Source organism: Anopheles coustani, chromosome 2 (assembly GCF_943734705.1).
Source record: "Anopheles coustani chromosome 2, idAnoCousDA_361_x.2, whole genome shotgun sequence".
Taxonomy (NCBI): Eukaryota; Metazoa; Arthropoda; class Insecta; order Diptera; family Culicidae; genus Anopheles; species Anopheles coustani.
In genome coordinates, this window is record NC_071289.1 from 65,823,442 (window position 1) to 65,895,325 (window position 71,884).

Sequence of the window (71,884 nt, forward strand, 5' to 3'; positions counted from 1 at the left end):
CGTCTAGGTGTGTGAGATGCACTCGTTTCTATTGCAAGTGGTTCCATATGTTGTCTGTTATGTTTTTTTTTCTTGGGGTCTGTATGCTACTATATTATAATGTTCTTGTCCACCGTTTACTATTTAATTTTTGTTCTTAAACAATCAGGATTAAAGTCTTTCAATACCCAGCAGCTTCCCATCATCGTTATTCACCATGCTTGCCGTTAATGTTCTTTTACATTCACCTCGGTAATATTTGTTCTGTTTGGTTTGTTTGCCATTTTAACTTTTCCGTATCATATCCTCTCACCTCCAGCAATTAGGTCAACTAGGCGGCTTCTCGATCCATTTGTGAGTCATTCGGTTTGTTTAATGATTTATTTTTCTTTCATTCTCCTAAGCTGTTGCTTCGCAATCTCAACAGAAACATTTAGTCTATCAGACACAACGACGGTTGAACCATTTCTTCGTTCTTTTCTGACTTGTCTATATCCACTGTCGTACATCTATTTGTATTTATATATATCTGCTTATCTACTGTATTCCTTATCATTTCCTGCTTCCACATTGCGTAGAGATTCGGGTATGTTTATCATGTGTTTTTTCCTTACATGTATGTTGCTTCGCTCGCCTTGTTGCGTGGTTATAATTAAAAGTTGTTGCTTTCAGTTTACTTTGAGTTCACTTCATTCACCATGTATAATTCATGAGGGCAGTTTGCTTGTTTGTTTGTTGGTTTGTTTGGTTTGAATTGTGTGGTTGCATTTTTGCATTGTGTTGTCTTGTTTTTATTACACTACATCTTATGTGTCCTGCTTCATCGTTTTGTGTTGAATTTCTTTTTAGTAAAAATTTCCTCTTAATTTTGATCACCTTTTTGTTTGTTTGTTTGTTGTTGTTTTCGTATTTCACGTCTATTTCTCTCATCTCTCATATTGCTAGCATTGCTCCGCTAGCTTGGGTTGTTCTGTTGTTTTTCTTCATCATTTTACAAATTGGCCGAAAAAGATATGCCGAAACATTTGCACTATGGCTTGTACATCGCAGGATGATGTCCGCATGGATAGTAGTGTGGTCTTTGTGTTGATCGAAATAACGTTGAAAAAAACTAGAACAGGGTATATGTATGTGTGTTTGTAGAAAAAAAGCATGTTTTTGTGTCTCTATTTGATGGGAAATGTGAACATAATGCTGCACTTTCGCATAACACTGCAGACGAATTTTTATTCCGTGAAAAATGCAAACCATTAACTGAGAATTGGATCCATTTTCTTATGCCGCACGTTGGCATTGGTATATCAAGTACAATATTTTTGTTGAATTGGTACATGTTAATTTTTATCTGACTAGAATTTGTTGCTTTGAATGTCGTACAGCCGATAGTAAGTTTCACAACGTATGATTCAATAATGTGTTTACTGGGAAGGTTCTAGGGCGTACTGTGTTAGACTATGGATTTCTGTTTTTCAACACTCTTTCCGCCGTATCTTTTGGAAATATACTAGTTTCTTTATCATATACCTATTTTTGATCTTTGCTAATTTGAGTAACTTATTTGGGATACCAACTGTTCGCTTCGTTCTCAACAGTCTCCTATTTTTCGTAGGTTGTTTGTAAGATTCAAAAAACTAAATCAATAGCTCACGCCATAAGAAGCGGAGCGATAAAAAAAGTCCAGTAACTTTTTGCGCCAAGCAAAATTGCCTATTTAAATTGAGGAGGTTTGTTGGCTCGTAAAAGAATGTTTCAGGATGTTTTCCTCTCCAGTGGTCATGTTTGAGAACTGCATGTGGTTTAGTTGATTTTCCGATAAGTAGTGATAATTTTATCCCCTCGGCAGCGATATTACTATTTTGCTTCTTTTCATTGCAGAATCTTGTTGGTTGTTTTCTGTGTGCTTTGTGCCTTTTGTTTTTCTTTTTTGTTATTTTGATCTACATACGAAAATTGCTGTGAATAGGCTTTTCGTCATCAATAAATTCGTACAGTTCGATGTTTGGCCTTCTAACGTTAATCTACCGGTTTTATATTTCTTGGCTACGATTGGAGTGAAAAATTAGTATTATATTATACAACGGTTTCCGTTTTTCTTTTTCGAGCTCCCGCTTCCGCTGGTTTGTGCTTTGCCTCTGGGTTGGGTGTGTATCGTACCGGGTACAGGTAATTCGTTTTGCTTGCACATTGCTTACTACATTTTGTTCATTACTAACTGACATATAAATTCGTCCTACTAGAATATACGTAACACTATCGTAGTATCAAAAATTAAGAAAAAATTATACACCATAAAACCAACGGCTCTCCGAGCGGGAAAAAATGGCTTCGGGACAAAACTTTTCCCATCGGCACTAACTAATCGCGTGTTACGTAGCAAAAGGAGTGCAAGATTGCTTTCTGATTGAAGAACGTCCCATCTAAAAAGTTGATAGCAAAACCTTATACAGAAAAAATCATCTCCGATGGGTAATAGAAATTGAATTACAAACAGTTATCGCATCAACGTTGTAATGGTTTAGCTTATGGCCTTTCTTATGCGTAAAACAGTACCTCCATGTGGTTTATTTCGATATCTATACTGTTTAAACTAGTTTACCCTTTTCTATTATACTTTGTAAAGAGCGAAAGAAAATGTGAACCTTTGAGCTACATCTAATTGTTAGCATGTAATGGTTGTTCGTCTTGCATCTATGAAACATTTTTGTGTATGATTAAATTTCGGGTGTGATGGTGGAATCGGATTTTTTTTCTACATCAGACCTGGGTATCCCCTTTCGTATCATTCTCAGTGGCTGTGCTAGCAAATCGTTCAGACCCTATAGTTATCGGCCATTTTGTAAATGTGACTCTGCGGTATATGATGCCGGCTCTCATACACATTCTTATCCTCTTCTGTATCGAGTGACGAAGACCGTTTAGTTTTTTTTTCCTACGGATTTGAAGTCTAACGGATTTTACTAACCCTCAAAGAACCCTTAAACTCGGAGCTCGCGTGGAATTGTTTGTTTCTCGTTTGTGCCGTTGTTGTTGTTGTTGTTCACGTTCTATAATACGTTCTATTTGTTACCCATTTGTTTTGCTTGGCTGTTTTCTTTTTTGTTTTAAAGTTAAGAGAGTTATAATGAAAATTCAGTCTTTATACACAGATTACAAAATCCTTGCATGAGTAGTTGCTCAGTTAAACGCATGACCCTCTTCCCACTGCTCTACGGAATACTATAGGATCTAATGTTTGATCTTGTATACCACCCCCACCCTCTTTACAGCGATAGGAGCCTACTTTGATTTGACAGATTGGCATCTGCCTTCTCAGTAACTATTAATAGATATCCATCCTACGATAACTTTAATACATAATGAAAAATAGTCAAATAGCTTCAATTTACTGCTAGACGATTCCAATTGCTGGCAAATCAACAGATAGATGGCATCAAAACGACGTGGTGAATATATTTGACTATACCGAAGGCATTTGGGATGGAACAAACGGAAAACAGTTTGCCAATAGAATTGTATAATACGTGCGTTTCACAACGTTAATGGTTGGATAAAGATTTTCTATCATTAGAATAATATGAGGACAGTTCCGAAGGCAGAAAATCAGTGTTGATGTTTTCTGTTTTCTTTTTGGCACAATTTAATGATTTCATAAACAAGTAGTGATCGTAGGGTAATGAAACGAACGGATCAGCTCCTAAAGATAGCTAGATTTACCATTTTGTTTGTTTTAGCCTCAGGTGCAGACGGCCACGGCGTGCTAAGTTTCGTGTAGTTTCGCTATCTAGTCGGATCAGACTTGGCTTCCCGCACCAGACTGGTAAATCGTCTTCCCCTCTGTTTGAGTTGGATGTGTATTCGCAATTTTCGTATATAAAATGTTATCTACTTTTGATTGAGTGCGCCACCGTGTACGCTTGGGAGTCGGTGGTAGTATAGCAGGATTTCATCGATCAGTTCGATCTAATAGTCAGTGTAGTTTTAGAGATCGTCCGATCCAACTGGTCTGCCATTGTTATACTTTTTCTGTTCCTGATTCCTAACGCAAACACACACAAAGCTCTTTTTAGCTTTTCTGTCGTCTATTTATTTTGTCCTGTGCACTCACGGGGTGCCTCTAAAACCACAATCCTTGTTGATCGTCGAAGGGGGTTTTGATTTGATTGGTTGCGCGTCGCCTCCTGCCTACGCCTGCTGCCGTTGCCGCCGCCGCTGTTGCCGATCATTATACTGCGATCGAGTAATCGGAAGGATGTCCTGGGGTGCCACCGACCGCTCCCGGGCCACCGTTCGGTCCCGCGCCCGTTCCGCCCAGGATGCTGCCCACGATCGAGTTGCCATTACTTCCGTTGTTGTTGTTGTTGCCGACGGCGCCGACCCCTCCGCCGCCACCGGTGTTGTTGCCACCTCCACCGATGCTGTTGTTGTTATTGTTATTGGAGGCTCCTGTAAGCCCGCCGCCTCCTCCTCCACCTCCTCCGCCTGCTCCGCCACCGCCTCCAGCATTGCTTTGGCTCGGGCGCGACCAGAGCGACGAGCGCATGCCGAGTTTGAGCTTCTTGATCGTGTCTATGTCGCACTCGGCCTCGGACAACTCGAGCCCACCCGGAGTGCCGCCCTCGATCGGCACCTGATGGAACAGGGGACCCCCGCCCGGGGCACTCCCGTCCGGCAGGTGCAACGGTGTCAGTAACGATCGCATCGTTCCCCTGGGCATATAGATGTGATGTGTTTGACTTTGACTTTCGGTTTTTGTTCGGGGGGAAGGCGGTTCGGTTCCAAAATTAAACGTTTTCAAATGTCGATTGGGTTTGCAAAATTTTGATTTTGGTTTTTCCGCATATTTTGTAGTTTTCGTTTGATTGAAAAGCGAATTTAGTGTGTGCATTTTTTTAGTTTTTCAATGTTCGTTTTCGATTCGTTTAAATTAAGCCATTAACAGTAGTAAGCGTTTACAATCGATATTGTTCGTATAATTTATTTTTAAAATTTATTTTGAGGTTTTTTGAGAGATGGCGCAACAACAAACAGGTGATGAGAGGCAGTAGTAGTAGTAGTAGTAGGTAGAAGTAGTGGTAGAAGTAGTTGTAGTAGAAGTAGTAGTTGTAGTAGTAGGTATCGGAACCGAGAAGAAGGTAGAGCCGTTTTAGTGACGTTGTAAAACAAAATGGGCGGAACGATCATCATATTCATAATTGAATTGTTTGTTTGGTGAAAGGTGAATGTAGCGTTTGTGGTGGAAGTGATGGTGGTGGTGGTGATGGTGTTGGTGAAAATGGTGGTTGTGATTTTTTTTTACCAATATGGTGATGGCGAACATTAGCTATAGTGACACAGGTGTGTGAGTGACGGACGGTGGCGCATTATCCTTTTTTTAAATCTTTTTTGTCGTTAAAACAAATCCCATCTGAGCTTGCAAGCCTACCATTCTGGTTCCGCTACGATACGTGGTGTCAATTGGGTCGAATGAAACGATGTATTCTCTCCTGCTACAAAATGCGGATGATGTTTGGCAACACTGGTTTCGATAAGTAGTCGGTTACTTGGATTTTGTTTTCCCATTTTTAAAACCAACAATTTGAAGGGACTTTTTCCGTCCTTTTTCCTAAGCTGACTTTTGGCATCTTTTTTTATGTTTGTTTGTTAGCTTTTGCTTCGCTTCGAGCGATCGAACCTAACGGAGAAACGGTTCTTCTAACAACGGTTTGCTGCTATCGACCGTGACACCGGTCACGTCCTTCCCTGCACACCCATTTCATCAACAGTTGGGAGACAGACGAGAGTTGGTGGAGCCGATTGTTCTACTACTGTGTATGGGGCGAAACTGGGACGGCATGCGGGGAAGCTGTATCGGGACGTTGCTGTCGTTCGGGCAGCTACTACGGGGTGACGCTAGTGGTGACTGAGCTTTGGAGGACTTGTGTCGTGGTGTGGTGTTAGTGGTATGAAGGTGAAGATGATGGTACCTTGAACGGCCACGCCGCGGTAAGGACTTTTGTTCGGACATCGGCGACAAATCGGACGACGTGCTCGATTGCGTGCCGTGATAAATGAGACCTGGAATAGAACGCATATAGTGGTTCGGGTTATAGCCGTGGTCGCCCGGGTGGCCGCCCGCCGCCCCCACGTCCAGATCCTTACTGTGCTTCATCTTCGCGTCCAGCTGGTTGGACGACTCGGTACGGCTCGAGGTCAGCTGGTCTTGGTCCGAGTCGGACTCCTCGCTTTCGGGCTCCGTTTTGCGCGAATGTCTTCGGCGGCCCTTGGAGGAGTTCTGGAAGGGCAGACAGGGTGTTGAGGGCACGGTTTAGTATACGTATTCGTATCCAGCCGGGGGAAGCTGATTGTGTCGCAAACACGCGCCACTAGCTGGCCGTGCCATGGCGAAACGTAAGATAGACCAAACACAAGAGCCGCAGGCCTACAAACCTACATGGCAACCAACTCAACGAACGGAGGAAGTAGAGGGGCGTTACTGTTTGGGGTAAGGACGAAGGATTGGGTTGTACCAGTTCGGTACCGTTGTTGGTGTGTTCAAATTTAGTTCACCGTTAGAAGGATTCATGTCACGACGAGGAAGGGAAAACTAAAATGTCGGAGGGAGGGATGCCAAAATCGAACTGAAACAAACGAAAAACTCAAACCACAAGAAGCCGCTCAAAAGCCAATCAGTGTCGGGTGTTTTGTGTGTGTGTGTGAGACAGGATAATAGAAGTGAGAAAACGCACAATATTGTAGTATGGTGATTGATTGTGAAGTCTCAGTACCGCGGCGGGTGGTGGCGAGGCGCAACCCTCGGTCATGGCGCGTTCGTGGTACATGAAGGAGTGCAGCAGGGTGTTGGCTGGGCCGCTGTGGTGTGGCTGCGCTAGAGTGCTAGCCTCCGAAAGCTGGAACGTGGCGTACGGCGAGATATCTTCGGATGTTTCTGGAAAAGATGGTTTTCAGTTAATTAACAGTTTTTGTTTGAAACATAAAAGAAAAAAAATACACGTTGTCCAATATATTCATATAGAAATTCAAACATTATTAACATTATTTCATAACACTAAGTTGGGTTTTCTAGATCTTGTTTTTTTAGTTGAAAGCTCTATTTTTACAGATCAATTACAGCACATTTTTTTGGATGCTCAAGTCGCAATTTCGTTTGACCTGCTTCAAACATTTCGTGCGATACGCTAAAAAGCCAGCGCTCTCCACAATAATTTTCTCTCAAATTCAAAGAATTTTGGCATCGAACCGGGTCAAGGTGGACAAGTTTTGCTTGTTTATATTTTTGCTAGTTGTTGTGCTTGTTTTTCAACAAGTGAACTGAGAGCCCAATCATTCCTGACTAAAATGTTAGCTTGACAAAAACAAAAACACCCATTGAATAACCCCATCTGGTCATTTTAAAATACCCATAAACTATGACCGAGCGGGGTTTTGGAACTACGGCATTTGTATCTCATTCTGACATTTTGAACATATTTAGGCTCCTGCAGCAGGACAAATGGACTTCTTCGGAAAAGACAAACCCATAACTTTTAATCTTTTATTAATCATAAACAATAAAAAAACGAAAAAAAAATTATATCTCGTGTAAAGACATTACATTATTAAAAAAAAAAAATAATAACAAGTGTATGGGCTGAGGCGTCTCCACTACGGCTCACTGAAAAAAATGTACGAGAATATCATGGATACTGTGTAATTGTTTTCAATTAGGATCCCAACTAGAGATCTTGCAAGGAGTAATTTTGAAATTCTCGTTCTCACACTTTAAGGCTAGGGTTTTCTGGATTCATACATCACATGGATCTCAAGATTTAAAATTTTTCACAAAACTACCCGTTCTCCATCCATCAACTTACCAGGTATTTTATCGCCTGCTTGCAAAGCAACTTTGTGGATCGTGGCGTAGTAGCGATCCCGTTGCGCGTCGGTGGTCTGTTGGCTTTCCATCGTGTCCTTTCGCTGTCTACCTCGCTGGCCTGAGAAATAGGAAGTATGGTGGTAAAGACACCTGAGCGGTCTTCTCTGTATGAAGAGGGAACCCAGGACTTACGGTATTTGTAGCACACCACCGTGAACGCGATGCAGATGATGGTGGCGGTGATCGTGATGATGATCGGTATCAGCAACTGAATATTGTTATAAAAAATCTGAGAACGGTGTCCTCTTTCTACTAGCTCCGGCGGTGGTGGGTCTGAAAAGCGTAGAAAGTTTATGTTTGGGTTCGATTGATTGTGACGATTGAGACGTACCTCCGTCCTTGGTGAGCGTCCAGAAGGTATACTCGGCGTTGGTTGAGCCGGCCACGTTGTGCGCTTCCATCTTGAGCCGGTACATGGTCGACGGCAGGAGGCCCGGCAGCGTGAAGCGCCTTTGCGGTTTCAGAGCGTTCGAGACGAGGTGCCACTCGTCGTCGAGCCCACCGGACACGGAGCGGTACTGCAGCACGAAGTACATGATCGGGCAGCCATTGTCGGGCCATCCGTTCAGGCGCAACACAACTGAGGTGGAGTTGGGTGCGATCAGCACCGAATCGGGCGGGATGCCCGGTGGTTGACCCTGTGTCTTCACGTTGAGCGTCGTGCTGGCGGACGAGGAACCGATCTTGTTGTGCGCCACCAGGTACACCTGATAGGTGCTGCCACAGAAGAGACCCTTCAGGTCGTGGCTTGCGGAGTGCCGGGACAGCTGCATCTCCTCCAGGTTCCCGTGCACCCGTCGGTAGTGCAGTGAGAAGGCGGTGATGGGTGCGTTGCCCGTCGAGCCAATCTTCCAGTGAAGCAGAATGCTGCTAGAGGTGGCACTGGTCACGTAGAGGACGGGCGGACCGGGTGGAACCTGGACGAGCAGGTTGTGCGTCAGCCGATCCGTTCCGATGCCATTGTCCACCTGGCAGGTGTAGTTGCCGGTGTCACTCGTTTGAAGCATCGTCACGATAATCTCACCAGAGTCGAGCAGCTGGATGTTGTGTTGCGTACCGGGTCGTAGCAGTGTGTCACCCTTGAACCACTCGCGCCTCGGTTGTCCCACCGCCATGCAGTTCAGTGAAGCGGACGACTTCCAGGGACGCACCGTTAAACCACCGAACGAAACGATCTTGGCCGGCACGCGGTTGGACGTCTGCTGAGAAACGACGCGGGAGCTCTTGCCCTCTCCAACACGCGTCGATGCCGACACCCAGAACTGGTACTCGGTGTGGCTTTGAAGTTGCTTCGCCTCGAAGTGATGCTGATGCGCCTGCAGGTTACGCTTGTCGTTGTTCAGCTCTTCGCGGCCGTTCACCGCGCGCATGTACAGGTTGTACTTGGTGATGATACCGTTGGGATCGCGCGGTGGCAACCAGGACACGTACAGTGATGAGGGCGAGCTGATCGCAATCTTAATGTCGGCCGGTGGCTCGGGGGCATCCTCGTCCGTGTGGCAGAAGGCGGGTGGAGAGATGACACCATCACCCATGCGCGTGTACGCCAACACCTGAATGCTGTAGTTAGAGAACTTGCGCAGATTGGACAGATGAACGGTGAGGGAGGTGGTTTTGCGCGTTTCCATCTCGCCACTCGCGATCGCGTCCTCGGTGGCACACTCGTAGAACACCTTGTAGCCCTGCAGCAACCCGTTCGTGTGGTGGGCCTGCGGCGGTTGCCACGATACCTGGATCGAGGTGGAACTCTGCGCCATACAGCGGATATCTTCCGGTGGGCGACTCGGGACGTCTTCCATCGTTTGCGCCGTGACCGGCTCTGAGAGCGGCCCCGGCCCGACTTGGTTGAACGCTTGCGCCACAATGGTGTAACGCGTGTACTTGGCGAGGTTAGCCAGTAGCAGCTCCCCGGTACCATCCTCACCGTCACCCGATACCGACGTGAAGTTGTAGCTGTTGCTCGTCGCGTGCATCGATCGGTAGCCGATGTTGTAGCCCTGGATCTCACCGTGACGCAGCTCGTAAGAGGGTGGCATCCAGCTGACTAGAATCTCGGTGGACGATACGGGTCGGGCGCCAAGATTCAGCGGAGTTCCTGCCGGTCGCTGCGGGTCCGTCTTGATGAACAGCTCCTGGCTCGGGGAGCTTCTCCCGGCCGGACCTTCGGCGACAATCCGGAACACGTAGTTGGTGGCCGGCTTCAGGCCCTCGATGATGGTCGAGTAGGCGGGCGGGTCGGATATTTCGATGTACTGCCACTGCCGGTCAATTTCCCGATACTCGACGATGTACTTCGACACCTCGGCCGCGTCGCCACCGCGCGGTTGCCACTTCAGGTTCACCACCCGGCTCGACACGGTTGCGGCCTCGAGCGAAGACGGTGGCTGCGGTGGCTCCTGTACCTGGAGCTGCACCAGCTGCTGGTCGCGGCCGTAGAGGTTGCTCGCCTGGCAGAAGTACGCCCCGCTGTCGCTGCTGTCCACGTTCGCGATCTGCACCTCGGCCGAGATGCCCTCGGGCGTCGCGTCCTGCTTGATCGAGACGCGATAGTTTGTGGACGGGTTAAGCTCGTGCTTGCCGTTGCGAAGCCATACGACGTTGATCGGCTTGTCGCCCTTCACCTCGCACTGCATGATGGCTGTGTCTCCCTTCTTCACGGTGACCATCTTCGACTGGCCGGCAAAGTACGGGGAAGCTGGAATTAAACAAAAAACGAGCAACTGTAGCACGAACATCTGAAAGGAGATGTTAACTTCAAGATATGCCTTTAATTTTGGACATTACAATTGATACAACCGCTGACATTCTTATTTGGCATGTTCAAAATGTTATGAGGCAAAAAAATCTCTACACTTTTATATGAAGAAAAATTTGGAAAACTAAACATAAACTGTAACTATCGGTGCTAATAGGAGCTTTCAATCTAAACATCAGGATATGAATTGACATCCAACATAAGGATTTGATTTTTCAAGAAAACCCTACTCGAAATAGATTAATTTGAAAAATATCATTTCCATTCACAAGCAACAGGGGTTTGCGGGTAGAATCAATCTTAATCCCAGCGTTCGAATGGGGCAACAATTTTGCATCGAAAAGTTATTCCATTTAATTGTTCTCTTTACCTTGCCCCCAACGTAAACTTGGCAATTAATTAAAGCAAACCCAACCACCCACGATCGGGCGCCTCCATCCAATACTCACAGTTCACCTTGAGCTGAATAACTTTCCCGATGCCGGTACCGATGCCGTTGTTCGCCTGGCACAGGTAGAACCCTTCCCGGTCCTCCTTGACGTGCTGCAGCAGCAGCGACCCGTTGGCCAGCAGCTTGGTGTACGGGCGCTCCCGAACCTCTTCGTAGTCGCCGGATTTACTTCCTGCGAGTCGTTGACGCCGTTCGGGTGGTGGGGGGAGCGCAAAAAAAGGGCGGACGGAAAAGTTAATGCGTGCAAAATAAACACAGATTAGGGATCGAAGGAAGAGTGAAATTGAGTTATAATGAGTTCCCGTTTAGCTTTTTTTTTCTCTCTCTCTCGCTCCATACTTTGCAGCTCCTCGGTCGGTCGAGTTTTCCGGGACCCCCCGGAGGGTTCGGTCGTCGTTCGGATGGCCCTTTTTTTGGCCCGCCACGATATCACGATCCAACCGACGTCGGTCGCCGGAGGAAGACCAATGAGCGCAAACCGGTGTTGATGGAGGTGATTTACGAGCGTCGGTTAGGGCTTCCATCCGTTCGCCCGTTTCGTTTTGTTTGCTTCACATTTCTTCCCAAACCAAAGCAGACAAGGAAATGGGACCGAATTTTCGACCCGACGGGAAAAAGCCTTCTGTGATCACTCACCTGTTGCTTTCTTCCACAGAATCGTTGGCACGGGAACTCCTTGCGCCTGGCAGTGGAGCATAATGTGGCGGTTCCGCTCGACGCTCACGTCCGTCGGCTCGACGACCCAGCGGGGTGGAACTGTGGCGGGGGGATTCGGGTGCCATTTTATCCGTTCCATTGCACCCGGGCGGGGGAAGAATGATTGAATGGGTGGCGTTCAAGGTACGTCCCAGGCACGAACGCACACACGACCATACCCAGCAAAGTGGTAGCCACAAGAGACGAACCGACGCATAAGCGAGAAAGGAAGAGAGTGGAGAAAGAGAGCGAGGTGTTCCGGGGGAGGGATATCGGAAGAAAAGTTTATCGTTAGTCGAAGCGTGAGAGCAGAGTTTCGAGCTGTGGCGAAAGTTTTTCGGTGGATTTTCGATCTTGTTTTTTCTCGGTCAAGTGATGCATTGATGGGTGGAGGGAGGCTGACAGATTGGTAGGCAGGCAGGCAGGTAGGCAGGCAGACAGGCAGGAAGAGCAAGGAAGCAGGGTTTGTGGGCTTTGCGAAACATTTGCTTTGACTTTTTCTCTGTTTACTATTTGCGTTTGATATGGGTTAGTGATATATTTTGCATGGCGAAGTTGGTTATGTTTGCCTCATTCTGAAAGCCTTTGTTTTTTTTTTGGTTTTTTTTTGACAAACAGGCATTTTTGCTTCTGGGAAACTGGAGAGCGCCGGGAAGATTTGTGCAGGTGCATTGCAGCGGTGCGACAACGATCGTTGTTGTGTGTATGTTTTCGTGAAGTTTTCTTTGCAACTCCAGCTTCGCACACCACTACTGTTGTGGGCAGCTTACGGTGAGGGCAGGGATGGGCAAAGGAAGCGAAAACTTTGCATGCTCTAGTGTTATGACATATTCAAAGCAGCGCTACAAGTGTGTTGCGTAGGTGTTGCTAGGTTTATTGGTTTGACATATGTATGGGGTTTTTTTTTATTCACCCCCCAACTCCAGGATGAAACATAGCAGGCGAAACTTTTGCTTCGCCTTGTTGTAGGGAAGTGCTTTGGAGGAAGTTGTTCGTTTCGAAATTAACACCGTTTGAGCATGTGGTTAGTGCATAAGGTGTTTTATCTGGGAGCACATTGACGAAAGAAGGAAGTTATGTTTCGTATAAGAAATTGATTGAATGATTTAATATAATTTAATTATCTTAAATTCTAAGGTGAACACGTCAGGCTGTTGGGTTGAGAGTGAGGAACATTGATGAAATTAAAAAACATTCAGGGCGTTTTAAACCATACACGACAAGTATATTGTGCTCAAATCAAGTATGATTTCTATTGCTTATGCATCTATAACCTGAAACGACTTGATTAAACAACGCTATATTCCGATTAACAACTTTTAAGTGTAATAATTTCAGACCATCAACTTAAACACTTTAGTTTAAGTGGAGTAATTTTGTTACTCTCTAAAGAGTGTTCACATTTAAATGTCTTGCCAACAACATTTGAATGTATTGAGAAGTACTAGGCGCCTCCATTATCACAATCTCTCATACGATTCCGTTCAACCAGAACATGAGTTGGAAAATTAAAATTCCAAATGAGATGAAGGGTTATAATTTTTCTTGGTAATGTGATAGTACACTGGAAAAGGTATACTACCATGGCATCAAAAATATCGAATAATCATTAAACTCAGTACTAAAGACTGGGCGCCTCCATTGAAGATAAATTCATAAATATTCTTACAAAATTTCAATAAAAAAGAGAGATTGTTTACGTTAGACTGTTTTAAAGAGTGACACTTGTAGCGAAAATATTTTGCTAAAGTTATTTCTGATTACAAATATTGTTTTACCGTATAAATATTCATGCACCGAAGGATAAACTAAAAAACAGTGACATAAATAAATGACGTCCAACCGCAAACGGTACGCATTTGTCGTTCGGAGCCGCTCTATAGGCGATGCATAGACTCATATCGGAAAACTCGGTTCGCTTATCACGTATGGTCAAACAAAAACATGAAAAGCACGACCGAAAGTCAAACAAAGCGGCCAAGTGATACGGGGGAGCGCCTGCACGAGTTTGAATCGGTAAAAAAGTCAGGAATGTAAAAAAACATGCTAGGAGGAAAATAGTCGTTAGCAAACACAAACGATGCGGATCGAACGATCGATCGCTTTTTGGTCGGTATATAATATGTTTGCCCGCCGTTGCATTGAAGTGCAGTTGGGCTGAAAAGCTGCGAATGAATGAGACACAAACGGTAGCAAGCAACGGAGGCAAGGGCGTTTGGGAGCGGCTGGTTCGGAGATATGGACCAGCAATAAAAAGCTCCAGCGTCATCGAACGTGTGCTCTATTGACGTGCGTGATTGCGTGCGTACGTATTCGTTCCATTGCGTAGCGCTTTTTGTAAAATAAAATGTAGGAAAAAGCAAAGTATATAAATGCGGCCAAATAACCGTGGAGCATAAAAACGGTACTCCCGTCGAGAATGGTTCGGTTGGCAATGATGACGGGACTGTAATACCAAATGAGGGTGAATGCTTTACACCTACATCCGCACTTCAATAAAGGGCTTGCTCCATATGGGCGGTCAAATGTGGCGGGTGCGCTTCCGGAAAGAGAGGGGGCTTGTTTTATTAATTGCTGACTAATAAGAGAAATATTAGCCTTCGTTATTGATTATTACCACCTGGGTGTGTTTTTATTAGCACAACTTTCCAACGCAGGGGTGCCAAGTGCGGAAAATTCAATCAGATCGAATCGATAACATTATGTCCGTGTGTTTTGATGCCTGCGTGTGCGTAAGGGGTTGGGATCGTGTTAACGAACGTGCCCAGGATCTATTTTATCTAGGATTGTAGAACAAACAGCTTATGGGGAGCTTCGAGGTAGGGGCGATTTAGAAAGCGGTTTGGGAAGTACGATAATTTGCATCTCAGCTTAGCTGTGATACGACATCTAACATCCATTGGAATGCGTTCGAAAAACGAGAGGGAATTTATATGGTACGGCTATATATGGCACGGTTCGAAGCGCACACAAAAACGGAAATGGAACGTAATTAATGGCACAGGCAATCGAAAAGCACCAAGGGAGGAGCTTTTATAGGGAAACGTGCGAACTAAGCGGGATGGGTTTTATGTTGCTCCTCTTTCTTCTGCTTTTTTCACCGAACCTGGCTGAAAGTGCTTCCGCAGCGATAGGCAGCGTGACTTTTTGTATTATTGGCCGATAATTAATATCAGGCCGATTGAATTTCATCATAAATAAACGCTAATTAAGAAGACAGCCACATGGTAATGAAAGGTGGCTTCACGGAGCATGCGATAAAAACCATTGATTGGAACGACGATGGACGAAGAGGATGGTAATTTGGAAACAAAAAACAAAAACATCCCCCGAGAATGTGCGCGCTGACATTCGCTATTAATTAGTAGCCAATAAATTAAATGATTTATACCGTTGATACCGGTGCTCATCGTTAACTGCACTTGCAAAAATTTTCCTTCGGCTTCCAGTTTGCATCCAGGAAAAACAAAACAAAAAAACGCAAAAGCAAAACCTTTAGGATGGGAGATGGAGGGGAAGCGGGTATTACAAGTCTTTGTTGGTCGTTATAAATATTTATTTTCCTAACTACTTTCACAGGAAATGAAAAGAAATTTTGGGTACGATGATCCACAAAACTAACACGTTTCTATTCTAATAATTTCTGAACTGAAAAGAAAACTCAAATTGTGGATTGGATCAAGGTACGGTACAAAACAGCATGAAATTGAAGTAGGTGCGAGGTGTCGGTGCTCCAAATAAGGGATGTGAATAGCGAAAGCTCGGAGGATATCGTTTTTATTTTGCAGTGGTTAGCAATAAGAGGTGCTTTCGGAATAGGTTAAATAGTGGGTGGAAATAAGAAAAAGCAGTGTCAAACAGTGAGCAAAGGGCATGAGATGGCGAAGAATTTAACGTAAAATATTATTCTTGCACTAGCATCAGTGAAAAGATAATCTTTTGAACTGCATAAACACAAAAACAAAACTGGTGAAACTAAAGAGGTTGAAGAAGTGAAAAAGAGACAGAGAGTATAGGAGCGTGAAATTCAAACATATAAAACACACGGCGATGTATTATGCTCCTGATCATCTGGCGGGGTTGCATCGGTTAAAACGAATGTGAATGGTATCTGTAAAATGTATTTTAATTCACGAATAATGGGTCGATTTTCGGTTGAGCGCTATAGTTTCGTTTTTTCAATTATTGTTACACTCTTAATTTCGGTGAGTGTTTGTGACCGAAAAGCAAAATTTCGTCGTATGCACAAAAGTGGCAAGACAAAAGGGCAAAATATGATGCTGAAAATATCCATCTCTTTCCGAATAGATTTCCACAGAAAAAAACGATAATATTCACGTGTAAATTAATGATTTAAAACCAGCCCGACATGGAAATGGGAAAAGGTTTATTTTTTTCCCAGTTCTCAGTTTGTAGCGATGATTAAAAGCCGCTTGTGCTGAGTTGCTGAGTGAGCGGGTTTTCCTTTTTCCGCGAATCGGTACCGAGGGAGGCTCAAGGTTTTGTTCCTGTGCCGTTCTTCGCGCAATGCTTCGCTGTTCGCTGGGAAAACGGATAGATTCATTAGAGGTTGTGTCATTATAATGACATTGCCAGGGGTTTTGCTTACGGCGTCGGAAATTATGAGCTAAAAATGTTCCCGTTCTCTTCGATGTCGGACTGAATCGGTTGTCGGTGGGAAAGGGGTACAATCCATTTCCTTCCCTCCTATTTTTTTTTCTACAACCTTGATGGGCGTTCACCCGTTCGTTAACCCGATGCAACCCCGAACGAGAACCAGAGCTGGAACTAAATGTAAGCGACACGCTGTGCGCAGTTGAGCGGTGAAGGTGCGGAGGGGACACGCTGAGTGCTGGGAGCAGTTTGGAATTTAATCCACGTTCTTATCTTTTTTTCTGCTCATCTTCGTCTCTACGGCGTTTGGTGGGTGGTGCTTTTTTTCGTACACATACAGGTGACTGACAGGTGGGGTGAAAAAGGGGGGAAAGCAGTGTGACAAAAAGGTGTTGTAGGCGGTGGCAGCAGAGGCAGTAGGAGTGAGGGTGGTGGTGGTGGTGGTAGTGGTGTGTGCGAGGTGGCGTACGGCGGGTGGCGGGTGGAAAAGTTGAATACCGGACCGATTTGCGTTGTTGTTTTTCTTTTTTTTATGTTTTGGTTCTTTCGGCTCGGCATTCACTTCGGCTTTGGGCTTTTCTTTGACGGAAAAGTACACAGAATAAATACGCTTGCAGTGGCTAGCTCTGGCTGGTGGTTTGTGGGTTGGCTTTTTGCTGTTGTTTTGGTTTGCGGATGCGTACATTTGCGACGTTGACTTGCGAAAACAGTCCCTTCAAGGTGGCACAAAAAAGAACGGAACAAGAACCGACAAACAATCTCATCTGCACAACTAAAACGAAAAAGTTAAAAAATTAAAATTCAAAAAAAGGCATATGCACATTTTGCATGCGTTTATGCTGGTGGATGATGTTGTTGTTGTTGTTGTTGTTGTTTATTCCGTTACAAAACGTAATTACGCAGTTGGGATGCTGTTGTGTCCGGAATTGTTTTCTACTCTGTTTTTTTTTCTTGCCGATTATCTTTTGTTTTGATTACCCAAATTAAACCAACAATGTTCGTAGGCTGAAGTTGGATTAAGTAAAACATTCTTTCTTGTTCTGTTTTTATTGTTTACAGCGACAGCGAAAAGACTTACAAACGTTGCCTTTAACAAAGTATTGTTTGAGCAAAAACTCCGTAGAATTTAAATCTCATTCTACGTTGAGAACAGAAAAAAAATTATGTTGTGGTGTAGAAAATTTGACTAGGAATCACAACTTTTCTTCACCTAGAGGATTCATTTATGTCGCAACGGCGGGAAAAAATTCTCGTGTGGTATAGTTACCTTACTTGCGCCACTTTGTCAAACAAAAAGACTACAATTGGTTACACATAGATTTCAAAACCAAAACCCAAATGGAACTACATTTTCAAAATCGAATGTGGAAAAGAGAAACATGAAAAGAAAAAGAGCGGCGTAAGAGTTGAGAGTATGAAGACCGAAAAGGACAAAGCGAGTTGAATGGTATAACGCTCCAAAACCGGCATTGTACGGGAGATTTTCGGTCAGTTATCAATAAATTAGAGAACTTCAGACAGAACGAGCGACAACAAAAATGAACAAAACAAGAAAACTAGTGGGTTGTGTGTGTGTGGTTCGTGAAAGCTGTGTTCTAAAACTGGTTGAGGATTAGTTTTCGAATGAGTTGAATAATCTGTTGTTGATGAAAATATTCGCCACTGTTATCATACTTTAGATTAAAAGAAGGCAAGAAATATCTGATACAAGTGGAAGTGCGGAGAAATGTGAGGACACTTTCTTAATTCAAACGAGAATGATAATATGACCAAAATGAATTAGGCACGTTTAGAAAAATTACTAAACCTTGTAATAGAGACTAAAAAATAGAAAACAAATATAAGCGTACATAAACATAAGATAATGCGCAGCTTTATTGTTTGTTGTTGATGGTAATGATTTCCATATTGTTTCATTAACATTATGTTCTTTATTACGCTGGTCGTGTTGTTGAATGAAAAGAGATGTTTTCGCATTCATTTATGAAGACATATTTTAAGGCTTCTATTTATATTACCGAACTGCTTATCGCGACCTTTTTCCCCCTAACCAGCCATTGCATGGCATCGATTCCATCCCCGTGCGCCACGTCAAGCCGAACAGCGATGGAAAAGTCAAAGCTAACTAGCATATGGTTTTGCAAACTAATTGGTGTGCATACATTTTGGGAGTGCAGTTGTGAGGCGAAAACACTGGAATACGAAGCTGCACGGGTGTGCTTGCATGATGCACAAGACGATGGAAAAGGCAAATTGAAAAGAAAACGAAACCAATATCACTCAAAAAGAATCGACAAGCGAAGGTACAAGGTAGCGCATCGTTAGTGCAAGATGTCAAAGAATCAAAGGGAGTAATAATAGCGGTGTTGGACGAAACATGTTGCATCGTGAAGCCCGGGCGAAGGAATCTGGTGTAACAGTGAGCCATAACGGGGGTGTGCCTAACAAACGCATACGCAAGGTGTCATCTAATAACAAACGGGGTTTTTTGCGGGGGTTGCGAGTGTGTTAACGGTAGCGTACGTGGGTTTTGGGTTTGCGGAGGCCTTCTGACAAAGTAAAAAACAAATACACACACAACTGTGAACCAACCCAAAAAACAAAAACAAATAGCTCATAAAAGAAAAGCAATACGGTACAGAAAAGTGCTGAAAAGTTTTTGTTCTAGGTCCATAGTTATTGTTTTTGTTGCAACATTATTTCATCTACCCTAATTTGTAGACAATAGATTCATACAAATTTATAGTTGTAATTCTTTTTGTAGATTGCACAAATTGCACTTGAAAAATGGAAAACACATAACATATAAAAACAAAGTGGATCAACACTATGCTATACGATTTTAAAAATATCTCAACTTAATTGGTTGACAAGTATTGCGACAGAAGAAAGTTCCAAGGTGCATACAGCGTGGTGAAAATATTTTCATATTTTGTGTTAGAACACAGCTTTCGTGATGTTAGCGTGTTGGTATGGCGTGAGGAAACAAATCAAAGACTAAAACTAATACCGATAGAAATAATATCATCTCTACAAGACGTACAGCTTCTAGCAAATGATAGATGAAACTTCATGCTGGAATTTAAATCAACATAAGGGGGTTTAAAAGGGGAACACAAGTCTCTTCTAAACCATATATAGAAAAAATAGATTACTTTAAGAAATTTTTTTTTTTAAATTGTTATCCTCAAGTTGGGTTGGGTACAATGACAACAATTATAAGTGTAGGAAAAAATCAACTCTGTTCAGTTCGAGGGTTGTATCAACATTTAAAAAAAGAAAAATTATACAATCAACCTAATTGAGAATAGCTGATATATAAATAAAAGTTAAATGTTTGCTGTAAGATGGAAGGTATAGTTAACCTCGTGGATTGCCTTTACGTAGCGAACTAAACAAACGAACAAAGCAATATTATCGGTGCAGAAAACAATTACCTGGTGATCGGCCGCAAACCCACTGCGTGCTAAAGCAACTGGGAAAGGGACACACAATTGGTGATATTATAGGCGGAATTGCTCACGAAAAATACATTCGATACAAAGGAGAGAAAAATACACGAGTGTGTACGAGTTGCTTTTAAAAACGATAAATTGTACGAGTTGCTTGCTGGCTTCAGGCGGAACTGGTGAGGTGAGGTGTAGTACAGGAAAAAAAGGGACAACAAAGGGAAGGCGCCGAACTACTGCGGGTGTTTATTATTCGATACTTCGAGAATAACCGCCACATTGGGTAGAACAAGGGACACAATAACAAATGTAGAAATTTAGCGGATTTGGCACATTATTTGCGGTTTAGCGGTATTGACTGTGGGACTTTTCTCTAGTGGGGGTTTCTTGTAAATTTTGCTGATAGCAATTGTGCATCGCTTTTTTAATAGAGGCAAACGCAAGAAGGGCGATGGTGTGGCAACATATAATTTCTATCATAAACAACAAACAGCAGCAGTAGTGGATACATTACGTTAGCGGAAGGTTATAAATACGCGTGTATATGTGTTGTGGCATGGTACGTATATCATGGCGCTAGTACATGGCAAGTCTTCGCAGGAGTTTTGATTATTGGTGCAAAACAAGAGAGGCAACAACGATTGGCAGTGTTTTTCTTTTCTGTGGATGTGTTTGGTGGATGGTGCTCGTATGTAGCGTAAGTGCGTGGCAGTCTGCTTATGCGTGTGTGTGTGTGTGTGTGTTGGGGTGGGGGGACAAAACCAAGGTGTGTGAGAACTAGGCGAGAAAGAGTATACTTTACTTTACCTTTTACCTGTAAGGACGCCGTGAACTTCACCTCGGCCGCAGGATTGCTGGCCACGCACGTATAGTCGCCGGAGTGCGCCGCCGAGAGGGAGGGAATGTTAAGGAGGGACGAGTATTGGTCGAGGGTGGACACGTTGGCCCCGAGCAGCGTGGACAGCAGCGGATCGCCGTCCTTCAGCCACTTGAGCGTGAGCGGAGGGTCACCCTTGGACACGCCGCACACCGTGCGCGTCCGCATGCCCTCGGCCAGGCCGTCTTGGAACGCGAACGGCTCAATGTTGGGAGGAACTGCGCATGTGTGTTTGTGTGTGGGTGGGTGTTTGTGTGTGGAGGATTTTTGGAGAGTTTTGGTAGGGTTTTAGGGGTTGGGAATGATGATGTCAAAGATCCGAGAGATGGTTTGGAATGTTTTTGGACAAAGTCGTCCCACCGACACCAACGTTACGCGGTAGTAGTTGCAGTAGTAGTAACGATAGTGGTAGTAGTAGTAGTAGTAGTAGCAGTAGAAGTAGTGATGATAGTAGATTGGAACAACCGAAAACGGGCAAACAGGAGAACCGAAGAGCGAATGGGACGAATGAAAAGGAACAAGAAACAAGAAAGAAAGAAAGAAAGAAAGAAAGAAAGAGAGAACACAGGTGAGTCAGGACCTGGGGCACGATACGGTTACCATTGACCAGCAGCGACTGGTGACCCTCGGTTTCGGCGGCCGTGTTGCGCACCACGCACGAGTAGTTCCCGGTATGGTCCGCCGACAGGTTCTCGATCAGCAGGATGGCGTTGTACTGGTCGACCTGGGTCACTGACATGCGCTGAGTAGGATCGATCGGGCGGCCATCTTTACGCCAGGCGATCGTGAGTGGGATGTCACCCTTGATCACGGAGCAGGTGATCGAGGCGCGATCGCCAACGTTCAGCGACAGGATCGACGAATGAAACGGGTTCAGCTTGGGTGGGACTGCAAGGGGGCAGAGGGGGCGATGCGATTAGTCAGCGTGTTCGAAGGTCGATCGGGTGATCTGACACTCTGAGTGCAACTGTCGACTGCATCTCAACGTAACCTCACTCGATCGACCTTAGAACGTCGCGAGGGAAAACCTCCCGCAACTTGAAGAATTCACCTGTCGAACGTCGCTGGAAAGGGAAAACGAAAACCATCTGTTACCCCAGCAGCTACCCTGACTATACTGACCTATAACCGCCACTTCGCCACTGCGGCGCGCACTATGGCCCTGCTTGTTGCGCGCCCAGCAGGTGTAGACACCGGAGTCGAGCGACTTCTGGACCTCCTTGATCTCGAGCGTACCGTCCGACTGGACCTTCTGGCGCATGTCCTCCGGCAGCTCACGTCCACCACGCTCCCAGTGGATCTCCTCGATCGGGTAGCCCGCGACCGGACACTTGAGGTACAGCGTGTGGCCGGCCACAGCCGTCACCTTCGGTATCAGCCGAATGTACGGTAATCCTGTTTTCGAAAACACCGTTGGGAGTTACTTACGGCGATCGACAACCCCTTTCCGACCCAGCGCTACGTACCGTAAATATTGAGCCGTGCGGAGTGCGATGTCCGGCCGGCACGGTTTTCCGCGGCGCACGAGTACTCGCCACCGTCCTCCACCATCACGTGGCTGATGTTCACGTGGCTGATGACATCGCCGTGCACCGTCACGTACTGGCCAATCATAAACCTACCGTCAAAGGGGAAGCGTGGAGAGAAAATATAGTTTAGAAACATTAGATTCCACACGGACCTTAGAGGGTGGTTCGGAGGGTGTCGTAAAGCTTCTTCAAAGCCGATTAATTCCACGCTTCCTTTGCAGCAATGACAGCAAGACGGAACTCGACTCGCACTTCATAAGGGTAGTTAAACGAGCGTAAGTGCTTGGCCTACGCTATACGATGGTTCTAGTTGTGAAGGTTTAGCACCTTTAGGAAGGTACGGTAGCACCGCAATCGCGAACTAACTTATGTGGCAACTAATTACGAAACGAGAAGACGTCTGACTGGATCCTCCTAGTTCACTACCCATATCCTCCGGTGTCCTCCGGACCTAAATTGGTAAGCCGCAAAGCGATTTGGGAGCTGGTTAGAAGTTAATTTGAAGTCGGGCTTTTTAGTACCGCAAAAGTTCAACACACATACACATCCACACCTCGGGAGTATCGGACCCAAGAGAACCGGAGTTGTGCAGCCCAGGGAATGGCGGTCGAGGACTAGATCTTTGGGGTTAGGGTTTTTCACCGAAGGTCTGGCGGTGGCATCGGTTCGAGAAAGTTATGAAACGTCACCGTACCGTGTCGTACGTGTCGTTCTGCGGTTCTCGTTCGCAAAGTAATGTTTGAGGCCCTCTAAACCGCGCGCTCCCCTCCGGTCGCTCCGCCTCCGTCGACGAAAGGACTCCAACGTTACGACCAAGGATGAAATATTCAATTTTAATCCGCACCCCTTTTATAATTTGATCTTCGGCTGTCAACTGTCGAGCTCTGGCGGGAAGCAAGATGAAGACGCTGTAAAGTTGTGAACTCGAACCATTTCGAATCGAGCGAACGACCGGGGGGTACGGGGGCGTGCTGGATGCATCCGCAACCATGCTGTCCATTGTGTGCGGCTCGTTGAGCGATGAAGTCAAACCGTTCGCTCGACGCCATCGGACCAGCACACCCCACACCGTCCTACCTCGGTTCACGACGAGGCGGCACAAAAGTTCTCCATCTGCCTTGGTGGCCCTAGTGACGCTCGTGACGCCGTTGGGAAGAATTTAAATTAGTTTGCAACTTTCACCAACACCGATTTCATATTTGACTTTATTTCCGTTGCCCGCGTTGGTTCAACCGCAACCCTCTCTTGATGGAAGGTTCGGGAGGAACTGGCTTTTTCGTATCCTTTCAAATTTTTTCTTTTCGTTCAGCTCTATCTTGCTTGCTCCTTGGTACCACGACACGCATCCACTTGACGATGCACTTTTCGTTGGAAAAGATGAAGAAGAAATTGACAACGCCGAGTAACCCTGTTAGGAACCCCGGTGGTTTTTCAGCCAAAGATTGGCCTTTTTCTCTTCAACGAGGGTACAAAAAAGTTTGTCTTACGGAGGCTCCATTCAGCGTTTCGCGCACGTTTCCGTCGACTGCTTTTGGGTCGAAGTAGAACGTCTAGGAAAGTGGACTGACTCACCGACCGAGTGCCGCCTGACTTGGGATCAGTCTACCTTTCCCAGCGAGAAGTCTATGCGCGGAGGATCGCTGATGCTCCAAAGACGAACGGACTGACTGACTGACTGACTGACTGACGGGACTGCTCTTTCTGCCGAGAAAAACTTTAAACGAACGGCTGCATGCGTAGTTGGTGCAAAAGTTTTCCACCCCGCCGGCGGCACATGCAACGCTCTCGATTAAGTTTTCCCCCATGAATTCTATCGCTCATTGTTGGGATTGAAATTTGCCAACAGGCGCGCTTCCGGTGCGGGTCTTTTTTTTTTTTTTTTGTGTTGGCCATACTAAAATCTGCCTGAAGAAACAAAACACCCAACTGAGCATAATTTCTGTTTAAACGGTTTTGACGAGCGAACTCGTTGGCGTGATGATAATGATGTTGATTGTGATAACACTGCCATTAAGCGAGTGTGTCTTTTGCAGTCGGAATAAAAATTAATTAAGTGCCAGTTTTTTTTTTATTGAAAAAGAAGACATTAGGATTCGAAATATTTTCAATGGAATGGCCTTATCGAAATTTAAGAATTTTTGACATAAATTTCAGAGTGTTTTATCGATAGTTTATATCATTTGCTAAGGACCTAGAAGGCAGTTCAAGAGAAAATGTTGGGATTTTTGTAATCATGTGATTTATATGAAAAATAAAATAGATTAAAATCTTTTCTTGAAATGTTAACATTTGTTCAATTTTAAGGAGTTCTCTGTAATAGTCTTGGTGTAGTAATGTTACATATTTGTGTTAAGATCAAAACGCAGTTCCTTATGTTTAAAAAAGGGTGACAATTCTTCACTTTTATCAAGAAAAAAATTCTATTAAAGCAAAGTAAAGAAATTTTCAATTTACACAATACAAAATTCAAAATAAAATTCAGTTGCTAATAGCGTTTCGCGTAGGTGGAAATAATTTTAATCTTTACGTAGGTCATGAAACTTTTGCTTGCTTGAGTATTTCCTGTATCTCTGCCGGAAGCTGTTGGGTGACAATATTTGGTTTATGTTTTCGGGGTTTCCTCAGCATCGTATCAACAATTAATGAAACACTCCAAAGAATATTGCCTGACACAAGCACCAACCCTTCCGAATCCCAACCACCCACCAGTGTGACACCATCTGCACAAGACGAGCACTCGCCGCAAGGGTAACTCTCCCCTCCCTCAAGCCATTTCCGCTACCCCCTACCAACTGCAACTACAAGGCAATGTGTGTCAGATAAAACGGACCGAACATGCCCTCTCGTTCCCGGTCTCGTACACGGTGTCAAACTAAAATGTGTCAAATATTAACATACACGCGCCGGGGGAGCAAAATGCAAGCGGATATGCATCCGGAGCTGCCGTATACATGGATGTATATTTTATAAGTACACACACACACATACACACCCACCCGTAAGTACCGACCCAGTGACATCCGGCGCCCGCCGTCGTGTTTCGGGTTGTTTTTCACACCCGGAAGACATCGTACTTCGCTTGTCTACCACCGTTGGCTTCTTGTCGGGGCACCATTTTGTTTCTTGCACCAGGAAGGCGGTTGAAGATAGGAAAATAAAAACGTTTATCGAAGGAGAAACACGCCCGCGCGTGTGTGAGCGGCCAGTGTTCATAACGGAAAACGAGCGGGCGATGCTATAAACAAGAGCATGGAGGAAACGGAATAGGGCGGGAAAAAAAGAAGGGAACGAAATGGTTCCATGTATTGCCTCCGAGGCCATGTCGGGCACATATCGGGTTGATCGATGGTAAAAAGCTGGGTTTCTTCAGGGACCGAGGGGTGAATGCATACTCGGAGGATCAACCGGGGGTTTCTCTAATGGCACAAACTGCCCGAACTATCAACTAGCATAACGCTGCACGAGCCATCGCGGATAGTTTAGCGCACACTATCACACCGAGGAAGCAAGGCGTTATGACTTATGGGCATCCACAGGGGATGTTACCTTAGGACGGGGCATGCTTTGGAAATTGATTGGATAGTTCTGAGTGGGTAGGCACCGATAAGGGTTGATTTCATACTCTGGATGGCATTACGGTGGATCTACCTTTTTGCGTCTATTTAAATGTTGCGTTTGTGAAGGATTTTTTTTCGAAATACACCAACAGAAATTAAAATTTCATTTTTTTCTGTACCATTTTTAAAGAATATTTTAAGCTAGTTGTACTTAGTAAAAATAAAAGTCGTTTTAAATTTTTGACTACCAATAAATAATATACAACCGAAAAAAGAATTGGAAAGGAGTTGTCCCAAAAATTTGCAAACACAATTAATTTAAAAAAGAATAATAATAATAATAATAATAATATTACATTTGTTTTAAATAATTGATTATCACAAAATAACACACAGCCAGAAAAAGGGCGGTGAGAAAAAATATGCTCAATGATGCTAATGCACGTTCAAATAATGTAAATAACTGCTCGTTTTCATAAGAAACAATTAAAGTTTGCCATGAGACAGTCGTAAGCGACAAGAAGAGCCAATCGCGTTACAACACTGCATGCAGTTTGTGCCTTGTTTTTCTAAAGCAACACAAATTGCGCCCAGGAAAGCTACCGGCCCCCTGGTGGCGGTGGAAATTGGTTGTCTATTTTTATCGCACCGTGTCGCATATAAATTAGGATTAGACCGGACAGGTATACAAAACGGTTCTGCTCATTTGCACAGGGAGCGAAAGGCAAATAGAAAGTAAAAAGCGAACAACCGCAAAAGCTGTTGGCTCGGGGTGGAACGCTTGGGCCAAGTTTATTAAAATATTTACCTAACACCGGCAACACTCTTTGCGATACGGAGGGGAGGAAATTATATCCGAAAAACTCACCCACCCCTCCTCCTCCTCCTCCCGTACAGTTATGAAAAGGGCAGAACGTTTGTGTCAAAATTGCGTGCGAAATGAACTGAGAACACGAACTGTTTCGGTTAGTGAGCAGCGTTTTGGAAAGGGAATTTGTATCCGGTTGGGGCAGGTGGAGTACCGAGACGAGATCCGTTTTGCCTACCAGGAGGTTTTCCGTTCGCACTTTGGCAATCCAGTGCTGGCTCAGGTAATCGGGGAGCGTTTTCATTTCCCTCCAACACAAGCAGCGGCATTGGTCACGGGTAGCGCGCGGTTCGTTGGTTTTTGGGTTGTAATTAAATTATCTCGCTGAAATATTCCGTTACGTATTTCATTCTACGCATCCTGTTGGGTGTCAGCCGGCAGCGGAGTTGAAGCATTCCGAACCCGGTATCGCGCCGTTCACGGCAAGCTGTAAACGGTGCGAGGCGGGTGGGATGTTCTCCAACGGCAAACCGGGTCGTGCGAAGCAAATTGAATTCCGCCGAGGCTAGATTTTAACGATTATGCGATTAAAATTTGCCACGGTAAATTGTCACTCGAAACAGCTTCCCCATTCCCCTGCTCAGTGCTTCTATAAAAAAAGGTCACATGGAGGGATTGGGAGGGAAAAAATATTTGTCGGTGTCAATAATTGGCAAATGGGAAAGGTGTTCTGGGGAGGGAATCTCTGTCTTTACTAAGTAAATTAATTGATGACACACGACGTTAGGTGCAGATCGTTTACGCATGTCGCCAATGTAGGTTAATTGTAAATGGAAAATTAACCTCAAGTTTATTTGAATGAGGAAGTATGCGACTTCCAATAAAATATTACTCGATGGCAGAGATTGTGAATCATAATGCCGAAAAGTTTCGAACTGTGTGAAATTCAGTCTTGATTTTAAATTTGAAAAACATATTCTTTTCGTTTCTCGTATTATGTTACAAAATGCATTTAAAGTCCCTGATATTATACCATTCATATTATTTGTGATCCAAAATCACATTTGTTTTTATTTTGTATTTTTGAATTTTACATATTTTATTTTCAAAAGTTCTCTGATATGATTGACAAAGACAAGCTCACGTTAAAAAACTGAATTACCTGGGACTTCAGAAAGGTTGTAAGGTGTCTGAATCAAATAGCAAACTAGAAAGTATTGTCGAATACTGTTGAGTATGTACTGTTTTTTTTCCATTCAGTCTTTTTCATAATCTGATCATTTTGGGTAAGAGGCATCCTTACAAGTCCTTTTTCGGGCTGCGGTTTATGCGTAGTTTTAAAGAATTTTTCGAACTTAAATCGCTCACAACGATAATTAACCTGGTGCTTCATTAAACCGTTCGAGATTAGACAGGGCCACGGAAGCCCATCAATCAATCATTCGATCAAATGGCCATCACCCTTCTCGAACCGGGGATTAAAGGCATACTGTTGGTCTATGGGTCGCTTTTAAAGCACCCTGTTTTAAGTTTTTTTTTCTCTTTTTGCGATCCATAACCCGCAAAATTTTTTCAACGAAGTTTGAGTACATGGTTTGGTTTTTTGCTACATAGCACCGACATGACACGAGCAAAACTCTCCAACGTCAACCTCAAGCGTTGTGCTATCGATCAATATGAAGCCTCCGAACCGAATGGTGGTGGATTTCGAGCGGGTTTTCCCGGGCATCGACGGTTGAGTGGAAAGCCTGACCCTTCCCCGAACGAGCGTTTACTGTGGTCACGTCCACACGGACATCGGTGCGGACCATCGGAAAGTCATTAATTTAAGATTCGCTCCGTCCGGCAGCCCAACTCCGTTACTTGCCAATCCCACGGTAAGTGAAAGGAAGCGAAAAAGGACAGACAGACGAGAGCATATCCTGCGCCTCTTGGCCCACAAAACACTGACAGCGAAACTTCAATAAGCGAAGCACGCAGAGCGAACCTCGAGATGGAGCGGCGCTTGAACAGAAACTTATTAATCACAATAGTGTCCAGTTCGCTTTTCCGGGGCTCCGGGACGGTTCCGCTTACTGGAAGCTTGCGGGCAAGCTATGTCCGTTACCGGGATAGTGGATCCACTTTTCTTCGTTGGCATCGTTAACGGCAGCCGAAGATTGATTTCCATACGAACTAATAAATTTTATTTGATTTAGAATCCGCCCGTGGAAGCCAAACGCGGGCGGATGGAACGGATGGAACGGAGATTCAAACGGGGCAATCTTCTTTTTTCACGCTCCAAACGATAACGAATGAGGTGTTTATTTGTGAGAAAATGATTGAGCTTCTGTTTGATTTTCAGCATGGTTTTGGGAGCAACGGAACGGTTTGTGTGTCGATCCCGGAAGCGAAATGTCAAAATATGATCTAACATGATGGATCGGATTTGAGTGTCCTTTTCTTTTATTTTTCGTGTTTTCATGTTGCGTTACGAATAGAAAACTCGTGAAGTCATGTTTATAAATGGGCGATTAGAAATTGAATGTTATAATGAAGCTGATTTTTTTTTAAATTAAAATTGACATTAAAGCCTGCGTACGAACACGCACCCAGAGGGTACCTAATGTACGAGAAGAAATTATAACGGTGATTACATAAACTCCCCCCCAGATCGGTTGTGGTTGGCTTCAGGTAGGGAATATCTTGCCCCCGGCCAGCAGCGCGGGGATGGAAAATCGGATCAACTTTGGCTTCAAAACGCACCGAACGCGCAGATCCCCGGATACAAGATGCCGTTAAATGACGTTGGCCGGATGTTGGCGGAGGCAAGAAGGAAATTATAAAAAATGATGCTCTAGTAAAACCCATCATTCCCTGTGCCGTTACGGGTCGCATCCGTTGGTGTGTGTGTGTGTGTGTGTGTGTGTGTGTGTGTGTGTGTATGTGCGCGGCTGCCGGTGACGGCAAAGGTCCCCACAGTCGGTGGTCGATGCGGTGCCAGCACGCTGGACCGGTACGCAGTGCGCTACCGTGGTTTGGTGCGGGGTGAAAACCGGGAAAGTGGGTCGATTGAAGGTTGGTGGAAAAAAAGTGGAATCCCATCCCAGCCACTCAAACGCCCCGTCAATGTCTGCTACAGCAAACATGAAGATAAACGAGATTATTCAAATATGGCCACGGGAAAATGAGAAAATGAGAAATAGAAATAGATCGCACCGAACCGAGTATTTGTACATGTATGTGTGTAGTTGTGTGCATGTTTCTATGGTGCTGGGTTGCTGGAAAAAAACCCAGTCTATTTCACCGATGCCATGTGGTGAAAATGGTGGGAACGAAATAATTCTATACTCCAAACTAAATATCCCGATGGAGCTGTTCTGCTTAAGGAACGATAAATCGAGAATTTTTTTTTAGTAAAAGTCGGGTAGTTTTTTTCACCTCACTACCAATCTTTAGTCAATTTCAATTTATATTTTGAATAGAGCAACAAGATTCCCTTTCAAGGATTAATGTTGAAAATGTTTTCGTCACACACAGTTTTCGCTATAAGTTAAATGGAGATAAAATATTATCGTTTTGAAACCAAAAAGTTTTTGTAAATATTTTCGTTTGATTGATTTTTGGCTTTGATAGAATTATGCAGCACCACATGTTTTATTAATTACAACTTAACGTAGAAGCGTAGTGGAATTTTAAATGCTTCTCCAACAAATGAACCATTCAACGAGTAGTGTTTGGTTGAGTAACTCTTATCTAATAATTTTTAGGCCCCTCATCAAATCCCACGATATTGATTTCATAAATAAAATCTTTAGAAGGTTGAACGATACAAAAGAAGAATTTCAGAACAAGTCCAGATTTAATGCATTCTAACTATATCTTACCTCCCATTCGTTGGCAGTGGAAATCCATCCAGTGTCCAGGAAATCTGGGGCGTCGGATTTCCCTGGGCGGAACACTTGAGCGAAACGGCCGGGCCGGGCTGCAGTGTTTGTTCGATGAAGCTGTACACCAGCGACGGGGGCGCATCTAGGGAGGGAGATGAGTCGAGAAGACCAACGGTCGGTGAAAGGGCAATAATTATCATAAATAACTTGGTCGACTTTCGCTAGCGCACGGCTCATCCAAGCGAGACACGATTTGGAAGGTTCGGCCGAAAAGGAAAACCTTCCGAGGGTATAAAAACGGGAAATAAAAGCATAGAAAACACACAGTACGATTCCTACGGTTGTCATTTTGTGGTTTCCATGCCGGCAACACTGCGGTGGAATGTCGGTGCGGCGCGCGGGTGGAAAATAATTTGCGGTCGAGCAAACGCGCCTCCAACATCCTGCGACCGGAAATTACCGGTCAAAGGATTCTTGGTCCGTCGGTTTGTTTATTTTACGCTGCCCACTTTTTCTTCATCTCCTCACGATCGGGCGTGCCGGCGAATGTACTAAATCTTTTAAAACATCAAGCCCACGCGACTGGTGACCCTTTTTTTTAATGGAAGGAGAAGGTGTTGACAAATCCCTTCTCAGTTTGTGCCGAAAAATTACCGTCATTAAAAAAACAAACAGGCGCGACAAAAGAAAAATAAAAGAACAGGGAAAACGTAAAACCGAAAAAGCAACCGCTTTTGGAGCTGGGGACGCAAAGCAAACGAACAACCGGGCGCTCTGAGGGTTTTGGGTTTGAAAATTATGCTTTATATTTTTATCCACCAAAAACCAGCAACCGAAAATTGCCACGAATGTTTTTTTTCTTCTTCTCGATTTTGGTTAAGTCGTCTTTGCTTAACCATTTCGGTTGCAAATTATTAATTCCACGAATGCCCACGCTGGTGGGGGATTTTAATTTTCTCAAACATCCGACCAAATAGGTGTCGGCGTTTTGTGGAAACATTTGGAGGAAAATCGTTTGTTGTAGAATCATGGACTGCAATAGATGCCGACGAGAGACGTTAAAAAAGAGCCCATTAACTGTTTTAGGATAATCATAAAAGCAATACGAAGGTGTAAATTATGAAAATGGAGGTCAAAGATTTTCATCGCACTGAAGAAACGGCCCGCGGCGCTTTCGTTTTTGAGCTTTTTCAAGATCCTTTCTAAATCTTCTCGGAAGGTTGCTCGGTGCTACCGTTTTTCTTCGCCCCAAGGGAGTCGATTCAGCTAATGCAAAATCTGATTAGCTTTCTAATAACCGAAGGCCCCCGCAAAAGGTTGACCGAGGCCATAATCGAGCTCGTGAAACCCGCAGGGGCTCAAAAATCTCATCCCAAGCTAATGAGCTTTCGCTACGTACCTCCCAGCTGCAGTTCGGCGGACGCCTGGAACGAGTCGCCCTCCTGGCGCCTTACCACGCACTGGTACATGCCCTTGTCCTCGCGCGTCACGCCCGTCACCTGAAGCGTGTCGCCCACGCGGCCCGAGCTGGGCAGCTGGCGGCCATCCTTGAACCAGACGATGTGCTGCGGCCCGGCCGCCATCCCATTGGCCGTGACGAGACACCGGAACTCGGCCGTGCCGCCCATGTGGACGCTCAGCACGTTCGGCGAAATCTCGACGTGGATCGGCGTGGACACGGTCAGGCGCAGGTCGGCGCTCGCCTCGCCACCCGCGTTCGACGCCGAACACTTGTAGACCCCGCCGTCCTCGCCGGTCACGGCCTCGATCGCCAGCACTGGCCCGAGCAGTCGTATCCGGGGCCCGGAGGAGACGGGGATCGGCTCCGGACCGTTGTGCGTGTACCATCTGTTGAGGCGATTTGAAACGAAAACACAATTTAAACCGGTGTTAAAATTATCAAGAAAAGATAAGAAAGATTTGCTGGTATAATCTGCCTTAGATATTTGGTTTACAACTTTGTCTTTAATCATTAAAATAGTTAGCATATAATAAAGTAGCCATTAGGAACCAAATCGAAAAAGTTTGTAGATTAAAAAGTTCAAACTATTCGACAATGTAAAACAATCACAATCAAAATGTAAAAATATCAGAGAAAAATGAAAAAGTATAAACATTATTTCTATAGTACACATTAATACATAAACTTGATTGATTAATAAGAAATTTGTAGAGCAATAAAGGTCAACCGATCGTATGTTAAATAAAATGACGTTGAATGTGTGTCGATCAAGATGTGCGGTAAGGCTGGGATGAGATGGAAAAGAGAAACTATCAAAAAACAACGAATAGAACAAGTTGTTTCTTCCTCCAACTTCAAAGCCTACTATGGTGAAAACTTTTCCAGTCCGGCTCGATTACAACCGATCGTGCAGTCGATTTCACAGCTTGTCGTCCCGCAGTCAATCGAATGTTGAAAATTAATTTCCGTCCGATTGAGCACCGCAAACATTCGCTGGGACGTGGGGACGAACAATGGCGCAGGAGGTGGGGTAGGATTGGGAGGAAAGGAATCAGAGTAAGACAACTGGCTAAAAAACACCGCGCTGGAACAAAAGTCGGATATCCTCGATTCGTTTACGCTCGGAAATAGGTACTAGAAAGTTTGAGCATCCGATGAAAGGGAACGCTGTGCTAGAGAGAGAGCGAGAGTGAGAGTAGGACCTTCGTTTTTTCTTGTTTTTTTCCTGGTTTCCACTTCCGGAACGCGCTGGATAACACGAGCTAGGAAGCTTAAAACTTGAATTTGGCAAGTTTGTGGTGGACGGTTTGGTTTTTTGTTACCAAAACCGATGGAACTCGTAAGACGTGTAGCCGGTAAGCCGCGAACGATGGACGAGCAAAAAGATCTCGATTTCATTTTCGATAAGTACTTTTCGATTGATTCCGATCGTTTTGAGGAAGTAAGTTTTGTTTGTAATGGTTTAGTTTTCAATTTGCTTGCTTGCTTGCTAAGTTTGTCGATTCACTTTTCTGACAACCTCGGGAGGTTACGTTCGAAAGGTGAAGGGTAAAATAAATGTTGCTGAATTTTTGAATGGCATTTTCCATCAGCACCCATCAGCACCAAAAACACGGGCTTCTGCTAATAACGTTTAATGTGCTCTCATAGAAGGGCCGAACTTATATTTTGCATTTCCATTTGCCGAGCGCCCAGCGGAACCGAACTCACTCTACACAAAGTCTGCGCAATAAATAAAACAATATTTAACGATTCTCGTAAAATTTAGCGCAACGCCAAAGTTTTTCCTGAGCTTTGTGGACCACGATTGGTGTTTTTTTTTGTTATTTCGTGTTATTTTTCCTTTGCCGTTGTGCTGCCGAAGCGCTTAAGCCGATAAACTTTAAGGCCCGAAACAAAACCGTGCCATTTACGATTTGCGGAAAATGAGCCGAAACTTTTCCCATTTCCGTCACGCAATCACGGAGGGAATTCAGCCAGTTTTAGTCGGCGGCACCAAGCGGGGGCGGGCGGACGAGCTCGACCTCGACGAAGGATGAAAGGAAGCGATGCCTTATTCCGGCAGCCGTAATTAGCAATCATTTACGAACGGGCGGAAATGAATATAATTGCAGTGGAGGATGCTGGCATTTGGGAGGGGGTTTGCTGCATAGGGGAGGGGTTATAGGTGCTAGGAGGAGCTTTCTTTGAGTCGTGTGCTTTGTGCAATCAAGGGTTAAGCACTAAGCTGATGAACTTGAGCCCAAGGTGATTAGAGAAAAGCGCCCGACCGGCCTGGATTGTAGCTAACCCCTTAGCGTCATTGGGTGAAGTTGGTCATGGGTTGAAAAAAGCAAAAACAGACCGGAATATCTGGTAATTGATGGGCAAAAGAGAGGCAAGCAATAGTGAAGCGAAACGAAGTAATGACAATACTGAATCAAATCCGCTGAAGCGAACGTTAATGAACGAGGGCTCCATCCATCAGCGCGTCGTGTTTTCAGCTCCCGAAAGGAAGTAACTCTCCTCGGACCGGTCGCCATTTGCAACTTTGTAGCATGAAATGTAGTTCACAAAGGCCAATATGAATGACGCAACGGAAAAGGGAAAAAGGATTGAAATCAACCATCCACTCGGGTGGGCCGTCAGGAGGTCACACTGACCTAAACCACCACCCGACGCAACACCTCCTGGCGGATGCGGAAGCAGGAAGGACGAGCGACAGAGTGTACCGTCTGGTGTCGACAGATGGATAATTGCTCGGAAAATATGGACGGCTTATGGGATGGGCTTCCAGCTCCCAGCGGCCGTACATTGTATTGGGGCGGCCGGCAAGTGCCAGGAGTGCTGTCACACTTTGGCCGATCACTTGCACCAACTCAAATTGACGTTTGATGATGATGATGTTTTGCTTTCCGTCTGACCTACGCCCGAGCCCGGGCTGATGGACAATTTGATCCATTCCAGAGGACCGGGGGACCGGAGCGAGCGGGCGCAAAATGAATGCACCAAATGGAAAACAACACACTCGGAAAAACACTCTAACGTAACGAAACGAGGGAAATTAGTGGCGAACAAGGGCGCAAAAGTGGGTTTGCCAATGGAAGAAGAACAAAAAAAAGGAAACGATACTGAAATGGAAATTGCCAAATCCAATTAATCATGATGATGCTGGATAGCAGACGTTGTCATTCGTTTTAAATTATCCCAAGTGGGCGACACGAACCAGGACACGCACAGCAAAGACAGGCCAAAGGCGTGGAAGGTTGTGATCTACTATGTTACATCGACGAACCGAATAGTGTCATTAAAGTGTAGGTCCGAAGCAAGAAACTCTAAAATTTAATTTTAGTTTTTGTTTTTATTTAACACTCGCAAGGGATAGTTAGTTTTAACCAGTAAACTTTTAACTTTATTAAAATAAAAATGTATGTACAATTTGTAAAGACATTTTTATTCAAAATATTTTTACCATAAAATCGAATCAAATTTTCATTCATCGTTTTCCATCGGCCCGTAGTAGAATCGGGCCTGTCTCGACTTAATTTGCAATGGAAATCAGTGCGGCATTTTCTCAGACGCTGTACTGAATTAATTTGGCCCCGTCGTTGTCAACCGAACGGGGCGAAAAAGCAAAGCAGGACGCTCGAAGGGTGGAACGGATGGGCTGCCGGCTGCGACGGAAGGTAACGGTTGGGTGAGCCGATCTGTAGGGCGTGCATGCGAACCGAAGCCGCCAGCCACGGATGTCTTATCAGGGCGAGAAGAAAATGTATGCGAATCTATTATTTTTTGTCCCACCATGCACAATGTGATAATCTAGGGAAATTGATGGAAAACATCGATTGGTGGCAAATATTCACGGATTTGTGCGGCGTTGGTTGGTTTTTTTTTTATGTGAGTTTGTGTGTGGTCTTTCGCCATTCGTCTAATCCATGAAATGTTTCCGAAAAGGATGGCGGAGTGTTTTAACATTGCCTCTAATGGTTGTCGAATAATCGAATGAATGGAAATTAATACAATAATCGTCTTTCTGGCAGTAAATGTGACGCGAAGGAACCTTCTGGGTTGAATTGAAAATAGGAATGGAAAGGAATTCAAAGCTTTTAAAAACATACACCAATTTGCTTTTCAAAATCGATTACCGTCACTTTGAGTTATATGAAAGCAGGCAAAGGAAACCGAAATGAAATTTTTAATGAATAATGAAATTCAATCGGTTACAAATTGAGGTAACAGTATTAAATTATGTTTGATGAGCTAAGTTTAAATAAAAATATATAATACTAAAAACCTACAATGATTTCAGATATTCGATGATGGTGAAGAGAACTAAGAAAAGCCACAAAAGCTACGGAAAAAAGGAAACTTACCGATACTCCGGCGAGGGACAGCCTTGGGCGACGCACAGCAGCACGGCACCTTCGTCCTGCGAGACGGACACGTGTGACGTATGTTCGACGACACTTGGCGAAACTATTCCTCGTTGCTCTGTGGTTGGAAAAGAGGAGGAAAAGAAAAAGAAAAGAACAAAGAACAGCTACAGGTCATTTGTGGCCAACATCAAATGAAGCATAAAGTCTCCCCGAGATAGAGAGAGAGGGGGGAGCACCGTTTAACGCCCTAACGGCGTTCATTAAGTACTTGTGGAGAAAGCACGGTGCGGCGATGTAAGAAAGGATTTTTTGAAGAACTGAACGCAACTTAAGTCATTAAATGCGGTAGTGTGTAATTACTTTGATAATTATGTTTCCACTTGAGACTTTGCTTGGTCGAGCGTGTTTTATTGTAAGCACAAAACAGTACGAGGGATATTAGTGGTTTGATACAAACTTACATACTGCTATTGGAACAAATGCAGAAAAGTAATCGAGAAAAGAATAAAATTGCTAATTTGTCTTCCCACTTCTGCTGAATTCCGTGTAGTAATATTTTTCAACGATCATGTCACTAAGCGTTTCAATTTGTAGTCTTTTATTCTTAGCTAAAAGTGCTGACAAAAAAGAAAATGCCACCCATCTTCCGCACGTTATCCTTTGCCTATCAAACCCTGATGCCGTTACGTTGAAGATTTAATCCCATTGTTATGATGAAGCGTGAAATAAATGTTATGCTGTAAGCTTTTCGACCCTATGACGCTCGCAGAACGGTAGTTGCTGGGTGGGTAGCAAGAAAAAGGTAATGTCCGTTAGCATCAAAGGCTCATGTGAAAGAAACGGGGAGAAAAAATAGACGAACACAAAACACAGCGCCCCCGGAACGGTGCAATTGCACGAAGCGTCCAGCATTTTGTTTCATTTCCCATTTGGCCCGGCATCTATCCCATTAGAGCTTGGCACTCACGAGAAGTTGCACACGTTCGGGTTCCAACCGACCGACGCTTACGCAAGCTGACATAAGCTGATTTTGGAGCATGGGCTAGTGAAGAGTTGAAAAAAAAACATAGAACTGCCAACTACTGGAAAGGAATCGTCTCCGCGAACGAAACGGAAACGGATCTTTCTCGTCGAAAGTGTCATGCTGTCCGTTAGTCCAGCGGCCCGTACCAGTAGCGCTTCACTTGGAGCGCTTTCCTTTGCCTTTCAGCGAAGTGAAAACTACCGGCCAGTAGTTCCCGGTTCGTCTTCTGTCCGGTGGTAGTTTTTCAGACGACGTGGAAACTTATGACAGCAGTCTCGCTTGGAGCGCCCCAAATGGGATCTTTTCCTGACCGGTGGGTGAAAAAAGTGGCAAAAGAACAGTGGAAAAGAGAGCAAAAAAACATTCTAAAAACACAGTCGAGAGATGGTGGCGTTTCAAGAGTTCGATGGAAGTTTTCCCCCGACACGTTACACTTCAGGCGAACGATGTTCTACTTAAACTATCCGATAAACGGTCGCCCATCCAGACGGTTATCTTCGAACGGGGAGTCAAAAGGGACGAATCTTAGGTGCGTTTGTTTGGGAAGGTAGGCAGGGAGCACCCTGCTTACTTTGTGTGTGTGCCGCAATGGTGTTGGAGTTTTATTTGCTCGAACAAATCACAGTAAATGCAGCTGAAGTGGTTGTGCACTCCGATGGAGTGTGGTTCCTGCGAATTGACGTATGCAGCTTGTACCCGACGTCCCGTGTGACAGTTAAGGAAATGGTGCCATTTTTTAGCAACGCTGATGTACTATCGCTTACGAGCAAACCACATCTGCGACATGGCAAAGGCAAAGGGGGAGTCTTCCACGTAGATGGTTACAGCAGGGAATTTCCCTCCGATACTTACCGTTCATGCGAATCTTGGCCGAATTGCTCGTGACGACTTGCCTCGTGAGCTTGTGCATCGTCCGACACCGATAGGAAGGATACCGATCATTATACTCTAGATTGTGTATCAGCAACTCGCCAGTCGGCAGCAGGTGGTACTTGCCATCTACAAGTGGAAAAGGTAGAACAAGTAGAAACGGACGCATCATTGCCATACATCTTCGAGGATTGCCATAGGGGAATATTTTCGCGCGCGTTGCTTACCTCCCTGCAGCGATGGGTAAATGTAAAATGCCGGCTCCTGCACCCAGGACACGACCCGTACTAACTCCTTAACAAAATTAGGCACTACGCAACGCAGGATCGCGGTGCAGCCGCGGGAAGCTGCCAGCACTTCAACATCAACTTTGTATGCTTGAGCAACCACTGAAATAAACAAAAATATATGGGATTAGTTTTTCGTCGATATTTTACAACAGAATAGTAAAATTAATATTGCTCCAAACCACCAGGTTGTATGTGGTTAAACTACAATAAGGAACAAATGGATAAAGAACCATCCCTGAGCTGGAAGTATGTACAGATAAATTTCATATGTCACTGCGATGGCATACATTTGGACGCATGCAATATTTTATGGCAGAGTATTCCGACTGCTTATGGCAAAATCATCTATTTAGGTTGTGCTTCTATTACTATTTTTGAAACGATTGGGTTTTATTGGTCTGAACATGTCTATGTATGTCGTACACTTGCAGTCAAATTTATTTTATTTCACAGTTATGTTCTACGTGGTACAAACAAATGGCTTTTTGGAAACCTTTCCAAGGGGGCTTGCTATATATGCGATAATTCTGACATATTATCAAGGATAAAGATCCAATTCGAATATCATTGGATACACATATCATCGTGACCCTTTTCTACCTTTCTATCGCCATACTAGAAGTTCCCTACAAACAGGCAGGACTATCGGTCACATCCGAAATAACATTAATGAGCACGAATGTTTCATCCCTCGATGACTTGTTTCGTTTTATTGCTGATCCTTCGTGCCGAAACACACAAAAAGCGTTTATGAGTCCACAAAGAAGAATTGTACCGACGCCGTTAAAGAATGGAGCTGGGATGCCTGTGGAAACCAATCGACCATTTCCTAGCTTCGGGCCAAAAAGTCATAGACCATGTTTTCCATCCTTGCCTTTCGATAGCTCCAACACGCTTTGCCGTTGTCATAAAAAGTAAATAATTTTCTCCCCGGCTGTCTCCTTTCCTGTGACGAGTTTGCTCGCAGCGAAGACTGTGGGAAACATTTGCCAGCGGTTTATAAACCCTCCTCCGGAGAGGTCGCGCGAGAAAAGAAAACCCCCTCCCCCCCCCCCCCTTTTCTACTGTGTACCTGCGATCCCCCCTTGAGGGTGTGCGCATCCGCCAGGGGATCTCGTTTGCGAACCCAATCACATTTCGAAAAATAAAACGGATCCTTATTATTTCGTTACATTCGTCATAATCAATGTAACACCTGATATGTTGGGATGTACCCGGCCACGGGGAGGACAGTTGCTAGGGAGGTCTATTTTTCCGTCCCATTTGTCCCCCGCCCCAGGCGGGTTGATTGGGTTTGTTAGGCTTGCGTTACTCGTGTCCTTTCGATTACATGGCTAATGTAAGGGAGAAAACCTCTTTATCCGGCAAAACGGCGATAGTCTGCCGTAAGGCAGGTTCTTATCGGAATCCTTTTTTCCCTTTTGGGGAAGCTTTCCCATTTGGATGCGCACGTTTCTGTGCTGTCAATAAAAACTTTTCAAATGGCCACGTTGCAAATGTTGATACCTTTAGTTTAGATTGCCGATTCCGTAGGAATAGCAAAGTCACTACCAAAACCAAAGATTTCTTTTTGTATAAACTTTCAGATAAGAGAGTTTTGCTTAATCGACTTTTTTAGCATTTGCCTTGAATGTATTACTGTGCAGGCAGAACATTTTCGTTTCCTTGCGAAAACAAAATTCTTTCCATCCACCTTATTCAAACCATATTTTTTTGTTTTTATCCACAATTGTTATTATCCTGTAGCGAACAGGCTTTTCTTTTGAATGTGAATCACTTTGGAATTACTCGGCAGGTGAAAGAGATGCTTTTGGTATACAATTTCGCTTGCCGGCGGTACCTGTCTGACCTCGGGACGCGCTGCATCAAACTAAGACACAGGTTGCAGATGAAAAGGGCTAGATCTCTGTGTTTGTGGACATTTAGTGGATGGGGAGGGATGTGAAAAGAGTGGGCAAAAATGTTGCAAAAGAAAGCCCGCCCGTGAGGTGAATTTACGCGGAGGCAAACTCCCGAGTAATTAAGCGTCGGTCGCACGGCAGCCTTTCGTCTCGGTTGGACACCACGCATAATGGCCCGGGCCGTGTCCCATCGGATCACTGTGGGGGAGGGAGGGGGTTGGGGGTGCGGGTTTTGGTGGAGTTTCAGACCGACTTCGAAGTAATTAGCGAGCGTACGAAGCACTAGCTGCGACGACGGCCGGCTAGCTCTTATCCACCCGGTCTTTGTCGACATGATTTCACCTTAAGCTTGGATGTAAACGAACTTTTTGCCAAAACACACACACAGACACACAAAACGGGCGGGAAACGAGCAAAGCCAAAAATGCCGTACCGAGAATCGGAGGGCCGACAGCAAGGCGAACCAAAGGAAAGAAAAAAGAAATGCGTAAGCAATGTCCGCTCCCGGTTCCCGCAACGCGCCCCGCGGGAACTCGCCCGGGGAGTGCAATCACCTTGGCAAAACAAATTCGTTCGCTTTGCGGACGGGACCGGAACCGGGTCCACCCATCCGTTCCGACGCCCGACCGGTGTTGGTTCATTAGAGGACTTCTCGACGTGTTTCCGACCGGTTGGGTTTTGCCATCGGTTTCAGCCATTTTTTTTGCCATTTCGTTTCCATCCGCTTCGTTGCCTGTCCCCCGCGCCACCCATTGCCGGTTGTCCGGATGCCGCTGGCAAATGGCGCAGGGTTTCAGCTTTTATATTATTTTTTTCGCGGTGTTTTTCCCACCCAACGAGAGTTAGTTTTTCGTTTTTTTCCCTGATTTTTATTTATTTCACTCTCTGCCCGTTCCGGTGGGATGGGCTGGCCGTGGTTTTCGACTCCATTGTGCCAAAGATATGCAACTTTTTCATCTCGCTTCGTTTGCCGGTTTTAATTACAAACACTCCAACAGGATCGTCCGCGTGTTCAACATGGACCGAGCTCGTTAGAATGTTGCGCCGGTGCAATAGTTTAAAAAATAATTCCCAGACCAGTTTGTTTCGTAAATACTAGAGGTGGATCATGTGAAGGGTTTGATGGAGGAGGGTATGGAAATTGAATTAGGCGTTGTTGTTCAGCAAAGCGCATTATTCTTTCAAAGCTTAAGACATGACTTTTCGTTTGTTGCTGATCCTACCGTAAGGTGTGTTGGAAAACAAATAGGTATGCAAATTTGTTTATTTTTAAACTGCGCTCAACATGTTCCAGAAGTATCTAACCCCATTTGTCAAGACTTTTGATAACCCGATTGATATTGAATAAATTTAAAGCTAATCTTTCCTGAATGTCACAATTGTGGAATGGTCAAGTATGATTATTAATTCAAGGCAGTAAATTTAAATGTTTTCAGATTCTTTTTTGAGGCTCCTGAGTTAAACGATTAAAAAAAATGCCCACACAAAGTTAATCTATTTCGCGTTATTTCCTTTTGCATCGTTTCTTCATACAGTGGATGCTTGGGAAATTCAATTACTCCGAGCCGTTTCATTCTGATGGTTCGACTCTTTCAAAGTTGCACGGATTAAAGCAAGTGAAACAGTCCACACAACGGGGGGTAGCAAATGTGAAGGTGTACAGGGGCAAGCCTGCTTCGACTTTATTTTCCTTTGACGGTGGGACCATTTTTCACCGCTCTTAATCCGTTCACCAGCCAACCATTTCATCAATTTACTCCGTCCCGATTCATTATCCAATTATGCAAAATTCCTTGCCGTGTGCAGAAAATTGTTGGCCGGTTCACTAGGAACGAACATCGGCGATGGTTTCTGTGCTTTCCAAAGCCTCGTGTGGTCCGTTTTATTACATGAGCCACGGAGCGCACTCATGGCGCAAAGTGTGAGTGTGGATGCTGACAACATTTGAGTACGGGAATATTTTGCCACGGCTATGAATATGCTTCCCAGTGGGCGCAGCGGCATATGTTCTGCAATTTTTGCCGTGAATCACAAGCTATCGGAAGGAGAACGGCTAGAAAATGTCTAGTTTTGTTCATGTTTGCATGGTCCAATGTGTTGAAAACAGGAACACATACAAGAAGTGACCAGTTTTTTTGTTTCGTTCTCTTTGTATGCTAAAACCAACGATTTCGGTATATCTTTTGCTATTTTGCTTAAAATAATCTTATTTAGCAGGCATAACTTAACAAAGCTACTTGACTGTAAAAGGAACTATCTAATTTAACTGTAAAAGTTTGAATGCTTGTTACGTTGGTAATCTCATTTCGAATGTCGATTGTCGAAAGTCGCATGTGTTCCATTTTTTAAATTAAAGATATGGTGCTCATTCATGAAAACTATCGATTACCTTTCATTAGAAAACCTATATTATTTTCTAAAAATACTCGATCTTATCTTGGCGCCCTGCCCAAAAACTACTCATAACGTTCACGAACTCTTTTAAAATTAATTGTTCCGTTAGTTTCGGTGAGTTTTTCCCATATAAATGCTTATGACCATCGAACACCATTGATAAATTGAGACAACACTACTCACTCGCGATGCTTAAACATCTGTACCTTGGCCGGGCCATGGTTCGAGATGGGCAACCATCGTTGGCCTCACGTTTGTGTCAAGTCACGCTATCCGTCACCACGAGGCGCACTTTGAAATTCTTCTATGGGAATTGGGATGAGAAAACTTTTCACGATGCCATGGCACGAACGCACGGTGGTTTAAGTGAGTGGATTTATGCCAACATAATTAAACTGCAACCAACCATTTCTAAGCTCATAAAAAGCATACCTTATGTTTAATTAATTGTATGAAGTAAATGATTTAATTATTTAAGGCCTAGATCGACACTTTCTTATTTATTTTAGAAGCATGGTTGGTGGCCTGACTACCCTTCGATTATTATTCTAATTTTAATCCCATTGTTGGGAAAATTTTCCGGTGCTTGGTCCACTGTGAAAAACACTCCCTGTATCGCTGGGAAAAAGAGACCGGTCGGCAAGGATCTCTGCCAGCCGTGACGAACGACAGACGAAACAACAAACACAAACAATGGTGTATTGCTGCGTGTCAGGAAAAAGACCGCGAAAAGCGAACCCCCTTCCCCCCAGGAGAGGGGTTCATGGGCGTACCGTAGTTCGTGCCTCGGTTGAAGTTCGAGTTGGCCGGGGTCGAAAGGAAATGTGTCGGAAAAGATTCGAAGATTAAGAGAGTAAAAATTCCGGAATTAATTCCAATCACGTAGCACGAGATTTTCTCGTTTATAATGTGATTGAGAGCGTGTTCGAGCGGAACCGGAAAAGTTGCCGTCTCCCTTCTCTTGGTTCTCGTTGCCTCCTTCCGCTGTCCTGGCCGGTGTGAAGTGTTCGTCTGTTGTACTATTGGGCGGAAATTGAATGGGAAACCTACCTGCCCGGACCTGCACGTCCCGCGAGATCACCCGCCCGACGGTGTTCGACGCCACGCATCGATAGATTGTACTGTGGATGTCCTGCCGGTAGGCGGCGGCAGGGAAGGGCAGCAACACCAGCGTCCCGTTGCGCAGGACCCGCCGGACGCCGCCGACGTCGCCGACGGACGTCCCGTCCACCGACAGCCAGTCGATCGAGGGTTGCGGACTGCCGGAGGCGGAACAGTCCAGCCAGCCGCCGGAGGAGTTGGAGAACTCGAGCCGTGACGGTGGTTCCATCACGAACGACGGTCCCCGGAGGTGCGAATCGAATGCCACCGACAGTTCTGTGGAGGAAAAGTGGAGAAGGTAGGAAAATAGAGTTAGAGTTGAGCATAAAATATCATTAGTGTTGTACGGACGCGAAACGAAGCTTGAGTTAGATATTGAAAGTCAAAATTGGCTTCCTTTGGTAGGAACGTTGTGCAAAAAACCAGGCCCTCATTTTGCATTGAACGCTTGGACAGATTTTGTGCCTGGGTTTGGTTCTGTAAATAAGTCTAATCGGTAAAACTAATTAAAAGTCAACAATCACGGCCCAGCCGGAAGTTTCGCACCCGGAGACGATAATTAAGTTTTGTTTATTCGCTCGAATCTTGCCGTCAAGAAACCGTCTCGTACACTGCTCGTAGCGGTAGACAAAAGACACTCGGCGGCAAACCGACGTTGCAAATCGGGTGGTTTGTTGTCAATATTGTCGTATCGTACGCGAATCGGTTCTCAATTCTGCGAATTCCAACGACAACATTCCACCCTCGAGCTGTGTTGAGCTACAATAACAAAGCCTTCCCGGGTTGGCCAAGAAAGAGATGATATAAACAAAGTGGAGTGAGTATGACGAGAGAGAGCGAGAGAAAGGAATGAAGAGTGAAAGCGAACGAAAGAGAAAAAAACCGATGGAACCGTTACTGCCTACGGCACGCAAGTGTACATACTGAACCTCAAATTGATGAATGTTAACCGCCTGTTAATTCAATACCGAACCGACGTGGTTGTCGGCAAATATTGGTATACTTGGCTTCGGGTGGATTATTAGGGTTGCATAATAATGTATGCGATTGTCGTTAGAGCAAGACGTTAAAGTTCTTGCACACATTGCCAATGTTGGCGCCAACTTTCACTGCCAATATGCAGATTCTATGGTATCGCCATCTGTCGGAAAAAATTGCAACCAAATCTTGCTCAACCAAAAAATTTTGGTTGCAACCTCGCCAATGTTTGACAATTCAATATTACCTAGTACAGAAATGGTAAACAAACCAGTATACCAAGCGTAAACAACCATTCGCATTCAAACACAACTGGTGTTGTTTATTTTTAATGTAAAAACGAGTATAGAATGAAATTTAAAACAATGTTGTCGTCGCCAACTTGTCGACAACTTGCGCTGATACTTCACACATGAGCAATGCCAAGGTAAGCTATTCTGACAGAAAAACAGAGGTTGTCAAGTATTGCTTTGGTATTACCTTGGCAGGCATTGCTCAGGTGTGCAAGAGTTTTTAGCATGTGGGATGTTGGATGTGGGGAGCCTGACATGGAAGTTGTTTCTTCCAATTTTAGAAGTCTCTTGCGTTTACAAAACTTGCCTAAAGTGCTTGGCAAAAATTAAAGTGTTCTTAGCTGGTTAAAAACTATGTTAAAGAAGGTATTATGAATGAAATTATTGATACACAATCACAAAACACCATGCGTCTCCATTGAACTGATGATGGTCAATATTTTGTGGTTAAGATGGTTTTTTTTATGTTTGTTGGCAAAGATAATTTGTAGTATTAATATTAAAACTCATAAGGACTGCTTTGAATGCACTTTTTTTCAAAATTCCTTATAGTGTATTCCTAGGTCAGTTTACATCGAGCTTTTAAATCCATTTGGAAGAGATTGTTCAGATAAATACTATTTCTTGAATATGTTTATTTCTCACGATTCTCGTTTGCTTTAACCTTAAACTAGTAAACGAATAATAATCAAGCATTATTATTGTTTAAATGATCAAATTTGACTACAGACAAACTGTTTTGTAATACGAGAAACAGAACTGTACTTAAAAATTCCATTAAATGTTTACTTTGTTTCATCGAAAAACAAAAACCAAAGCTGTTTATGAAACTGAATATAGGAACTATAACCACTGGTTACTGCTTTTTGAAGTCCACGAAGCAGATTCCATAAACGAAGCAGATTCAAACAAAATAGACGATTTAGTTATTTAATGTAAACCACCAGGCGCCTCCATGTCCGAATCGATTAGTTAATATTAAAACTAATTTGTTTGGAAAGCCAGCGCTAAGGGTTGTATAACTTTTCAAGTAATGCAAATTTTATACTAATGAACATTACATGGGTTATAATGTTGATCGATTATAACTTCTTTTTCATTTAGGGACATTATTATGTAAAATAAATTTTCATAAGAAATACGGGTTAATAATTTTTTTTGACAGATATGTTAGATATGGAAAAGGTAGCTTTGACAATCTTTTATTAATATTTTTATTTTCATGAAGTTTTAGTTGAATCGTAACCTTCTATTTCTATCGACAAGTTTTATTGCTTATTTTTTCAACATTGAAATATTTCACGTTATCATAAACCACCAGGCGTCTCCATTTGTATTTGGTCCTTTCGATTGGTCGATTTAATTTTATTTTATTTTAAAAGAATGTGTGAATTTAAGTCAATAAATCAACTGAACGTACTGATTTACTTTTAAGAATAATATTTGATTACCGGTACCCTACATCGGTTCGTACTCTCTGATGGGGATCGTATCATATGTTTGAATTTGTACGCAAATAAATGGTATCGAATGTTTTATAACGGTCTTGCTCGCACTGAAAGTGCCGGCTGGCTGGCATCTCCGTTCCGTATCAGAAATATTGATTTTTAATTAGACGTACCATCCCGCTTGCCGGATTTTTTTCCGATTTTTCAGTTCCGACCCATTTGTAGCGTCCTTTCACATCCCACTTCAGCTCAAAGCGGGATGTCGAGTGGTTTTCTCTATCGTCTACCTCCCTTTATTGTTGCACGTAGATATGATGTTCCTGAGTTTTCTTTTCATTTTGTTCATCCATTTCACTGTTCCATCCGGCAGACACTCATTTTTGTTGCGAGCTGCCTCGGACGCCATATGGTTTCGGTTTGGACAGCTTCAGTTGACCCCTTTCAGTCGCTCGGCAGTCGTGTCCCAGCCGCTTGCGCAGATAAACGTTAATCTCTGCAACGTGTGCAATGGAAGGAAAAGGGTAGCCGGAAGCGAGAGGCAGCCTACCAGCAGGGCGAATAGCGAGCCGAGCGTAACGGATGGATCCGTAAGCTAAAAGGTGTGCTACACCACATCGACATCGACGATGATGAAAATGATGATGATGATGATGATGATGATGGTGAGACCAGGCACTCTACCGTACCAGGATATGAATGAACGGTACTGTGTTGCAGATGGATTCGAAAGGCTCTCTTTTGCATTGGACGACGAGTCTTTTTGCCATCTTGCCACAAAATCGCTCCCCTTTTCCGTCCATCGTGCTACTGACTCTAATAATACAAATAAACTTGCTCCCTTTCTTCTATATTGTTTCACTCTGTTGCTCACATGGCTCGTGACTGCTTCGATAGGTACGCTGTAGTTTTCTTCCGCCCGATTGCCCAGACACCGACATTGCCCCTTGGAGGCTGTGCATCGGCATGGGCCAGCAAGAAGGGAGGCAAACACAATTTCACCCATATTTTGCAGACATTTGAAGCGCTCCCCGTGCGCCGGTGGAATGGTAATCGAAGCGTCACAAGCGGCCTATATTTCCCTCTCAATGCCTGCATGATTGCCGATAGATCGGAGGTACGCCCGAGTCTAGCAAACTGGCCTCATTTCAATCATCCAAATGCAAAACGGTGAGCCGGTGGTTTTCCTCTTGCTCTCTTTTCGACGATGGCGTTAACATAGTTTAGGCAAAAAATAGGTTGTTTCGGGGGAAGAAAAAACATTAAGAAAATAAAAGTACATCCTCTTTATTGCTTGGAGAATAAATATGAATGCAATGAAATTCGACATCGGTCGAAATATTTTGAACAAAAACCAATAAAATGTTGAACGGAACCCGTTTTAATTGTGTGCAAATTGCAAAACGAAACCAAACGCAACTCGATCCGTTTGCGTAGGCGGAGGGGGAAATTGATTTGTGGGCGACTTTTTCATTGCAGTATTTGCTGCCGTTACCGTCTCGGTATGGTGTCGGTTTGTGCTAACGAAGCGGGCTTGAATGTCCTGCCTCGAACGATCGATTATTCTTTTGCGAAGGTAAATAAATAATTAGGTAGGGAAGCCTTTCCCGCACTCAGTCAACATACGCACGGACTGTTTGCTTCTCGTTATAAATGGCACCGATCGGGGAAAGTTTTATTTTATTTTTGTCGACTCTAGCGACAAAGCGTATGAAGGGGATCGGAGGGGTTTTATATGGAATCGTGAAACATTTTTATCAGAAAGTTATTTTTAAATTTTTTTATCAACTTATTTTTATCAGGAAAGTATTTTTGATGTAAATATACCGCAATGTAATCAGTTTATTATGCAATCCTTCCAATGATGCGACAAAACTGTACTTACTTATTGCGATTGAAAATTTTGTGTTTTCCAACGTTGTTTATTTATATTTTTTCATCACGATTTGAGGATTCTAAGTTGGGAGCCATAAATGCCACAACGATCTTTTGGCCACATTTTGATTTAGAGAATTTTGTAAGAAATATCTTTTTAATGTTATTCTTGTTCATAAATTCGTAAAAAGTTTGATAAAAAGTTGTTTCTTGTTTGAGTGTTGCAGTGTTTTTTATTAACCGTTTTGGGTTTGAAATTGATTCTGTTCGGTGTGCGGCCGAACGAACTTACACACAGACTTGCACCGACCTTCCTCGTGGCGTGAGGAAGGATCCAGGGAGTGACTTCAGCGGATGGAAGCCACCACTGCCTGGACGGAAAAGAGCTCGGAAGTAACCTCCGCGGATTAAGGTTACTCGCTCTGGAAATAAAAGCAAAGTCGATGGGCAGGCCAACAGACTAGTACTCTAACTTTCCAACTTATGGAGACTTAGACGGCAAAAAGGTGTCCGAGTAGAACTACCGTGGGTCGGATTCCGTTTCGGATCTAATTGCCTTGATAAATAATGCCTACGCTTCTTTATTCCAAGTTCTCCATGTATTTCAACAGTTTCGTAACCTCAAGGCATCCCACGATACAATGCTATAATAGTGATACCTAAATACTAACTACTGCTGTGTATACTAGTTCTATACAATGCTGGGCTAGCGATGAACAGTTCTCATCGCTGTAATTTGGTTACTGATCGTTTCGCGTTTTACAGTTCTATTCTGTACTCTGTTCTACAGGTTTGGTTCTGAACTATATTGCCTACCTTTAGGCGTTCCGTAACTTCCGATCTAGACGGAACATACACCCCCCGTTGAGGCTACTCAATATTTCTTGGTTACTCTTACTCTTCTATGGGCAATAATGAAATCTTTGTTATGGGTCGCCGATATGTTGCTCCGTCTACGAATACATCAATCGCTCGTACAAGGCCGTCTTCACCAGGGTATACTGCTTCCACTCTCCCCATCTTCCAATGGAGCGGCGGCTGATGTCGATCATGGATGAGGACGATCATTCCTTCGCGAACATTCGGCAGGCTGCGTAGATTTTTCTTCCTCGGTTGCAGCGTATTCAGGTAATCTCGTTGCCATGCACGCCAAAAATGCTCACGCATAAGCTGGAGGTGTTGCCATCTAGTTAGTCGAGTCGCCTTGGTGTCTTGTAGAGATGGTTCCGCTAAAGCCGTGAGTGGTCGACCGATTAAATAATGAGCGGGCGTGATCACTTGGGGGTCCGCGGGATCGTTAGAAATACTGAAGAGTGGTCGTGAGTTTAGTACAGCTTCGATCTCGGTGAGGACGGTAGATAACTCCTCGAAGGTGAGTTTGGTGTTGCCTACGATGCGTTTGAGATGAGTTTTTGCTGATTTCACCGCAGCTTCCCAAAGACCTCCGAACTCAGGGGCATCTGGCGGGATGAAATGCCATTCAATTTCTCGGGACTGGCAAAAACTTTGGATGGTGTCCTGGGTTTGCTGGTTTCGGAATTGTTGGAACAATTCATGTAGCTCGTGTTTTGCGCCTCGGAAATTTGTTGCGTTATCCGAGTGAATCTGCTGCATCATTCCTCGTCGACTGATAACCCGCTTGAGAGATGCAATGAACGCATTTGTGCTTAAATCAGACACTGCTTCTAGATGAACTGCCTTTGTTGCCATACACACATAGACTGCTATGTATGCCTTGATCATTGCTGGACGACGAACACCTTGCTTGATGAAAATTGGACCGGCGTAGTCCACTCCGGTAACTGCAAACGGTGGTGATGGCGTCACTCTGGCGGCTGGCAGGTTACCCATCAACTGGCTTACGGGGGCTGGGTTGGTCTTGAAGCAGGTGACGCATTTTCGGGTGATAGACCGAATCGTAGAGCGTGCATTCAAGAGCCAATATCGTTGACGTAAGGCGTTCATCAAGCCGGTTTGTCCCACATGAAGTAACTCCACATGCATTTGTCGAACCATAAGACGAATAACTGGATCCTTGTTTGGTAGAATAATAGGATGGCGGTTTTCGAAGGGTAGAAGAGACCGATCCAGACGGCCTCCCACACGGAGCAAACCTTCAGTGTAGATTGGACGAAGGTTTGCAAACTTCTTCGATGGTTCATTTTTCACTGCTCGCTGGATTTCGTCGTCAAGATGGATGAGTTGGGTGACACGGATGACGGCTTCAGTAGAACGGCGCAACTCGGGAATCGTTAAATACGGGCTGGTATGTCGTTGGTTTGCGGGTCTTCTACAATTTTCCACAAACCGGAGAACGTATCCCATGATTCTTTGAACCGTCCGAAAACAACTAAACCGTTCAAAAAATGAAAATGGTTCAATAGTCACGGTTGGGTTGGCCATCACTCCTTTTAATTCGGGAAGTTCGTCCTCAGGAACAGGATCTGCTGGATTAACCATATAGCTCGCTTCATGAAGGTAATCGGGTCCTCTCCACCAGAGGTTGTTGGTTTCCAAGGCTTCTAGTAGCATGCCTCTCGAAACGATGTCAGCTGGGTTGTGATGAGACCTTATATACTCCCATCGACACTCTTCCGTGTGTTTCTGGATTACCGCAATTCGGTTTCGGACGAATAGCTGCAGCTGGTTCAATGGTTTTCGAATCCAAGCCAGAACAATTGTGCTGTCACACCACAGCACAATTTCTTGGAACTTCAAATTCAGGGCTGGCAAAACCTTTTGTACTAACCGGGTGAGGAGAAGAGCGGCGCACAACTCTTTGCGTGGGATGGAAACGTCGTGCTGTGGAGCCAGTTTGGATTTGCTAGTGAGCAAACATAGCTTCGCTGAACCATCAGGAAACAGGCTTCGTAGGTATATACAAGCCCCGTAGGCCACATTTGAGGCGTCGGAAAATCCGTGCAGCTCGTACGACGTTGCTCCCTCAAATGTGACGCACCTTTGAGTCTGGATGCGATGCAGGTGTTGCAAGGATGGTTGGAGTTCTTGCCACTGTTTCATCGATCCTTCGTCGATGGGGTCGTTCCAGTCAGTTTTCAGCTTCCAAAGACGTTGAATGAGTAGCTTAGCCAACACGATGACCGGAGACACTAACCCCAGAGGGTCGAAGAATTTGGCTACTTCTGAATAAATGATGAGCTTCGTAACCCTTTGGTCAGCTGTTGCGACTGGCTTCGGCTGGTGAGCGATATATAGATGATCTGCTTTTGGGTCCCAGAGTAACCCAAGCACCTTTATCGCCTGGTTCACTCCTCGTTCGGCCATTGGGATGGCTTTTTCTTGCTCTTCTACTGGAATATGCTCAAGAAACTCCAGCGAGTTTGAGCACCATTTGCGGATGGGAAACCCTCCTTGGTTGAGAAGCCGCTTAAGTTGGTGTTGGGCTTCTATAGCTTCCTCAACCGAGTCCGCACCTGAGAGAACGTCGTCCATGTATGTCTCTTCCTTTATTATGCGAGATGCAATCGGAAAGGCATCCCCGTCCTCCTCGACCAATTGGAGCAAACATTTGGTGGCAAGAAATGGTGCTGATGCTGTACCGTAGGTAACTGTACACAACTCGAAGACTCGTAGTGGCTCGGAAGGGTGTGGTCTCCAAAAAATCCGCAGGAAACGTTGATCTTCTTTAGCGTGGAGAATCTGACGATACATTTTGGCGATGTCTCCCGAAAAGGCTACCTTGTACATTCGAAATCTCAGAACAATGGAGTAGAGATCGTTCTGTACAACTGGTCCTACATGCAGCACGTCGTTGAGTGATAACTCGGCTGGAGATGCCTTTGCACTGGCGTCAAACACGACTCGGCATTTCGTGCTCGAACTAGATGGCCGCAAAACCGCATGGTGTGGCAGATAGTAGGACAGCTGGTTGGGTACATCGTCGGATTCACGGATTGGTCGGCAGTGCCCTAGAGTTTCATACTCTCGGATGAACTCCACATACTGTTGTTGTAGCTCTGGGTTGCGAAGCAGTCGTTTCTCCAACATCATAAACCGTTTAAGGGCTACTGTGCGACCATTGTTCAACAGGGTTTGTTGTTTGTTAAACGGAAGTCGCACAATGAACCTTCCAGATTCATCCCTTTTATATGTAGTTAGAAAATGGTTCTCGCACTCCACTTCTTCGATGGATCGTTCCGGGACGTCTGGAACCTCTTCAATCTGCCAAAACTGCTGGATCCTTTTTTCGATGTCGACCAAAGCGTGGTGGGAATATATGGCTGGGATGGTAATCTGCTGCTCTACTATGGCTCCGGACACAATCCAACCAAACTGGCTATCTTGCAGACGAGGTAGATTATCGGCAAGATCGAGTTGGCTTGGCTTGAGTATATCGAAGAACAACTCAGCCCCGATCAGTAAATCAACCTTGTCTGGCGTGTAGAACGTTGGATCAGCAAAGGTTATTCCCTCCGGAATGTCCCAGTTGTCGATGTTGATGTTGCACGACGGGATCGTGCCAGTTATTTTTGGAGTTACCAAGCATTCCAAGCTTGTTTGGTAACTGTTCACCCGGGATTGTATTGTAACGGTCAGCTTGTCGCGAGCGAGCGTGCGCAACGCGTTGATTCCCACGATCGGAACGTTGGCCGGTCTCTTTGGCAGTCCTAGACGGTTGGCCATTTCCTCAGCAAGGAAATTGACCTGAGAACCGCTGTCTAGGAGGACGCGGCAGCGATGTGGCTGGTTCTTGGCGTCCAGCACGTTGACCACGGCAGTCAACAGCAGGACGTTCTTACTGGGTTTGATGGTTTGCGATGCACATGCCGTCGAAAGTTGTTCTCGTACCACTGGTCCGCCGTACTCTGCCGCTGTCGATGGAGGATGCACTCTTGGGGTCGGAGGTTGAGGTTCTACTTCTGCTGCCATGGAAATAGTTGGCTGGCCGGTGGGTGCTACGTCCTCGTGCAGGAGCGTATGATGGCGACGCTGGCACTTGTAGCACTTTCTCTTGGAGGGACATTCCCGTAACTGATGTCCCTTCCGCAGGCAGTTGAAGCATAGTCCTGCCTTTTGTGCGGTGTTACTTCTTTCCCGTGGTGTCCCTTTCAGCAGTTCTGGGCAATTTATATTAGGATGGTCCTTACCACAGATTTCGCACTGAATGACCGCTGCTGTATAGCTCTTCTGGGCTGGATGTCTCGGAGAAAGCGGATGGTTGCCCTTTAGTTTGGCCACAGGAGCTGATGATGACGCTGCTGCGCAATTTTCCAAAATCTGGCATCGGGATTTTAGAAATGCCATCGTCTGCTCGTAACGGGGCAGCTCACCTTTCCGCTGCGTCCCTTCCCAGGCTTTTCGGGTTGATTTGTCTAAAGCCGAAACCAACAGATGGACCACCATTGGTTCCGACACTCCTTCCAGGTTTTGTTTTAGGAACCTGAGACTTTCCACATGTCGGGAAGTCTCTTGGACTAGAGCTCTTAGCTCGTGGAAGTTTTCTGACGTCATCCTTTTGAGGTTCAGCAATCCGTGGATGTGGCTGTCCACTATGGCTCGATGATTGCCGAAGCGCTCCGTCAGAATCTCCCAGGCTTGCTTGTAATTGCCAGCGTTGAGGATGCTGACATCAATTGCACCTGCAGCCTCGCCGACCAATGCCTTTTCAAGGTGATACAGCTTCATAGTATCACTGTCGCCTGCATTGGCCATCAGGTCCTCGAAGATGGCCTTAAACTTGGGCCATGCAGCGTAAGTGCCGTCGAAAGTCGGGATCGGTGCCTTGAGCGGTTGCTGCTGGATGACAACTTGAGCCGCGGCAGGCTTGTTGTTCGTTGTCTTCGATTCCGCGGCTAGCAGCAACTCCTCGATTCTATTGGACGCCTCGTAGAATACTTCTTCGAACTCGTCGTAGACGCCGTCCTGCTCTGCCATTGCGCCGTCTGGAATTAGGCCTACGATGGTGGTGTGTATGGCACTAAATTCCGCGTACACAGTCGCAACGTTTTTGGCGAGCACCTTCAGCTGGGAAACGGTTGGCTCTTTCGTTTCCTGCAGCGTCTGCTCGATTCGAAGTAATTTGGAGTGGATCTGCGCTCGTTGGCGGACTGCCGTCTTCAGCGCCTTTTCCATCTTCTCGCTGTCCTGGGGTTCACTTGTTGATGTACTGGCTGTCGGCTCACTCGACTCACTCGGCGTCTTCGTTGGGGAATCCGCTTGCTTGGATGGGGTGTGCCTAACTCGTGGCATCGGGTTGTCTTTTCACTTTTCACTAGCACAATGGATCCGGTTCGAAGGACCATATGTTCGGTGTGCGGCCGAACGAACTTACACACAGACTTGCACCGACCTTCCTCGTGGCGTGAGGAAGGATCCAGGGAGTGACTTCAGCGGATGGAAGCCACCACTGCCTGGACGGAAAAGAGCTCGGAAGTAACCTCCGCGGATTAAGGTTACTCGCTCTGGAAATAAAAGCAAAGTCGATGGGCAGGCCAACAGACTAGTACTCTAACTTTCCAACTTATGGAGACTTAGACGGCAAAAAGGTGTCCGAGTAGAACTACCGTGGGTCGGATTCCGTTTCGGATCTAATTGCCTTGATAAATAATGCCTACGCTTCTTTATTCCAAGTTCTCCATGTATTTCAACAGTTTCGTAACCTCAAGGCATCCCACGATACAATGCTATAATAGTGATACCTAAATACTAACTACTGCTGTGTATACTAGTTCTATACAATGCTGGGCTAGCGATGAACAGTTCTCATCGCTGTAATTTGGTTACTGATCGTTTCGCGTTTTACAGTTCTATTCTGTACTCTGTTCTACAGGTTTGGTTCTGAACTATATTGCCTACCTTTAGGCGTTCCGTAACTTCCGATCTAGACGGAACAGATTCATATTCCGGAAAATCGATTTGAATTTTCCTTAACATTTTATCTTGAATAAAAGGCGCAGCCTGAACAAAAGTTCTCGCAAACATATTGGCAACTATAAAAAAAAGCATCGAGGTACATCAATTTCGAATAAAACAACCCTCCACGATCTTTCGCGGAATCGCAACGAACAGGCAAACCGTACCAGATGGTCGATTTTCGAAATCACACCAATTTATAAATCTTCCCACTGGCTGCAGTTTGGGAGTGGGAAGAAAAATTATCTTTCCTTCAAACTCCAGCATCGTCAGCTGGCAGGCTGCTTGCTTCCCGAACACGCGACCGGAGGAAGCCCTCTGTTAAGGCTTTCTTCCACCAGGCCACTTATTTCCAACAATCCAAGGGGAAATGGTGTAACCCAACCGACACAGACCAGAGACAGTGCCGCGCTCGTTCCCGTTTGCTTTCCAGTTTTGCTGCAACGGTGGTGCAACATGCCAAATGCAATCATATTCAAGTGTGGCAAATAGGAGAAGATTGGAAGGGGGAAAAAAAGCGCACCAGCTCCCATCCCAATTTCTTCGATGGCATCCCATCGGCATTCCGGAACGGGCGGCTCGAGGAGAGTGGGTTTTTTGCGAGCCGAAATCGGCACCCGGTAACCGGCATGGTGCGGTTCGGATTCGTAAGCCACTTACGAATGGAGTTGGAAATTGAAATTGAAATGGTAAAGTTTTCTGCGGTTCCACCAGTTTGTGTGTGAGCGAGTGTGTATGTCTGTGTTGTTAAGGGTCGGAGGCGGCTCACTAGCCGAAACCGAGATGATGGGTTTTGCCAGCAGAAATAAGGATCTTTGATTGTGAGTAATTGTAATATGATTAGGTTACTTTGCGCCGTTTGTCTGGCAGGATCGTTTCCACTTCCTGTGTGTTGGCGGTTATGGTCTATTTAGGTTTTTTTATTACTTCATATTAGATAAGAGTTTATTTTGTGGGATTGGTTTGTTTGAAAAATGGTTTTGAATGATTGAAACAAATAAAACATTTCGTGGTAGAAGAAAAGAACGTATTAAAATACATAATACATTGCAAGTTATAACGATGTAGGATAAAAAACATACAAAGTTTTTGCAATCTTATTAAGCTTCAATGAACATTAAACAAATTCTTAGTCTTAACAAAAAAAAAAAAAACTCAAACTATCGTTTGTATCCTTTCGCTTCTTTAACCAGAATAAAGCTAAATGAACGTTCGAAATAGAACCGAAAGGACCGTTCTCGCTTTTACGCCTCATCCCATCGAGACGGAATTCGACTTCAACCCATTCTCAAGCGCCACTTGAATGTAGTTCCGAGGCAAGTTACAAACTGCCGCTCGGCTGACCAGCCCGAGTTTAATTCCAACCGATCATCCGGCTCTACCGTGCTGGTTGGCAATTTTCTGCCGCATGCTGTTTGTTGAGAAACAAGCGCATGCAAGCGGCAAAAGCAAAATAAAGAATGCAAAAATAATATGAATGCCCTGTACGTAGTCCTTTTGAGTGCCGAGTGCCGTGTTTGTGTACCGGCCGAGGAATGGCGCGTGAATGAAGCAAAACTTTTTTAATTAATATTCTCCCTCCCATTCGCACGTGCAGAGCCTTTGCCAAAAGGGCAAACTAAAATAGGCAAGGTTGAATGGAAGACGGAAAAAATCATCATGGAAGTACCACAAGCTTTTCAACGAACGACATGGGATGTTGGTTTTTTTTTGTTCGTCATTACTTTTTCTAAAGTACAGCATACTTTCGCTTTATTCTCCTTTGCGGCAGCGTACACGAGAGCATCTCCCTGGTTGATTCCGTTTCAATAAAGCTCGCGGATAAACATGGCCCGAGTTGGTTTATTTTGCGAGCGTACTTAAAAATTGCTAAATATTATTTTTCGATTTCATCCCTTTCGGAAAACTGCAGGCAGCATGTTGTAAAGGCAGGGAATGAGTTTTGTTTCTGTTTGGTTTGTTTTGGTTTTTTAAAAATTTCTTTTCTAGTCGAAGATTGGAATTTACCTTTTATTTGAATAGTAGCTTTGTGTCTGATACAAAACGGCATCATGACCCTTGTTAACAATTATTTAGAGCGTAGTAAGTGAATTCTCTTACAAATATGGACACTTTTTTTCGTTTTTACAGTATGATTTAAATCAACAAAATTATTACTTATTGTCTTCTCCATTTACCTTTTACGTGCGTTAAAATAATATGATAGAATTTATAGAGAACATTTGTTAAGTGACTACTTCTTTCTTTGAAATGTTTCATTCATTCACCCAGAAGATTCATTCAAAGCACCCCTTTTAGCAAAAAGTTGAACAAAAATGAATGCTTTTGTTCCTTAAAATGATATTCTATCAACTGAGGAAGTTTCATCTCCATTGATCTACACAGACATGAAAAGTAAGACCCGTCGTATTTATATCCTGTTGTAAAATTTCTAGGAATTAACCGGAAACCATAAACACGCACATGTTCTCATCTCCCACAACCCTAATGGGGTTACGTATTTGTTTCCCCACGGGCTCGTTTAGAGTCGTGTCACCCGAAACCGAGTGGGCCGATTAAAAAGCGGAGTTTTCCATCCTGCGGTTCAATTTATCTGAAAGGCGAAAATTATCGGGGGCTTGGTTTTTTGTTCTCCCAACATCCACTTCTGCTCGCGAAGAAAACGCGGCACAATATCACTTGGGAAAATTACAACAAAAAGAAAAAAAGGTGTTAAGTTTGATTGCACCTTTTATCCCGTGCTATTTGGGTCAGAAAAAGATTTCGTTTGAATGTATTCCGAGAGCCTCTGCCTTGCCTCCCCCCTCCCCCTTACTCTCCTTGCTCCCTCTCATTAGAGCCGAATGGTTTTCCAATAGACCAGAACCACCGGTAGCTTGGTGTGTTGGGTTTTGGGCAGGAGACTCGTTTGCGTTGCCCTCGGGCGGATAAAGTTGCTCATTAATATTTTACGGTTCATGTAGAACCCTCTTCCCACCATCGCCCGGTTGACTGGATGGATAGATGTTCCGGACGGAGCCGCTTTCACCGTCGTTGGGTCGTGCTGCTTAAAGTCCCTGCGGTATCCTTTAGCGTACCGAATTCCTTCCTTCCCCCTTCCCCCAGCCCTTGAGAGTTTTCGTAGAATAATGTCATTCCCTGTGGGAAGAGGGATTTTCTTTTAGGCAGGGTTTTTGCGCCACTCTGTACCTTCATCTCGCAGGTTTCCGTATTTTGCATGAGCAGAAAAGAATGCAAAGTAAAAAAAAACCTATAGCACCTACGTGTGAGCCGCCCCGAGGATATGCTGCCAATCACCCTTACCCACAATTTACAGACCTCCCCTTCTTTCTGAGGGGTAGGAGGGTGAAAAAAAAATCGTTTGGCAAAAGGGTACAATAAACGAACGAACGAACGGGCGAGCACATTGGAATGAAAGTGCTGTGTGCTCTTATTTTGGAGTGTAATGTATCTTTTTCGGTTTTTCGGGAGGCAGGTTTGCCCCATTTTGGTCACAATTTTGAACCCAAATAAATGTGGTCTCTTGAAGAAGGATGCCACAGAGGGACAGCATTAATCCTAACCCGACGGAGTTGCAGAAATGAAACCCGTCACAGAGGAAAACTTAACGCAATCATATACTGACAGTTGAACAGACAGGATTTGGTTGATCATTTTCACCTGGAAAACATATTTGCAAGTAGATTAAAAAGTAATCGTTTAGGAAAAGTTTAAACACAATTTATACCACCGCATTTTCTTTTCGCGTGAAAATAAGTGCATATCAACGAATCTTTAGTTTATGCCAATTGTCAATTGTGATAATATCTTTATTTGTTTGCTAGCTATTTTTAGCTCGCGTGTTTTTGTCTTGTGAGTCTCATTTATTAATTTCTTTTCCATATTTTCTCGAACTTCTTCTATGCTTCTGGCAAAGAACGATTGCAATTACTTTACTAATGAGAGTTTTCTTTTACCGGCGAAACTGTTCCGCTTTTTCAGGACACAGCAGCAATAGTTCTAGTTCTGTGAAACCACATCAAATCATAACAGACAGGGAAGTTCGGCGTTTTTTGCATTTCCTCTTCCTTCTGGTGGCGAGGAGCCACACTGTTCGATTTAGTAAACGGAATCGGATGCGTCCCATGGTTTTATCAGTTGGATAGCGAACTGTCGGAAGGTCTTTGGCGTCTGCATCCGTCCGCGTGGTTTGAATCATTAAGGATCCATTTGGAAAATTAAAATCGAAAGCCCGATCCTCGGCGTTGGCCCCGTGAACCGTGGGGGATTACACTCGATTTCCAGGGCAGCCAAGCGTACATTTCAGCGAAAGGAGAAACACATCCAGCAAACCCAACGACCAAGGACCAAGTCATTCCCCCCGGAAACGGCCTGTGTGTTTGTGGGAGTTTACGGGCGCGCGTACCTTTTCGAACACTGTTTCGCTGGGACCTGCTTGGTCCCGGGGATCTTCCCGCGGTGCTCAGCAAGCTTCAAATGGATTGAAAGCGAAACGGCAAAATTCCAACTGAATGGCCATGAAAAGGGAAAAGCAGACTCGCAGGCAGGAGGGGATAAATGAGCCGTTCAGCCGACACATCAACACCATTTGTGGTTTGCCTTGCGAGTGAAACCCACCGTGGAAGGTTCGCCCGGCACGGGGGATTGGAAACAGTGTGGCCGCACGGTAAGGAAGGGTCCATGGCCAAACATAATTACGGTGCGAAAGTTTTCCGCCAAAACCTAAACTTCTTAAAAACTCATTACGGGCTAGACTTACGACCTAGTACGAATATGTATTGATGTTGAGGGAATCGTTCGAGGCAAGGGGACACAATGGAACCGCGGAGACTGAAATGCTCTGTTTGTGGAGGGTATAGAGAATAGCGGGAGAGAGAGAGAGGGGGATGGAGGGAGAGCTAGCAAGAAGATAGTGAAAATGAACATTTTGCCATCGGTTTTCCATTCCCCGTTCTGTCGAAACCCAACGGAAAGCCCTCATCCTTATCGCTGGTTTCGTGTTGGAATGCGAGGCAGTCGGATGGTTTTTCGGAGAAAACTCGCCCGAACGTTTCGGTTTAACCCGACCAACCGGTGTTGATTTCCGTCTGTTTACCGAAAGCATTTAGCAGGGAATTAATCTTTCCGTCACCAGAAAACAACAAATCCCGCTCCTTCCTGCAACGACGGCTCAACCACGAAACCCACCGTTTCTCGGTCCTACCGGCGTGACGTGAAACATTCGCATTCCATCGGCGATGTTTGGTATGTGTGTGTGTGTGTGTACGTAAGGGCCGTCACGTAATTCACTCCGTCGGTGTGAAATGGAAAATGCTCCAGCAGCCCCAAAGCAAATTCCACTCACAGCCCACCGAAGAGGGGTTGTAGGGAAAACTTGTCCGAAGCGTGCTCTTTTCATCGTCTTCAGGGACTTCCTGCGTTTAGGTGCAGGTGTTGGTGTGGTAAGCACCTGCCAGGGGACCAACAAAGTCACTTTCCCGTTCAGGTGAACGCGTTGCCTCGGCGTGTAGGGAAGCTGTAACGCGGCTGTAAGTGTCCAGGAAGTCGCTGACATGCTTCCGGTTTGCACGGCGACCGAAATGTGGTCCAAGGGGAAATTCTGACGTGTGAGTGTGTGTGTATATATGTGTGCTAGGTACGGCGAGTACTTGCGTTGTCAGCTTGTTTTTGGCGACAAAGTGTTGACGTAAAAACCGGGGCAAAAATCGTGTGAACTGATTTGCGAGAAGCGCAAAATTGATGTGTGAAAAGTTGCGCCAAGAGTAATGGCGCTCGAACGGCGTCGCGCTTTACTGAAATTCCCCTCGAATTGGTTCGTGATGGATAAGCGAGGGCATTTGGCAAGTTTTGAACTTTAAAGCATTGAAACATAGAATTCACAAAGTGTAGTTTTAATTATTTAGTCGTAATTCAACCAGTCGTTAAAAATAGTTTGTTAAAAGGAAACCATTAATCGGAAAATTTGGTATTCTAAAACGGGGTTTGTTTTCTTTTTATAATAGAGTTACTATTTTTCCAATGTTATCCGAAGTAAAATTTCAAAGGCTTCATTTTTTCATTGATTTATTAAATCAGTGGAATGAATTATGATGTTTTTAGTTGTAATTTTAAATTTGTTTTAGCATTCCAATAAAACCGGAAAAGCAAAAACCATCGCATCCTTGACGGTAGCAAAAAGACATTGAAATTTGTTTCACTTTCTAAACCCATTTGTGTAAGCTTTTTCTTTGGCATTTTTCGTTGCTATAATGACATGAAAAAAGTGCAGACTGGCCCCGGTTTTCGTCAGCCTCGGTTTTCGTCGTTTCACAAATCGTTCGAAGCTGGTTTATAGTAGCGTGCTTTGTTCTTTACTCATATGATTCAATGCATTTTATATGACAGAAGATCCGAACATGGACTCATAAACGAGTAGTGCAGGTTTACTGCTTCAGACTACTTTGCTCAATTAAAAATATCTTCCAATTGAAGCACTGAATTGTAAACCTACACGGCATGGAAACCAAAGAAGTAAAACGGAATATAAAACGGTTGATGGCCATTGATTTGATGATTAAATACACAAACTTTGTTATAGTTTTGAAGAACACCTTCATATCAACCACTGAAAATTCACACGAGAAGAATGTACACAACCAACGTTTGTTTTGTGTTAGTCAAGTCTTGAGTAGGTATTATAAACGTAAGAAATTTACTCCGCTAGCCCCGGTTTTCGTCGTTGTCAAAGATATAACAGGTAGGTAGATAAGTTATTGTTCAAACCATGAAAACATTTTTTTTGCCTCAACTAAAAATCTGTTACTAATCATTAAATTAACGAAGAAAACCCAAATTGACTTGGTTTCCCAGTTGTTGAAGCATGTATTCAGTTGTTGAGGGATGTATGCACAACTTTTTAAGACTAGATCTAGCCGGAACGTGCTTTTATGTGCTCAGCTTTTAATATCTTCTTGCAGTTTTTTAACTTCCATGTATTGACAGCCCTCTTCAAATCGATGTGTCTATTTGCAAATATTTAGAATTATCGCTTTTGTTACGTGTTCTGTTATAATTAAGCATAGCATATCTGTAATAATTAAGCATACCCCTGCGCATGCCATGCAATTAAATGAAAATAAATAAATGACATTGTATTGTTATTTAAATTTGAATACCAGCAGCATACTTTAGCAAAGTATGTAATCAGAAATCATAAATGCCCAAGTGAAATCTTAACCTACTTATTATTTTGTTTAAATATATCCAATATGATTTAAACGCTGCACAAAGACATGGCCTAGAAATGCAATCCTTCTTCTCGGCGTAACGACCTTGTTGGTCATGCCTGCCCTTACGAGACTTTAACCCTTTGTTGTACCCTTTAACCCGAAATCTTTGGGATTCGAACCCACGCCGTCGAGGTGGTGAGCTCCGGCGCTGACGGGCCGATTTTTCTAACCGGCGCTACCACTCGGCAATGCAATAGTATTTTAAATTTTAAAACAATAAACTTCGGTTTAATTTGTGTCTCGAATAGTGTTGTGGTGTTGTTCCGGATATTTTTTTAACCAGAAACGAGATTCTTTTTTCCCAGAAATGGCTCCGTGAATCAAGTGTTTGGTGTATTATATTTAATTTTTCTTTTCACCTGACAAAGACAGCTTGCGTCAAGGCGAAGAACTCACAAGACTAGACTTTTCACGGGGCGTGAATAATACAAAAAAGCGTTCCACCCGAAGCGCTAAATATATCAACCAGGGCAAAATAATCAAACTTTTCGGTAATAAAAAGCCAACAACACACACATGGACAGTTCCATCATGCTCCAGTAAATTGGGCGACAGCGTGAGAAAAAAGAGGGGGCGAAAAAGGTGAGCCTGTTTTTTTTGGCTCGCAATGTGCATCCGTCAAATTCGATCGATCGTAAGCTCGGGCTCGAGTGGCGAAATTTTTCGCTGCGCGTAGCGTAATTTTTTAAACTGTCCAAATGTGAAACCCGTGTGTGGATGAGTACTGGTGTGTGTGTGTGTGTATGTACAATACAGAGCGGCCCTTCAAGATGAAGCCATCGGAGCGGGAATGTGTTGCACTTGTTCGAACACCCGTCACGCTGGCTTATGTACAACGCTGGAGCTTCCCGATCGGATTTTTTTAGCCTTTGGTTCAGTTTCCCCGACACAGTTGGTAACAAAACATTTTTTTCCTACCCCAAAGAAACCCCACCGCACGTTTTCTATGAGTAAAAATCCAAAATTTTGTGAATGCACAAAACAAAGGATTAAAAAGTGGTACGCGTACGCACATCACCCTACAAGCAGATCGATGGGAAACGGAAAACCCATCCGTTCGCCCATTCCCGGGTTTTGGCAGGGAAAAATCGGCGGTAGGTTTTTCTCACGCGATGAAACCGTATCCGGGAGGGAGCAGGACCGACCTATCGGCCGAAAGTTCCAGAGCCTGGAGTGAGTGAGGTTGGAAAAAAAACTGCGCAAGGAAATGCGTTTGCGTACGGAGTGCGTGTGTGCTGGATGCGTTTCGGTGTGTGGGTCTCCAGCTCCGGTTGTGCCATCGGTCCCAGCTGGTGCACTCGGTCGTCGGTACATGATGACGATCATGATGGCTTCATCGTGTATGCGTGTGTGTGTGTGTGTGTGTGTGTGGTGTGTTTGTTGTTTTTATTAAATTTCCCAATGAACTGTGAAGGTCCGTGTTTCGCAACGTGACCCTCACTGACCAACACTACGCCAAGTGCACACTGCACCGGACTTTTCAAACTATCAAAAGGGCAAGAGAGAGAGAGAGAGAGAGAGAGAGAGAGAGAGAGAGAGAAGAGGAGGAAACGAACGTGAGAGAAACAGTGGAAATGCACTGGAGGAAAACTGCAACTGCAGCATGCAAATGAATCTTGAATCAGCAAACGATCCAACTGGCCGGTGGACGAGGGAAGGGAGTATTCAGGGGCACGTTTCGTGCGTAAACATGCGTCGTCGATGCGTAATTTTCCCGGACGTAGCCAGCCGTGGTCGGAAAACTGTGTGTGTGTATGTGTGTGTGCGTGAGCTCGACCCGTATTTCAAGCTCTCCACTGTCGTTGGTCACAAAGACACAATGGTCGATCGACCGCATGTGGTCCGCAGCAGGCAGTTGAGCGGGTTTCCCAAAAAACAAAAAAAAAAAACAGGAAAAAGGTTCCAGATAGATATGAGTTGCTATCGAACACACGGTTCGGGTAGCTGTTGGTTCATGTTTTTTTTTTATTTTTCCATTTCGCTCTCGTGCCCATATATTCCCTTTGATGATACCGCAACGGGAAAAGTTGGGCTCAAAATGGGACTCTTTTCCCGTGCCATTTATAATTTATCGCACATTAATCGCGCCCGAAGCGGCAAAAGTCGGTCCACCGTCTGCTGCATTGTGGCCGTGGACTTCTAGCGGTCTCCTGATCCCATGCGGCGTTGTCTCCGAAGGAAGCATCGGAAAAGTCCAACCACCGAAGGGGATCTGCCGCAATCGACAAGTTTAGCTAATCATTGTGGCAAAAGGTCAAACCGGAATGGGGGTCGTCTTTTCGGAGTTTGGCGGTTTTGGCGGTTGGGGGAAAAACCCTCACTCCCGGCCCAACCGGGTCGCGTTTCATGCTGTTTTACCCTTCCACCCAGCCGCGGGTTTGGGCGTGGTAGCGTGGTTTAGAGTGTGTGAGGTTTTAAACATGTGCGTATGCCCGTGTTCGGTGACGCCTTTTGCTTTGATTATGTCATTCATCAGCGAGGCCGTACGTGATGTCGGTGCGAAACGGGCTGACGTTCGGTCGATCGTCGAACGGGGCGAGGCGTTTGCCCTTGGAGCGTGCAGATACACCTGTGAGCCGGAAGTAGGCTTCCGCTTTTCCCAGCGGAAAGTGTGTGAGTGCACTTGCGTAGGCGTTTTTCCATCGTGACGTCCGGGAAAATTTCCAATACTTCCGAATGGGACCGAACCTTTTTTATTTCACAGCTCTTTTTAATGGATCCGAATTTTTCCTTCGGTTTGATGTTGAGTGAGCTCCAACCAATTTAAGCTCCTGTTCCCTGGAGCCACTTTTTTCCATTTTTCAAGCAGCGGTAGGTGCTCGTCGAACTATTCGATGCAATTGCAACGACCGAAACCCCACCGTAAAATGCATTTCCTACGCATCTAGGTCAATTCGATATTCGACCGATGCAGCATTTGCTGGAACGTTCCCCGTTCGGTACGCGCCCTCTTTCCATCTCGCTTTTTCCGTCTGCTCCCGGGGGATCTCGTGTACCTGCGCTTTCGAGTTGGATATTCCTGCTGCCTCCCTATGTGAAACACGGGCGTACAACGGGCCTATGTACTGCTCATACGCCTGTAGGCCTACCGATACTGACCATGGCGATGCAGAGCCCGTACGACGATGCTGCACATGCACATGCAACGCTGCGCGCAGCTGTGTGCGTTCCAGCGGCCCACGCACTCGTACGCAACTCGTACTCACCTCCTCCCTTCCCACAAGCCGAAATGAACGGAAAAGGGTGCAGTGCGTACGGTGATGTGCGCCGTGCGTGTACGCAAGTGTTGTAGCTTTTCATTCTGACGCACATAGACGCCCTCGAGTTCGATGCAAGGGAGGAGGGCAGAGCAGCAGAAGGGGAATGGCGGGGTCGTTTGATGCATCTACATACATGCAGTTTGCGCTGCGCTCGCGTGGGTGGAGAAAACAGCCCCACCGGGTTGGGAAAACTGTGCATCCACACACGCATGGAAAACGGGCGCTGTTCTGGGAAAACGGATCAACACACTCACCCCCAAGCACTGGGCAGGAAAATGCAGGCTATGAACAACGGGAACCCACCACACACAGAGGGAACCGAAAGCCCTTACACGCACGCAAGCACGCACGCACGAGGAGTGAAAATCAAAATGGAAGCTTTCGGTGAGCTTTTTCTCGCCCGATCCTAGCCCCGGGGCTTGAAAAGGGCGAGTTTAGCTGACCGCAGCATGATTGTGACATTAATATTAAATTGTTTATGAATGTGATTTGATTTGCAAATGTGTGCGCGCCCATGTGTGTGTGTGTGTGTGTGTTTGTGTGAACCATGCGCATCTGTGTGTGAGTGGGAGCTAGAATTTTCCAACGGCGCTGGGAAAGGTGCCGGGTTTTGCATGATGAATTATTATTACTCCGGCTTGGGAGGGTTTTTGGTCAGCGGTCGACGCGGGCTTGAGGCTGGGAGGACCGTTTGGCTTGACCTTTCAGACCGACCAGCCAGCCATTTTCCCCTCCCCCGCACTCCCCTGGATCATGTAATCAATTTTTCATTTTAATCCAAGCAGATTTGATTACAGCTGCAAGTGACTGGAAATACCATTTTGCGCCCCGGGGACGGAAGCTCGTTATATTTCCCCGTAATTCTGTTGTATCCCCGATTTTTTCTCCGTTGCATTTGCGATCGGATCGCGGGTGTTGGCAACTTTGTAGGCCATCGGGGGGTTCCGAAGCCACTGGCAGGCAGCTTTAAGGTGAGAGTTCTACAGTCGTTGGCAAACGTTTATGACATTTTGTCCCAACAGCGTTACGGTAACTTGTAACATTCAGGCACAAATTAATTTACTAAACGATGTCACTTTATGGCCTTTCGTAAAAATATCAAACAGATGTAGTTTTAACCACAAGTTAATTCAATCATAAATGTTCCAATGTGTTCACCGTAAAGCACTACTCTAATGTGTGTGAGAAGGAAATAGATTGATTAATTCGCAGGGCAATTGAAAACCATTTCCGTTTTCCGTTTAATCAGAATTCGATTAGCTACCGGTTGGCATGCGAAGTATGATGGTTGGTTTGCCTAATAGGGGGTTTTTGTTAACTTTTGTGTCGTACTGAGAATGTAATTATTAGTTCTGCGAAATATGGATTTATTTATTAGCATTTTTTTAATTAAAATAACTGTAGTTTCTTACAGAAATTACTATGAAAAATATGGTTTCTAAAACTATACACAATTAATACTTTCAAGCATCACATTCAACCCCCCCCCCCCGTTCCCCCCCCCCCCCTTTTTTACTCTACACAGTTTTGTAGAAAAAAAAAACAAGATTAACAAGCAGGATCGCAAATCATCCGAGACGAGACGTATGTTTCCCAGTTCTTGGCGGGCAAATAAGCAACACCGTTGGGTGGTGGCAGAAAAAAAAGCAAAACAATAAACCATCCCATAAACCCCTTGCTGGAGACGCCTCTAAATCTTCCTATTACTTAGGAGCGACAGTCCCCGTAGTCCACTTTTATGGCGTCTTCCACCCAGGGAGCTAATAAAACACCCCATCCGGAAGCAATAGTGTGACCCGGGTTCGCTGGCACACACAGCCACACACAAGCAACCCGGCCCGACGGTGCAGTTGAACGAGGTGAGGTTTTTCGGTATCCGCACGGTGGATGGCGTGAAGAAACCACCGGGAAAAGATTTATAGGCACCTTGTTTTAATTGCACTGCACTTGCCCAGTCCGACGACGATCCCGGGGCTCGACGGTCCGTACGAAGATTGTTTTCAGGCTCCCAACCCGGAACGGGCGGCCGCTTGTGGATTTTGCGTAAGAGCTTTTGCGTTCGACGGTCCTGCCGGATGTATGTGAAAATTGGTGGTGGTGGTGGAAAATGTGTTTCAAGACATGTGTGCACCGGCAGTCGCAAATATCTGTCGTCATAAATCTGCCGATTGCGTTTCAAATTTCAAATCCTTAAATTAATGAATCTTCTTGTAAGCCTTACAGATGTGCAGTACGGTTTCGGTGTGGTTTAGTGCTGATACAGAAATGGTAATGCTAGTCAAAACATATCACGAAGAATGCTCCATGATTTCATCACAAATATTTTAAATTTTATCCCAAATTTTTACTAAAAAATTAAATCTCTTATCGCGGTTAACACTTTCTTTCTTTTTTTCAAAGCTAACAAGCCGTTCGTTTTGTACCATGATAGGTCGACGTTGTTTGTGTGTTTGCACAGTTTTTATGTATTGCTGAGAGATTTCGTTGCGACAAATGCGAGATGCAATTGTATTGAGTGTGTTACTGGTTTTTTATTTCATAAACTATTGAGTTATTTCTTTCAAAAACCTTTACTATTGCAGCAAAAGCATAGAATCCTCTCTTAATATACCATATTCCACCGCATGGCTCAATAAATGGCATCGAACAGAGGATATCACAAAAAAAAATACCTATTGTTCTCCCGGGAGCGTACGATAAAAACCGCGGAAATTAAACCGACTGGAATGTGGGATGCACCGGTGGGTGGAAAAACCGACGACGAAAACCTCCCGCCACTCATACATAGGGGAGGAAAAAATATCGATCCCGCTAGCCCGGAGCCTTTGGTGGTTGTTTTTTAATCTGTTTCGGTGGTTCTCCAATTATGCCGGAAAGTTCGAGAAAATTGTTCCCGTGGGTTCCGATATTTTGATGGATGCTTTTTCGAAAAGCCATTTTTCAAGAGCTTGCCATTCGTGAATTCCCAGTCATACTTTTTAAAATATAAAAGACCTTCCATGAGTACCATGAAGATCTACATTTACTAACTGAAATCCGTAAAGGGTTAAACACTGTTATCTCATGTGCATCAATACCACGGTAGTGCATTCCTTGGTTGTAGTACGGCTTCCTTTGGACCTGGGGGGAAAAATACCGTTGCACAACGACCAACAAGATACATGCGAAACCGTTGCCAAACCAGAATCAGGTGAACCGGAGCATCGCAGCGTCAATAAACGTTGAAGAGCACTGAAGAACGCGATGACGATGAACAGGAAGCAGTGGAAACAAAAAACAAAATGCCGTCGGATGATGACAAGTGATGGCCGTAGCCGCACTGGAGGGAGTCTGTAGATGGGGAACGAAGCGAAAGGAAGCCAAAGCATGGGTGGGCAATGTGTTTGCGGAGGCAAATCGTGCTTGCATGCATGCGCGCTGCCCGGGGACTCGTCAATCTTTGTCCATCGTTTGGCTCCCCCACCGTCCTATCATCCTTTACACGAAAAGGGTTGATGTGTGGTGTGTTTCTTTACCGTTTCTTTTTTTCTTCCTTGTTGGCTCCTCTTAAATCCACCACTACGGCACATCCATTACACATCGTAGCGTTGCAAACAGGAGGAAAAAATGCTGGCAAGAATAATTTCTATTCACATCCCCTACCAAGGGCCCGGAAAGCTCAACCTCCACACCCACTCACACACACGCATATCCTTCGGTACGGGTTGTGTCTGCAATTTGCATTTGCGATACGATGGCGGCTCTTTTAGGCTTCATTTTTCTTCGGCAATCTCTGCTTAGCCATGGCTGTCTGGCGCGGAGCAAAATAAAAAAAATCTAGCGGAATCCAGCCGTTGGAAGGCACACGACCACGCTCATCAGCTCGTGGCATCGCGTTGTAGTAGTGGTGGTGGTAATAGTGGAAGATGTAGACGCTATCGTATGGATGAGAGCAGTGACAAAGCATAGATACAAAAAAACGAACTGGCAAAAGGATGTGGGAAACCCTTTAATGAGCAGGCTGATGGTAAGAAGACAGTATGCATACGATTAAAATTATGTCAAACATCAGGTTTTCTTAAATTTCTCATGCGTTGCTTATATGTTTCAATACTCAGTTCATATTTCAACAATAAAGAAAAATACAGTTTGTTATCCTCATTAATGTGTATGCCAATGATGACAAATATGGAATAAAAGTTTATTTTCTAATAAAATTCGAAGTTTTCTGTTTACTTTTCATTGACATACAACGTTTAAAGGTAACTTATTTGTTGTTAAAGATTAATGAATGTGTCAAAAGGTATTTGCTTAATCTACAACATACTAATCAAGCTGTTCACCATAACGTATGTTATAATTGTGTCGTTTTCCGGGATGTTTGTGTAATTAATTTCTTTTACTAATGATACCTTGCAGTATATTGCGTACTTTCATTCATCTGTTCAATACTCTACCTTTTTATATGGAATGTTCCTGTGGTGCTACACATCCACTTTCACTCGCTGTGAGATGCGGTAATTAAAAATAACAAAATAGTAAAAAGTTGACGCTCCACGTCGTGCAATCTAGCAAAGATTCATTTTCCAGATCTACCAGGCATGCACAAATTCGCTGCCCACTTGAAGGATGAACCGGCACTCGACTCACCATGGTTCGGTGGGTATCGCGAGACCGAAAGGATAGTTAAACATCGAGCTGGAATCCGACGGCAAACAGAACTGGAATGTGCAGCGGCATGGGACGTGCTGCGACACGGACCGCTTTTCCACATATTTCCCAGTGGCCTATCGTGAACTTGCAGAATCCGGCGTCACAGGATGCGATGCGGCCGACTCGATGCCGAAGCCTACGGCAACCGACGGTGGACAGCATACTGCTGGGTTATCGGTGTGTGTGTGTTTGTTTTTGCGAGTATGTTTTTAATTGCTCCCCCTTTTCCATCCTTCTCTGCAACTGATAGTACCTTCGCCGGATAGTGAAGCTGGAAGAATTTGCATGATCGTAGTTCTAAAAAAGCACACGTTGGTGGTAGTTATGGTATTGGTAGTAGTTGTAGTGCAGGTGCAAATGGCTGACAAGAAAGCGAAATATATAAATAGGGCTGATCTTCGAACGAGTCCACATCGGGTTCAGTAGAATAAAAAAATGAAAAAAGAAGGGAAGTTTTTCTTTATTGTAGTTAGAGTGCTTGATGGTGTTGGTATTGGAACGTTTGTGTTGCAGGGGGGCTGGGCAGAATTAATATGTGTGTACGAAAAAAATGTAAAACAAAAAAACGAACAATGGATGATTGACGACGGTATGCATTTATTGCATTGCTGTATTTAAAAAAAAAATACGCCAGCACGGATTAGTGCATAACTGATTCAGTTATCAGCAATTAATTCCTGCTTTTGCTCAGTATGGCTTTTGAAAGTTTTTTTTTTCATTTACGTTAAAAACCTAATATAGTTAAGATTATTTACTATTAATTATAACTTTTTTTATGTGGCACGACATCCCCAAGTGAGACAAGGCCTCTCCGAGGAGAGTTTTTGGTGACCGAAAGAAGGTATCTTATAGTTCGGTGGTCAGCCGTTCGTGTAACCGGGGGGTGCCAGATTCGAGATTCGATCCCACACTTGCGGTGTGATGTTTCCTCGCGCTACCGCTGCGCCATGGGGACCTCCATTTATTATAACTTATTTAGGATTAATTAATACTATCATGAATGATGCTATGCGGCTACATTTAGCCCAATATTTTAGCTTGCTGAAAATCCTACACGATGACGGTATGGTACACGTGTAACTGAGAAGATATAAAAACGAATCTGTTGGACTCTTAGGTCATTGTACGCTGCACATGTGCTTGCTACATGTATGTTTGCACAGCATTTCATATTGATACGATCTCGCTTGCCATATGTTGTTTTTAACGACCTCAATACGACCGAAGACACACGTAGACACCTTACTAAATCTCCCTTTATTGTGCCAAACGTGCAAACCGTCTTTCTTCCAGAAAATTCCACGAAA

General features: G+C 44.7%; 2 protein-coding genes across 2 annotated transcripts; both read right to left on the bottom strand.

Annotated features, from left to right (window-relative positions):
- Nucleotides 1-4,201: 4,201 nt before the first annotated feature.
- Nucleotides 4,202-44,161, bottom strand: LOC131264856 (cell adhesion molecule Dscam2). The gene is made up of 17 exons (XM_058267123.1): nucleotides 43,843-44,161; nucleotides 38,435-38,596; nucleotides 38,190-38,336; nucleotides 36,311-36,428; nucleotides 31,896-32,344; nucleotides 30,494-30,638; nucleotides 22,200-22,351; nucleotides 21,856-22,128; nucleotides 21,334-21,621; nucleotides 11,734-11,853; nucleotides 11,096-11,269; nucleotides 8,223-10,586; nucleotides 8,024-8,164; nucleotides 7,830-7,949; nucleotides 6,705-6,904; nucleotides 5,943-6,250; nucleotides 4,202-4,718 (listed from the first exon to the last, which is right to left on the bottom strand). The coding sequence occupies exons 1-17, from the start codon at nucleotides 44,120-44,122 to the stop codon at nucleotides 4,202-4,204; spliced, it is 5,958 nt and encodes a 1,985-aa protein (XP_058123106.1). The 5' UTR covers nucleotides 44,123-44,161.
- A 2,825-nt stretch (nucleotides 44,162-46,986) lies between these two features.
- LOC131264857 (uncharacterized) lies at nucleotides 46,987-54,577 on the bottom strand. The gene is made up of 3 exons (XM_058267124.1): nucleotides 51,444-54,577; nucleotides 50,599-50,774; nucleotides 46,987-47,105 (listed from the first exon to the last, which is right to left on the bottom strand). The coding sequence occupies exons 1-3, from the start codon at nucleotides 54,575-54,577 to the stop codon at nucleotides 46,987-46,989; spliced, it is 3,429 nt and encodes a 1,142-aa protein (XP_058123107.1).
- Between the last annotated feature and the right edge of the window lie 17,307 nt (nucleotides 54,578-71,884).

Excerpts from the sequence above, each read along its gene's own strand:
- LOC131264856 (XM_058267123.1), bottom strand. The coding sequence starts at position 44,122 with ATGGAACCACCGTCACGGCTCGAGTTCTCCAACTCCTCCGGCGGCTGG. Across the intron at positions 11,270-11,733 it reads TCTGTGGAAGAAAGCAACAG|GAAGTAAATCCGGCGACTAC; the intron begins GTGAGTGATCAC and ends AACGACTCGCAG. Across the intron at positions 10,587-11,095 it reads TATTCAGCTCAAGGTGAACT|CTTCCCCGTACTTTGCCGGC; the intron begins GTGAGTATTGGA and ends GTTTAATTCCAG.
- LOC131264857 (XM_058267124.1), bottom strand. The coding sequence starts at position 54,577 with ATGGAAAAGGCGCTGAAGACGGCAGTCCGCCAACGAGCGCAGATCCAC. Across the intron at positions 50,775-51,443 it reads CATCGCATCCAGACTCAAAG|AAGACCCGCAAACCAACGAC; the intron begins GTGCGTCACATT and ends GGAAAATTGTAG. Across the intron at positions 47,106-50,598 it reads TCGTCCAATCTACACTGAAG|AGATTAACGTTTATCTGCGC; the intron begins GTTTGCTCCGTG and ends CACACGTTGCAG.